A 72,089-nucleotide genomic window follows, 5' to 3' on the forward strand; every position below is an offset into this window, starting at 1 on the left:
TGCATCACCCTATGGAAATGGGCTCAGGAACAGGTGGAAATGCTGATACTCTGGTGACTGCCATTGCTGTGACTAACGAACTGCCCTTTGTCTCTGACCCTGGAATTGTGTGTCCTCTGCAAGCATCTGTGAATCTATGGCACACCAACTCATTACCATGCAAGCAGGATAAAATTCCAGATTCTACACAGTTCTCAATAGGATTGTATCTAACAATCCTCCAGTCTTCTCTCCCAAAACCAAGAGAGTCCTCATCACATAGCAGGGCCTTAACAAAAACAGCCATAACAAGATAAGGAACAACACATTTTCAGCATGCACTCGGCCTTTTGAGATAGTCAAAATCTCATCAATCAAATTTCTAAATAACATGTAGTCATGTGACTTAAATTAGTATTGAGCCAGTATATTGTAGTGGTTGAGAGCATGAATTCTGAGGTCAAACCAGCTGCCTTGGTTCTGAAACCAGCTGCCTAGCTTCTGAATTACCAGCTGGGTGACTTTGGGCAGGTTTTATAACCCCATTGTTCTTTAGTTTTCTTAGTGGTAAAATGAGGGTAACAGCAGTACCTTACTTCATGGGGTTCTTGTAAGGGTTAAATGAGTGAATTTATATCAAGCACTTAAACAAATGCCAAGTATACATGTAATATTATTACTGTACAGCTGCCATTTCAAATGCAGCAGCACATTCCAATGGCACCAAAATTACTTTAAAAACACCAGCTTTATTATATCTGCTGATTGCAGACGATTTCCTGACATGGACTGAAACATTTAACCATCAGAAATGAAGGATGCCTGTCCCAGGACTAACCTATGCAGCTCCACTGTAGAAGTCTGGTACTCAGTGAAGGATGGAAACCTTTGCCAGAATTTTTGGGGACCACTGTGATGATTGTCATCACTCAAATACCACGTTCATGAGGCAGTTATTTTGGGCCCATGTTGTTTTTAGAATCCCTCATTGACAAGGCAATACTGGATTCACAAATGTCAGCAAGTCCGTAACCGCTCAAGGAAGCTCCCACAGTTCAGGGGTCTCCTGACTCAGGATGCATACGATCATCAGGGGAAGATGAAAAGGTCAGTACCAGCAATCAGACAGGGGTGGAAGAGGCTGCTCTTGACCTCAGAGCAACAAGGGCATATAATATCATTCTAATGAACCAACACAAGTTTATCAGGCAAAGGACAAGGTGAAGAGCAAGGAGACGTGGTAAGTCGGAATCATCTGGCTTACAGTCCTCACCATTCAGATTCACTAAATACATGTCAATGCTTCAATTCCTCTTATGTAACGAAAGCTTAGCCAAGAGTGCAGTATTGGTTAATGGAAAGAAGAGGAAAGTAATGTTTATTGAGCACCTACTATGTGTCTTTAATGTGCATTATCTCAACTTTGTGAAATAGGCTGAATTAGCCCCCTTTGACTAGTTGAGAAAACAGAGGCTTCAGAGAGGTTAAATAACCTGACCACGATCACAGAGAAGTAAGTGATGAAGCCAGTCCCTGAACAAGGTCTGTACTCCAAGTCTTGTGCTCTCTTCCTGCTCTGCCTCGGACACCTCAGCCCCAGTTGCCCATACCACCACACCATGAGCTTCCTGTAAGCAGGAGCTGTGGCCTTTGCACCAGTATATCAGAATATATATATGCATATATATGTATATATATTAACTATAATATTAAATATAAATATATATATTTATTAGTAGAGCCAACAAACTTTTATTGAAAAAATGAAATTGGACATCTGGCAAAATCATAGTAAATAATCCGGGTTCTTGAAGGCAATCACCCAGAGTAAGAGCTCTAGGGTCCTCTTCTATCAACTTGGGAAGCTGCCGCAAATAACGACTCAACTCTACAATGTCTCTTGACCACCAGGAGCAGCTGGGGCAGGCTGGTTAGAAGAGGGGACAGTTATACTGGAGGTCCCAGGAACATGCAAGGGAAGGATGGCCCATTTAAAATCCTATTATACATCATGCGTTATCTTAGATTTGACCCTGATGTTAGTGGATAACCCTTGCTATGAAGCCTGGAGTGAAGTCTGATCAGGCCTACATCAGTCAGCTGAGCTCATGGATTCCAACAGCCGGAAATGTCCAGGTTTCTCCCTGCAGGGCTTTCAGCAGGTTGGGCTGATCCCTGGCTGGCTGGGGCTTGGGGTTTTCCTGAGAGGCCGGCTGGGGTAGGTTCACATTGAAAATGGTCTGAAATGAGAAGACAAATCGACTGAGGGGATGAGGGCAAACTGAAGTGAAGAACAGAGAAATCATTTGCCAAGATCCAAGGGCAGATGACGAACAAAAGTCAAAGCTGAGAGTCAGGAGCCAGATCACACCCAGATCCATCGGAAGCTGGAAGGGACCAGTGAAGAGGGCTTGAGTCTATTGCTGTGAACAAGAGGGCCTGGGTCGATGGCCGTGAACTTGCAGCTCACTTCCGTGGGCTAAGCAGTCAGGTTAGCCTGGTGGCAAAAGGTATGGCAAATGTGAACCGCTCTTGCCCCCATCCTAACATAGCCAACCCCCTTGAGAACCTGGAAAGGATTCAAATGTCCTGGCCTTTGCAGATCCCACCCCCCCAGCATGGCAGTGAATTATATCTGAGATGGCTCTGAAAGCTTTCTCTTGCTGGGCAATGGGAAGGATGAAGATGAGGAGTGTGAGTGTGCTGACCTCCCACGATCCATCAGGGCCTGTGACGTCAAGGACTGTACGCCATGACTCTTCCTTTACTTCTGGAATCTGTTGGGATTGACCCAGGGAAGAATGGGCGGAGCGTCTGACCCGGGGGGGCCTTGCACTCAATTCAGTCCACAATCGGAACTGCACATGCTGGAGTCATCACCATCCATGGAGAGAATCCCTTGCAGGAATAGCTTTGCGACAGAATTTATGAATCCATCATTAGCTCTTCAGAAGCAATGAGCCTATTTCTTGCCAGCACTCAGGCTTGAATGTATGTGCGTGCTGAAAAACATCTTTTACAGTTTATAAATACCATAGCACGTGCTCCCTACTCCAATGGGAACAGATCCGGCTCGCCTGCTGCAGACAAGGCGCAATTTCATCAGATAATTGCTACTGGAAAAAGAGCTCTTCGTGTGCTTCATACATCTGGGCTTGCAGCACCATGGAACTTCTCAATAAAATGTATACTCATGTTGGTATCTGGCAGGATTCATTTGGAAAGAAAGCTGTGTTCAAATAAAGCTGCACAAAGCTTCAGGAACCATGTTCATTGATTTTTTTTTTTTAATGATGCAGTAAAGTCTATCATTGATACACATGTAGTTGCTTCTCTATCTTCCTTATAAGAGAAAAGGGCCTCATGATAGCTTCTTACTATGAAGTGTTTGTAGAACATGCATGAAGCATTTTTACATCCTCACAACCATGATCTTGTTGTTCCCTTTTCATACGTTAAGACACTGAGGCTTAGAGAGGTGAAATGGCTTCTCCAAGCCCATTCAGAAAGAAATAAGCAGATCTGAATGCAAACAAAAGGTATTCCGACTCCAGGTCCGATGCTGTTTTCCATCTTCAAAGCCGTTGCATCTCGGTGACATTTTCTGTTTTCCAAAAACCCTTACGATCCGCTTAAAAGTTGACCCAACATTAAATGTGATTCTTCTGTCTTAGATTTATATTTCTTAATTTTAAATTAGCTTTGGTGTCTTTTCACACAATAATACTTTATAATTTTTCTACTGACACCTGTAAATGTCTTATAGGCAAATTGTGTTTGATTTCATTAATGTACTGCAATCAGACAGGAAATACCAGGTCCTGCCTGGGTACCACTTGAGATAAATCAAAAGAAGTCTTGCACTAAAACAACATGGAAGACCATTTATGGAGTGCATATTATATGTCAGGCACTGCACCAGATAGTTTATATTGATTAGCCAGTTTAATCCTTACACTATCTCTATGAGAAGGTTGGTACCAACCCCATGCACAGATGAGAAGACCGAGACTCAGAGAGGTTAAAGAGCTTGTCTATGATTACGGACCAAGCTAGGATTAGAACTCAAGCTTGTCTGACACCAAAACCCATGTTCTTATCCAATGTTCCTTTCTCCCAACCAATAAGATGCATTATATTCACATAGCATTAAAATTAAGGCTTCTTAGTAACAGTGTAACTTTGGTGTAGTTGGCTGAATATTGGCCCCTAAAGATATCCAAGATATCCAGGTCCTCACGCCTGGAACCTGGAACTGTTACCTTACAGGACAAAGGTACTTTCCAGCTTTGATTAAATTGAAGATCTTGACATGGGGAGATTACCCTGAATTATCTGAGTGGATCCTAAATGTAATCACAAGTGTCCTTATAAGAGGGAGGCAGGGAGAAGTGCGACACACAAGAGAAGGCGATGTGACCACATTGGCAGAGACTGAAGTAATGCATCCACAAGCTAAGGAATGCAGGCAGCCATCAGAAGCTGGAAGATGCACAGAACGGAACCATGCCCGGAACCTCCAGAAGGAACCAGCCCTGCCAACAATTTTAGCCCCTCAGACTCAGTTCAGACTTGTGGCCTCCAGTACTGTGAGAATGAACTTCTGTTGTTTTAAGCCACCAAGTTTGTGGTAAGTTATCACAACGGCCATAGGAAGCTATTACTCTTGGGAAAGTTGTTTAAGCTCGCTACTAAAATACCTACCTTCATTTGGATGTTGGTTAAATTGAGTAACACTTAATAAATATTTTATCTTCTTCTCTTACCTTCCTGGAAAAAAACTGAGTAAAGTTTTCAAAACGGGGATTCTTTATAACAGGAGAAGAGAGCTCAGAACAGAAACTGAACAGCTGAAAGGACACAAACATTCCTTATTCATGGACAGTCGTAGTTGGTTCCACCCTCAGGGAGTGTGAAACAAGGACAAATGAACTTTAAGCTGCTGTTGACAACATTTAGGTTAAACGTAAGCTGTAAGGTGTGTTCTCTGAGCCTCTAGAGATTTTTAAATCTGGAGAAAACAAGTTATGTGTCTCAGGTAATTTGAAGGTCTAAGCAGAAATCATTTCAATTACTTCTTGAGCTTCCCTGCTTTCCTGTGACTCTTTAATTCATGATTTGTAGAAATTCTTACCTGAACCAGGTGTTTAGAGATGCCAGGTAACTGGAAAGTCATGGCCCTGCCGTACCTTCTAAGACTGGATCGTTGATAGTATTGAGAAATTACTGTTAATTTTTAGTTTTACTGATGGCTTTGCAATTGTGTTTAGAAAAAGTTTATTCTTTTAAAGATACTGAAATACTTATGGATCCAATGATATGACTGACAGTTGCTTCAAAATAACCTGGGGAGGAGAGGAAGTGAGTCGAGGAAGAGATAAAATAAGTTTCTTATGAAATGATAACCGTGGATCCTGAAGAGTAGGCACATGTAGGTCACAGGGTAGGGACAAGGAGTCTGAAAGAATTAAAAGACAAAACTCTGCGAAGTGGCCTGGTCCCACTGGAACGAATGCACCCCGGTGCCTGGGACTGAGCAACTCATGTAGAGGCAGTGCCCATGAGGTCAGGTTGCCTGGCTTTCTCTGCTCTCAGCACCCACTCCATCGCCAGCATCCCTGGGTAGCAGGTGTTCAGCCACTGACTCAGCCCCCCTCACAAGTAGGACCCCGCCATCTCACCATGCGGGAATGACCAACAGGGGACCTGCGTGCATCGCGGGAAAGCCGAGAGGCATAGACACGGAAGGCACTGCGGCGCTCTTGCTACAGAGGCCTAACGATGTGGCATGAGTTTTGACTGAAGAGCATGGCAGGGACTGAGGTGAGGTCCTGGGGGAAAGACTTCCAGCTGGCCAAGCCCAGAGGGAAGCCACTCGCGCCACTCACTCCTCACCCTCTCAGGTGGTCCGGCGAGCTACCTCCGCGAATTAACACGCAATACCGGCAGAAACACAAGTCCCGTACAGCTGCAACCTTGCAGGAGCTCAGAGTACAAGGATCCAGGTTTGGAAGCTCTTCTTAAGGACCCACAAGCTGAGAGACATTCCTGGATTCTTGTAGAACCACAGGTTTCCCGCTGTTTCTGCCACTCGGGGGCAGGGAAGGACCCTCAGAGCCTGTTCCAGCTTCTAGAAAACTCTGCCCTGTCAACAAATGTGTCTGCTTTGTGAGTCAGGAGAGGGAAGGTACATAAGCCAGCATTTCCCGTTTCCACTCACTTCCCGGAAAAATCAACATCGGCCAGAGTTTATTGCTTTTTATCTCTTCAGATGAACGTGGCCCTGACGCATCCTTAAATCCACTCCTGAACCCAGGAGAGCAGGAGGCAGTGCCGTGTTCAAGGCACAGGCTCTAGAATCCGGCTCCTGGGGTTCTAAGCCCAACTCTTACTCCCTGTGTGAACTTAAGCCATTTTTCCTGTGACCTTGTGTCCTCATTTTTTCTTTTAATTTATTTATTTTATTTATTTAGTTTTGGCTGCATTGGGTCTTCGTTGCTGCGCGCGGGCTTTCTCTAGCTGTGGCTAGCGGGGGCTTCTCTTCGTTGCGGTGCGCAGACATCTCATTGGGTGGCTTCTCTTGCTGCGAAGCACGGGTTCTAGGCGCTCGGGCTTCAGTAGTTGTGACTCGCGGGATCAGTAGTTGTGTCACGTGGGCTCTAGAGTGCAGGCTCAGTAGTTGTGGCGCACGGGCTTAGTTGCATTCATGTGGGATCTTCCCGGACCAGGGCTCGAACCCGTGTCCCCTGCATTGGCAGGCAGATTCTTAACCACTGTGCTACCAGGGAAGTCCTGTGTCCTCATTTTTAAATGGAGACAGTAATAAAGTCTTGCTGCTAGGGATGTTGTAAGGAATAAATGAGATTATATAGGTAAAGCCCCTACATAGTAGCTTATTATTATTATTGCTGTTGCTGTTATTACCACTACTATTGTTATTACTATTGCTATTACTATTACTATATAAGCAGTCTTCAATTACTTTATGACTATTTGGGAAATCTTAAATAAAACTGGGTTCCAAGTTCTACTGCCATGCTTCAAAACTATATTTATGCCAACATCAAAGGCACTTGCGGAAAAAGAAACTTTTTTTTAAATGGGCAGGGAATGACACACATGCATGTAATAAACCTCCAGATTTAAAAATAACTATAAACCCTATTCAGTTGTATCCATCTCAGAAGTCAAGAAAACATTAGAAGGGGTGATGAGTCAAAAGGTTACCTTCATCAGATAACCTACAGAGAATGTCCTTCTTTCCACAAAACCCATCTGCAAACATAAACATTTGGATCATAAATGCACGTGGCTCTTCCATTCAGAAGATCTCACGGAAAGAACCCCGTCTGACAGCATGAGTTAGAGTTGCCATACATCTCCAAAATTAAGATTTTAGCTAAATTCTCTCTGCCTGGGATAGAATTGCTGTCACTGCTCTGGATATGAGTATGTATGTCTTTCGTTATGAGGGGTAGAAACATAAGAGGCAGAAATGACTGCCTCTCAGGCTATTTTTAAATGTTGGCTCATTTCACAGCTGCTGGCATAGCTTTGTTCAGTGATTTAAGTCTCACTCCTCTGGCCATAGTGAATCACATCTGTGTTTGTACAGCATTTCTCCTTTCTTCCATTCACTGAATGTATGTCTGCCTGTGAGTGTGTAAGTTTGCTCTGCTCTGCATAATTTTCAGGTGATGAGGTTTTATCTGAGCAGTAGAAATTAGAAAATATAGACTGGAAACATATCTGTAAGGGCACATGTTTCATGCACATATGCCAATTTGAGCATGTCCTAAACATGTACATGCATAATCAGCTTACACCGGACAGTGTGTTTTAATCATGAACGTGATCCTCCCACTTGCCAACCACTACCAAGTCTACTGAACAAAAGAACTAGCCCACTGTTGATGTGTATCCAAAATTCAAAAACACACAGAAAGGGCTCTTAATGTGTGCCAAAAAGAGCTTTTCCCTCCCAAGCCAATTGTGAATATACTGAAATATACTCACTTGACATAAAAACATACGACCAAGACATTCTCCATACTGAATTAGGCAGTTTATTAGGCTCCTAATATCCATGTTTAGAACGTGAACATGGATTGACATGCATCGTCTCATTTTGTGGATCTTACATGCATGTAGTCTTCAGTCAGCTGGGCCTTTGATTCTACTTGTCAGTAATTGACAGTTAGCTCAATGTGAGTAAAGGATAAACACAGAATGATACGTAAGCCGTAGCAAGAAATCCCACCCAATACCATCTACCTTTTGTTTTTCAAAAATCGTATCACAACTCTCTCTTGTAAAGAATAAATTTCAGAGCAAGGCATTTAATTCGCCTCACTGAAAAAAATAAAGACGTTTCTATCATTTCAGAGCAATGAAATGTCCAACTATGGCTGAAAAGTACACCCTGAGAATTAAATGATTTTAACGAACCCACTGAGGTTTATAAAGCTGTGTTAACCTAACATCGGTAAGGGACACGAGGTACAGGCACAAACGTCCCGGCTCATTTTGCCGTGCAATTCTCCAAGGATGCCATGTTATAAACATCCTCGTTGTCTTCGATGCTTGAAGCGTCTGTGGCATCGGGGTCACTCACCACGATGCCCACAGAAGAGAGACTGGTGATGAAGGCATGCATCCGCTGGGCATAAATGTCCCTAATGTTAAAGTAAGGGAGCTCATGACACTTCTCTGGTGGGCCCTCACTACACTTGTCCACATCGATGTCCTTTTGTTTCTGGTAGTACTTGGAAAACTTGTTGAAGATAATGGTGATGGGAAGGGCCACCACCAAGATGCCACAGATGATGCACGTGCTGGCGATAAGCTTCCCAGCCAAGGTGACTGGGTGGGTGTCTCCGTAGCCCACGGTTGTCATGCTGATGGTGGCCCACCACCAGCAGACAGGGATGCTGGTGAGGCTGGACGTGTGGTCATCTTTCTCCACAGAGTAGATAAGCACAGAAAAGATGGAAATGCCCACCGATAGGAAGAGAAGCAGCAGCCCAACTTCGTGGTAGCTATGCCTCAGTGTGGCACCGAGAGACCGAAGTCCTACCGAGTGCCGGGCAAGCTTGAGGATGCGGAAAATCCTCATAAGCCTGAGGATCTGGACCACCTTGCCCATGTTTTCGATGTCCTCACTCTCTTCCTTCTTGGTGTCTACAGCCAACGTGGCATAAAAGGGAATAATGGAGACGAAGTCGATTATGTTCAGAGGGTTTTTCCAGAATTTCTTCTGACAGGGAGCAGCAACTACCCGGATGGCCAGCTCGACGGTGAACCAAGCGATGCACGCGATCTCGACGCCTTCCAGCACGGGGTCGTCCACCTCCCCGTCCTCGTTCTGGAACTCCGACATGCTGTGGACGCACATGGCCACAATGGAGGCCAGCACCACGCTCAGGGAGGAGATGGCGATGAGCTTGGCCGACAGGCAGTAGGCTGGGTTTTCCATGCGAATCCAGATCTTCTTCCGGAGCTGACCGAATCGCAGCTTGTCAAACTTCTCCAGCTCCTTCTCGAACAGAGACGACTCTTCGAACGAGGAGTCGGCACTCACGTTGTTGCTTTTCTGGTCCCAGCCCTTGTCGTGGTTTTCCCCCTTGCACTCCTGGTAGCGGTCCCTGCAGCAGGAATCGAGGAAGAGCTCGTCGATGCCCCAGTACTCGATCTCCTGGCAGAACGAGAACGCGCACAGCTTCTCCATGACGTGTAGCTTCCCCGTGTAATAAAAATTCAGGACATATCTGAACAGGGAGGGGTTCCGATCGAAATAGTACTCTTTATCGGCCACGCTGTAGTCATCACACAGCTCCAGGATGGCCTCTTCCGAGTGGCAGCTGATCAGCTTCCCGAGCCTGGTGTGAGGAAAGCGCAGGAGGGTGCTCTGGTCGATGGACTGTTTAAAGCCCCCCACGTTCAAGTTGACAAGTTCCTTGTCTTGTCCAGGGCGATGGAAAATCTCACCAAACACCATGGTGGATACAGGCGGCGGAGAGCTGGCTGGGAAGGGAGACGGAGTTCACGCTGGACCTGGAAGGAACATAAGACGGCATTTAGCCCGGTCCCATGCAGCCAGCCGTGCCAAGCTTATTTTTAATCTGCCCTTTCCAGGATGATGGGCTACAATAAAAGCAAAACAGAAAATGGGGGGAAAAAAAAAGAATACACTATCCCCTTTTTGATTAGAAGAGAATCGACACAAAACAGGTTTTTGGTTTTCGTTTTTTTAAAAAATGGGTTTATATATCCATTTTTTTGGAAAAAGACTGCCATATAATTTGTATGAACCCCAATTCCTATTTCTCTATTTTTTAGCCATCCAAAATTACCTCCCACTCCCCCAAAAGCAATGCATTTGGGATCACTTACACAATACAAGCATCTCCAGTCTCAACCACGAGCCTTCCTCATTTGGAAATGCTCAATTCAGACATGACAGGCTATTTGCTGCCCGGCTTGTAGCTCATCTCTCCTGGCCCCTAGGGCTTGGTCGTGCACCCTCGGGAAGAGCTCTCTCCTCTGCTCTGCACCTCGTCCGCAACCCACACATCCCTGGGGGCTCAGCTCAGCTCTTACAAAAGATGTAGGTTTCCTCTTACGCTCCAATGTTTCACTCCGTTTAGAAAAGGCCCTATTCCCCACGTTTGGATGTGGACAATCAAGAGGATATAATTATCTCCCTGTCCGTAAGTATCTTAAAAGATACAGTTACACTTCATGGGATGGGGTTTCAGGTACATCCACAAGGGAAGAAACTGACTTAGGGAACCTTTTCAAGTTAACCCGCACTATCAGTTTCCTGCCACGACCAGGCTCCTCTGCCACCTCCTCCCTCCCTTCACAGTCTCCCACGCACTCCCAATCTATGACACCCAAGTCTATACCGGCCCAGCACATACAGGCTATTTTATTCTTGACACTAACCAAGATGTACCAGAACCATTTCTCAGAGATAAAATAATAGATTTTTTTTTTACTCTGAGTTAACAGAATCATGTTCTTTTTTTGTTGTGGAGCATGGGCTCTAGAGCGCGGGCTCAGTAGTTGTGGCGCACGGGCTTAGTTGCTCCGCGGCATGTGGGGTCTTCCCGGACCAGGGATCGAACCCATGTCCCCTGCATTGGCAGGCGGATTCTTAACCACTGCGCCACCAGGGAAGTCCCAAAATAATAGATTTTGACCATCATCCAATAGAATGATGCTTCCTCAGAGCCAATGATGCAAATAAAAGAAAGGTAGGAAACTGTCATATACTGACTTCCAACCGAGTACTAGTAGATGTTTTGTTTTTATTATGTCTTTTAATCCTTCCAGTGCTATAAGGTAGGTGTATAGGAAAATAGATACTCAGAGAAGTTGAGTAGAGCCACGATTTAAACCCAGGTTGGATTAACCCCCAAGCCCATGTTATTTCCACTACACACATCCCCCCCCCCATCCCTTCCTATATTCTTTCCTTATTATAATCTAATAACCCAATGTGGGAAGTGTTATAACAGAAATGAGTCAAGCATCTTTGGGTTTATTGAGAGAAGAACAATGACCCCTGTCTGGAGAAGCTTCATGGCAGAGGTTCTATTCAGGTCAAATGTTAAAGGTGTAAGCAGAGCTGAGCAAAGAGGGAAAAGGACATTCCCAACCGAGGGTATCAAAAGGTGGGGACAAGCCAGACTGTAAAGAGACTTTGTGTATCAATCTAAAGAGTCTGGACTTGATCCTGTAGGTAAGACCACTAAATCATCTTAATCAATAAGTGGGCATGGCTATATTTGTGACTGTAACTTGGAAAGACCCCACTGACAGCAGGAGGGAAGATTGCTGGTGGGAATGGCTGGAGCCAAGGAGGTAGGGCTTCGATAGAATAGGTGAGAGGACCCAAACTCATACAGCAGTGGTGTATATAAAGTGACAAATTCAAAAGTTTATAAAGTGGAATTGACAGGACTTGGTGATTGATTGGAAGGAAAAGATAAGGAAGTGGAAAGTCAAAAGGAGGATGTGTTTTCTACTCTGCGTTAGTGGGTGACATCATGAGAGGAAACATAAAGATCAAGTAGGAATTTCTTGCCCTTATGTTTATGGAAAGCCAAATCTGTCGGCGAGACAAGAGATTCCTTCTCTGAAAATGACACTCCAGAGGACGCAGCCTGAAAACACAGCCCTCTGCCATCCACCCTAGGAGGAAGCCTAGCGTCATAAGGAATACATGGCCATTTGCTCTGGACTCACCAGCACTGAATGTGTTCCCATGAAACCAGAGACCTCAGCCTGGCATGGCAAAACGCTTCATAGATTTGCTGACCTCTTTAAAAGACTTGATTTTTTTCTGCCTCTGCTTTCTATTTTTAGTTAGAGATCTTCTCTGAAGGGCCTAAATCAGAGCTTACGGCTTGGTCCAAATATTTATGGAACCTCAGAAAGCTTTCAGAGGCTTTCATAAGCCTCTGAAAGCAGGCTTATGCTCATGGCAAGTAGAGTAGTAAAATGTTCCAAGGAACTAGTTTTAGCTAAGTTAGCATTAAGGCTTTAATGGGCATTATCTCCTGGTGGATTATTTTTTATCCCCTTGGCTCTCCTGGAAACCCACAATGGTAGAAAGCCACTGTCTGCCTTCATGATACTACCTGCTCAAGTCAGTCTCAATCAGAGAGTGTGCCATCCACTTCCTAACTGTTTCACAGTCACTTCTCCAAAGAACAATGTTATCAGCCATAATATCCGTCTTCTTGCTCTGTCCTCCTTGCTTTGTATTGACTCCATGCCAGTAAAAGAGAGCCCATTCTGAGGTCCACTCATTCCTCAAAGTCTAATCACAAAAGCAACACACATCATAAAACCAGGGGTCTCTTGTTGTGGGTCTTTCAGAAGAAAGAAAAAGGAAAGCATCTCTGGATCAGATCAAATGCTTCAGCTCAGAGGGCAAGATGAGATTCTCTACATCACGGCGGCCAGAGTACAGTGTTGATTTCTTCGGCTGTGTCTGGCCCATAGCAGCCTATGGAGGGCAGGGAAAAAGAAGACGCCCACCTTTACAGACTGTAGCAAGGTTCCCTTACATACAGCTAGTCCCTGGCCAATTACAAACAGTCCTTATATCATTTGCTCCTCACTATTACCTCGGGATTTTGCAGATGAGGAAGCAGGATCAGAAGAGATGAATGGGCATCATGCAGCTATTAAGGGTCAGAGCAAAACCCAAGCCAGGGCTCCTTAGGCCAACCCCTCTGCTCTACAGCGTGCTGGCTCACACATCCAAAGTGGCATAAGAAAAGCAGATACTGAACATCATTATTTACAAGATTCCTATATTCAGGCCAGCATTTATTTAACAGCCATCATTTGCTCCCATTCAGAAAATACTTGCTGCATCAAAGGTATATCTATATATATTGAATATATATTTATATATAATACATATTTTATATATGAAGTTATATGTAAATGTACATATAAAGGGATGTATATTATATACACATATATTCACACTTAGTGTGAACCATATATATATATATATATTTAACTATGCACACACTAAATAAAAACATGGGTCAATTCCTCTATAAGTGAGAAAAACTTCTCTAATTGTGACTAAAAATATAGAAAAAAATAACCAAAAAATTTTTGGCTACATAAAAGTAAAATTTTTGGTATGGAAAAACATGCCATAAGCAACGTTAAAAAAGAGAATACGGGAAAAAATATTTGCCACTTACATCACAGACAAGTGGTTAATATACCTAGCATGTAAAAAGCTTTAGACAGAGAAGAAAAAAGAGAACAACAATATAGAAAAACAGACCAGATATGAACAGATAGTTCACAGAAAAAAAGCAAATGGGTCTTAAAACAGGAAAACAAATGTTCTACCTTGCTCATAGTAAGATAAATGCACATTAAACTTATGGTGCAGTATCATATCCAATACCAAAATGGAAAAAAAATCCAAAAATTGGGCTACATACTCTATTATCAAGTATATGGGGAAGCAAACACTTTCACAGACCAGGAATACAAAATGAAAGGGAACCTTATGAAGGGGAATTTGGACATATCTAGCAAAACTGCCCACAAAATAGGAGAAAATATTTGCAAATCATATATCTGATAGGGGTCTAGTATCCAGAATAGAATTAAAAAAAAAAACTCTTACAACTCAACAGTAAAAAGGCAAATGGGCAAAGGATTTTATAGACATTTCTCCAAAGATATATAAATGACCAAAAAGTACATGAAAAGATGCTCAGTATCATTAGTCATTAGGAAAATACAAATCAAAATCGCAATGAATTACCACTTCACACTACTAGGATGGTTATAATCAAAAAGTAATAATAATACAATATTGTTTTGTGTCATAATACAATAACTGTTCGTGAGGATGTGGAGAAATTGGAACCCTCAAGCATTATGGGTAGCCATTTTGGAAAACAGTGAAAGAATGATAGAATTAAAATCTCACCATTTTGCAACTCATAATGAAATAACGGATCTGGGCAATGATCATAAATGGCTGCTAAAACCCAGATAAAAAGCTGATGGGGAGCTTCGTAACTGGTAGATCAGAGGAGCAACGCCTGAACCCATTGATCAAGCCTGGTGTAACAAAAAGAGACACCAAGATAGAATGTGCCTCCTGATGGAAATATATACACAATTTGGAACTATACCGGCCCCCTAAACGTCAGACCTGAATTTGATCTAGCCTCTAGATCTACCAGTTGAAGTAAAATAGAGATTTCAGAGGAATATGTTCAAAGACACTCTAGGGATGCAATCAGCAAAAGCCAGACTGTGGGAAATTATACAGGACACATGACATGGATCAAATACATCACATATCAAATAGATCCAGCGTGTGGCTTTGTATGGATGCTGACTTGAGCTAGCCAAATGCTTTTTAAAATACATATGAAAACCAGGGACATGTGAACGCTAAACTAGACACTTGACATAAAATGATAACTGTCAGTTTTTCAATGTGTTAATGGTATTGTAATTATGCTCTCAAAAAGAATCTTTATCTTTTGGAAATATATACTAAGATCTTATGGATAAAATTATACTACGTTTAGGATTCATTTCAAAATAATCCATTGATGTGGGGTTGGGAGGACAGATGGAAGCACTGACATACAAGATGGCCATGAATTAATAATTACGACAATCGTTGCAGCTGAGTGATGGGTACAGAGGAGGCTAATGCATTATTCTATTTTTGTACATGTTAAAATTCTCCATCAACAATGTTTTAAGAAAAATTTACTAAGCACCTTTTTGAGCCATGCACTGTGGTAAATGCTTTCATATACACTATTGTGCACCTTTTAACTCCCAGAATCTCAAGCAGTACCTCAGTGTAAGTACCCCTGAATGACTGAATCATTTCATTTAATTCTCCCGCAGTCCTACAGGGGTAGATTTTATACCTGGTGTTGCAAACAGGGAAATCTGAGGCTCATAGTTTAGCCAACATTATACAGCTTTTATAGGGCAAACTCTTTCCACTATGCCTCAAATATGAGTATTTAATTTTTTTTTAAGTGGGAGGAAGGAGGGACTGGTTGATCTTCAATTTTGCATCTTTTATCAGTCATCCTCATGAATGAATGCTATATTCTTTGGTAGGAGATTTGGTACTAGCATGCCAAGGACACATGTGGTCTCAAATCAGGCACATCTGTGGGTACCAAAGGCATCTGGCCACAAGGTAGAAAAATCAAATGCTATTTTCATTCTCTTCCTCAAGAAGAGCTTCGGTTCATTGTATCAATCCTCCTGCCTACTATCAACCCAAATCACTCATGGTGAGAACACCATATACTGTATGTGGCCACCTTGTTCCTCTTGGTATTTGTAAGATTGAAAAGAAAGAACAGATGCCAAAAATCCAAGATATTCTCTGGCAGCTTAAAAGGAAAACCACATTGATCCACTTCTCTCCAAGTGGCACCCATAAAGCCTTTCCAAAGCCATTAACCTCTTAACCACTCTCTTTGCTTCATGCTTTCAAAATCACTTTAAAAATACTCTCAAAACTGTGTCTTTTCAAGGGTGAGACATATACATGCACACATGTGCATGAGTAGCTTTGATAATGCACTTGATTTGCTCAGAAAAGTAACAAAAGCAAGACAAATACAAGCCACTTGTACTTGCTTTATTGGGCAGAACCACTTTTTAAAATCAATTCCATAAAAGTAAACAAAAAACCTTGATTCTTTTTTCCTTCCCACTTGTCCAAAATCTACATTAGTCCTAACATGAAATCAAAAAAAAAAAGGGGGGGGGCATACTAAATTGTATTTCTGGCCATGCCATATGAGAATATTCCAAGCAAAACTAAACACATGTAAACAGACTTGAAAATCTAAATTCAATCCACACCCAAGTACTGAGCATCCTCTCACCAGGAACTTTCCCTGGTGATGATCTTCTCCTACAGCAAGCTCCCCGTGCACTGGGGTGGGTAACGTGTAAGGAAAAGAAAATCAGAAGTCCATGTCGGGCTATAGGGGAGCAGAGGGTATAATGAAATGTCAATGGCATTGTACGGTCCACCCTGACTGTGAATTTGGAAATGGAAATGCTAGTGGTCCTTGATTCAGACCTTTGTGAATCAGAGTGTTTTTACGGCAGCTAAAATAGCACAATCCTGAGAAAGAAACAGCTGTTTATGAGACATTTAGGAGGACATGTCCAGAGCCAGAGTACAGGACACACAAAACTTCAAAGAGCTTGCTGTATTTAAGTCTTTGTTTCCAGGGATCAGCATTTCCTGGGCATCCAGAGCCTTCTACATGGAGCCAATCCCCCCGGTAGCCTTCCAAACGGTTCTTCCCAGCCCAGTGAGGAAGCCTGGATATAAAGTGTGATTCCCACTGGCCAAATAAACAGCAAGGAAACTCCCTCCTGGTCTATTCCACATCTGACATGTTCCAACAGCATTAAGTGCAGCTGACAACACACCAATGGCATAGGTCCCAGGTCGCCCTAATTCAGAACATTCATCACCTAAACCCAACTTTTAAATGTTGAACTGAAAGAAATGAACCCACCAGGTCCCCTTATCTGTGCTGAACTATCAGAAGCAACTAAAGAATAGAGAAAAATGTTAAGACTCCGAAAACTTGTGCTTGAATTACCACTCCCCAGCTACATGACCTTGGGTGGGAGATTCTTGATCTACAAAAGATGATGTACACACCTTGATGATACAATAACAAATGCAAAAGTCTTTTGAAAGCACAAAGCATAAGATACATGTAAAACTTTATCCCAAAAATAAGACATTAAGGTAACAGTATCCCTACCTCCCCTTTCCTTCCCCTACTTACTCCCTTCCCTCTCTTACCCCCTCCACCTGGACCAGTCATAGTAGGGTGGTACTTATTCCCTCTGGACTCTTTTTAGTGTGGCCGATCCCCTCTGAAAACTCCAGGGATCCCTGTAATCCATGCAGCTCCTCTCCAAGCAGGAGGGCTGCTCAGAGGGCTGATTCAGTGAGACAAAAAGCCAGAAATCTCTCCTATTTGTAAAAAGCAAAGAACCACAGGTGAAAGATTTTCAACCAGAAACAGGAAAAATGTGGACTTTGCCCCAAGAGGGGAGCCTTAACTCTGCAGTAGCTCCATCTGAGTCACAGCTCCACCTGAGTCATGTGACATGGAGGGATGCACATACAAAGGGCTGTCAGAGTGACATCCTGGTGTCCAGAAGAGGGAGTTCTGGAGCATTTGAACGCACCTACGCCAAATTAATAGTTCGCCCCTGCCCCTACTTGCCGGCTCTGCTCACCTTTTCCCACAGCCCTGCAGGTGCATTTCTATTTGAGCCCCTACCAGGAGGGATTAGAGTGTTTTTACAGATCTCTTTCTCTTCCACAAGTCTGACCATTGCTGTCACTAGACTCCAAGCTCTTCTGCAGAGGGGACCATGTCTCGTCATCTCCACAGCCCTTTATGCTAATTTCTGTCCACCGTCTAGTGAAAGACACTTTTATCTGGAAGAATTAACAAAAACTATCACTGTTTTTGTGAAAGAGCCAGCAGAAGGATCTAGATCAGGCATGGTGAAATGAAATGCTTCCAGTGGCCAAACAAGTAAGTTACACAAATGAAGTGGTCAGGTTGGGGACTATGGTGAACCACCCATGCTTGTCTAAGTGGCAAAGGCGACTCAGCACCAGAGTCCTTTGTGGGAACAGAGGGCCAGTCTAGGTGTATCTTACAGTGTTCCCGGAAAACCCAGAAATCCTGCTTTTTACGTGGTATATCTCAACTGTCATTAGAATTGATCCAAAAAGTTTTTAACATTATGTGGCTCAAACAAAAATGTACCCCCCGGGCCAGGCACTGCCCATAAGCCCTCAGTCTGTGACCTGAGTGAGATTCTTACCAACCCCAGCTCTACGCACCGATTTCAAGCCAGACTGACTCAAATGGACACAAGTGGAACCTTGTCACAATAACAGTAGGGTCACTCCCTCAAGTCTGAACTGCAAACAACAAAAGGGGGTGAGCCACATGGACGACAGAATCTTCCACAGTTGACCTGCCATGTCCCCCAGGACAACCGCAGCCCCATCCATCCAGTCTGGCACTCTCCCTTTCTCCCTTAGTCATCTGCCCCAACTGCCCAGTGGATTTTACAGTCAGAAGAGTCTCCCTGATGTCTGACTTTCATTTCTGTCACTGCACTATAAGGTGTGTTCTCCCCTTCCTTTGATAAGTAATGTTGTCAGAGAAAACATCAGAGAGGCAGCGCTTACCCTTGCGGTGTTGATGTCACACACTCTGCCCTCATCCTGCCCCGTGGAATGTCCATCGTCATCCAAGAAGCTCCGCCCTTCCTCCTTCACTGGAAAGTGTGGTGCACAGAGGCATTTAGTGGCCAAAAAGAAGAGAAGAATCCTGTTCTCTGGTTGTACTGGCCAAAGCGGTCACTGGGAAATCACTCTCACCTGCAGAAGAAAGCATGAGTCAAGTTGTAACTCCAAGGGGAAAACACACACAAGAAGTTTTATCGCAGACTCAATGTTCTGGGTGTTTTACTGATTAGACCCATATCTTAGAGCCCCATGTAACTCTCAGGGACCCGTCACTCCTACTGGACACGTGGCTACAGAGACATCGGGAAGTGATTCACAACCACTTTCAGGCCCCAGGACCCTCAGATCTTGACTGGAGTGGACACGTGGGACATCTCCACTGACCCCAAGGCCAAAAAAATATCCAAGGATAAAACGAGGCACTAGAATTAGGACCGCAGTCACCTCCCACACAGCTTCTTCTAGGAGCATTATTTTCTTAGCTAATTCATCAAGGATATACTTATAAACCTCTAAATGAGTACCTTTAATCCACATTAGAGACCAAGTTCTGAGTGTGACTGCGCTAATAGAATGAATACTGCTGCTCTAATTTGAAATCAATAGGTTTCGAAGGCTGGCCAAATTCCATTTTGCTTCATTTGGCCATTGTCATATTTCACAGGTCAGAAATGACTACGGGTGTTAGATCAAAGTTCTCTAGTTAACGTGTGTGTGTGTGTGTGTGTGTGTGTGTGTGTGTGTGATGGATGGGGGAGAGTTAAGTTTGTATCAAAACAAATAAAAGGACAACTTCCAATTTTTCGCTCTGAAAAAAATTAAAGAAAGTTAAAAAAAACCTTCAATTCCCAACAAGGTAAGCCTTGCCTCACAGTGGCACATTCCCATAGATTTATACCAGTATCTAAGCATCTATCCATTGATTTTCATGTTTTCCAATCAATGCTAGGTTGAAAGGGAAGGAGGAGAAGATAAAGAAGAAAACATTGATTCTGAGCTTCCAAAAGAAGTGAAAGCAGTGCCTCCAGCTATGTCAGTCATTACAAACTTTCATTATAGTTGAAGCTCTGCCCAGCGTTATCCAGGGCATTGGGATTACAACAAGATGCAGTGTCTGCCCTCAACCTCACCCCAGGAGCCCACAGACCCCAAACCAAACAACAAAGTGGAGGTGTCCTACCAACACCCACAGGGCGGTGAGAGGGAGCAAAGCAGGAATTGTTTCCAAGCCGGTCCCAACAATCAATGGCCAGAGCAATCCTTCAGTGAATTTCCAGCTCTAATAGAGATGATAATGAGGAAGGATCCAGAAAAAAATGCAGCATTACCCAAATTGAACTTCTGAGATGGGACACTTGGCAAAAGAGGTAGAGAAATCTCAACAGGGATAAATAAAATCAATTCAGGAGCTAACATCCTCCTTCCCCTCCTCCCCCTCCTCTTCCTTCTCCTCCACAGACTACCAGCAGCACCTCAAAGGGTTAGCCTCAGATATTTGTGTTTCACTTGAAATGCAGAAATGTTGTGCCTTTTTTAAAGGATACAGCACATATATATAGGCTTCCTTTCCCTAGCAGACGCCTTTCCAAATGTAGCACATTTTAAAGAAAGGTAAGATTAATCTGGCTAGGAGATAATTAACTGCAAACAGCTTTGATATGACTATATTAATTACTGAAGAAAAAAATTAACAAAGTCCTTAGGCTATTCAGCACTTCTAAGAAACCCCAGCACGGCTGGGCACTGGCTCATCCCCCAGAAGGATGGGGCTGGCCCAGGGACAGACTATGAGGTTAGCCAAATATATCTTTTTTACAAAAACTGTTGCCCAGTGGGCATGAATGTCTGATGCACGAATAACATCCCAGGCTATCTTTTTCTCTCTCCTTCCCCCAAAACTCAGAATTCTTGTGCCTTCCCTCATTTCCCATCACCATGATTTCTGTCCAAAAAACTGGACTTTTGGAAAACATGTAAGATTAGTCAGTACCTCTCTACGTGAATTTATGTCAATTTACTCCCTGCTTAGGGCATTCACACACTAGGTGTGACCTCGCCACCTAAAATGGTAACTAGCATTTTCCGAGTCCCTACAACATACCAGGAACCTTCCCAAGTGTTTCACACACGTCACCTTCCTCCTCAAACACTGTAAGGGGTAAGTGCTGATATTCCCATTTTACAGGTGGGACATTGAGGCTCAGAGAAGCTGTCTGCCCAAAGTTCCACACCTAATGAGTGCCAGAGACAGGACTCAAATTCAGGTAGGTCTGCCTGATTTCAATTAGTGTAGAAAATCAAGGTCCTCTTTTAGTTGTTGGGGAAACTTAAGAAAGGATTGGTAGAGGTGGCAGAACGTGGCCCAAACCAGCAGGTTTGGGGGGAAGAAACATGTGTACATCCAACACGTTCTCTCCTTCCTGCTTAACAATCCCACCAAATGGTTCTGTCTCTCTGTGTTCCTATCATCCGTATCAGTGTGCAACTGTTCAAAAAAAAAGACTGGATCATTTGTGATTTAGCACTTAAGCAGGTTTCTGACCTTGCTCCGTGATTCAGCAGGATCCTGGCAAAACACATCGAGCTCACTCAAGTATTGCTAACCTCTGCATAATTCCTCTCGTCATAGGACAAAGGGAGACCCTCTGCGGCATCCTTGGACTCCCCTCTAGCCTGGCTGTATTTCTTGGTGGGTTGACTACAGCCTTCAAAAATGAACAAGATGACTGCCTCCAATACTGAGAGGGAAAAGGTGAAGATTAAGTGGCATATCGGACTCTTTCATCATCCTGAGGCCTGACAGCCGATCCTGGAACAGAACGAGGAAAATCAAACGAACAAGCAGACAGTACACAGGAGTGATAATAATGCCCTCCATCCCTCTCCCAGAACTCAGAATCACAGGGATAAAATTAAACTCGAAAATCAGTGCCGGAGAGCTCAAAGCAGACACTCCAAGTGACACTGCAGCCTAGGTCTGTGTCCTCTGTACTTGCAGAGAATCCTGAGAGCACCTGTCATGGCCCTGCTCACATTCTTCCAAAATGTCGTCACCCCAGTGCCACCCGGTAGACTGAGAAGCCTCCATTTAGGGACAGAGTCTTAATATCAATCTTCAAATGATGTTACCCAATGATGCTTGACACGTTTTTATTGAACCAATTCCTCTCCCCCAAGCCAACAAGACTAAAAAGTAAATTAATTAAAAGAATCAATATGGATAATGAAAGGCAGTGGGTCAGCAATGGAAACAGAGGAGGAAAAGTGTAAAAGATCAAAACGGGTTGCCAAGACCCATTCCAGCACTTCCTAAAGGAGAAGAGTCTTATCCTGAAGACACAGCATCTCCAACACTGATGTGAAACATCTTGAGTGGAGGTTTAAGACCTCAGAGTTTCAGGTATCACTAGATACCCCAAAATCTCCCCTTGTTCTGATTCCAGGCTCCCTGAGGCACCTGCTAGCAATTTCATTTCCCAGGCTCCTGGCCAACAGACAGCATATAAGCTATGCAGCTAACACAAGCGCCCACTCTGTCCACCAGTTCTATTTATTAGTGGAATTTAATAAGGCAAAAAGAAGTTTATTTACTCACCTTCCTGGGGGTTTCTATTCAAGTCAGCCTCCTACAGTTTAATCAGCCCTGGGACATCTGAAAGTGAGTTTCTGAAGTTGCAAGTCTGAGAGAGAGCTGACCCCGATCTGTGATAAGGTTACCAGGTAAATGACACCTTGAAGCACGCTCCTGGCAACCAGCTAGCTCCTCTGGAGACATCCTGACCTTGCAAACGTCTACAGCAGGGATCCTCGGCCTCAGCGCTATAGACATTTTGAGGCCAGATAATTATTTTTCCTGGGGGCTGTTCTATGCACTGTACAATGTTGAGCAGCACCCCTGGCCTCTACCCACTAGATGACAGCAGTATACCTCCTCCCAACCCCCCCTGGTGTGACAACCACAATGTCTCTAGATATTGCCAAATGTCCCCTCGAGAACAAAATCATCCCCAGTTGTGAACCACTGCTCAACGAGCAGAGTGAAGAAACCTCAGACACCTATCTGGGATCTGGAAGTTCAGAAAGGTCAGAATGACAGATAGTACTAATACTTCATCTGCTGACAGGGGCTGGGGAAATTTCCCCAAAACACTTATTCTTTGAGAATTCAGTCCTGGTATGTCTGGTGTCAGACAAGCAAAACTTTGCAAATGAGGAAAGATAAAAGCAAGGTTAACCTTTTGTTGAAACTCAAAGCATGCTTCACACAACGTGAGTCAGGAGTAAAGGTGAGTGATTTTCTCTGAGAGTCTGTCTTATGTTTGCCAATGTTTTTGGCGCCAGAATAACACACAGGGCCCCGTGCACTAATATAGTTTCAAAGATGTGGCCTTCTTCCTGTGGGGCATGGTGCCCCTGCTGGCCACACCCACTCCTAATCACATCTGTCAATCTTTCGGAAACTCATTGATATTCCAGGAAAAGATGCAAATATATATCAGTTTTGTAGTCTCGCCCCTATTCATCATCCACAGACCAATTTTCAATAAAATCAAAGAGTAATGAGATAATACAAATAATAAGAAAAGGCGAAATTTGACCTCACCTCTACCTTGCATCACTAGTGAGAAGTGTGGTCCAGGGTTTTGCTTAAATAAAATTAAAATATCGCAATCAGGCCACCATAATGGGATTTAATGTGCCAGTAAATTATGTTTATATTTAAATCCCATAATCCAAAGCAATCAGAATAACACAACACTGTCTAGTTGATTCAGAAAGTAGATTACTAAGAACATCTCCAAACGACTTAGTTTTTCCAAACTATCAAATTTCAAGAAGTACTTTAAGTTAATATGAAAAATCCTTGAATTAACAATGATTTTTTTTTCCCTTTATTTTGCTCTGTCCCAAGAAGAAAATGAAAACTTCCCAGGGTCTAACAAACTCAGGAATTTAAAATAAATTGATAGGGGTTCTGGTCTTCGGAGAGCAAACCAGTAAGTGCTTTCTAAAGGAAGGCCTCTAAATGACATTTGAAAGGTTAATATAAATTATTTTTCTCTTGGCCATCCAGAATGAGTGAATGCAATACTATCCCCAGAAACCCCAAGGGCTGGAAGCACAGGTAACTAAACACCGCTGTCCTCTTCTCGGGTTCTATTCCTAGACAACCTCCCCTGGGGAACAGAGGGAGGGGGCAGGCTGCTGCTGAGTCACGTCCAAAGACAATCCACAGAAAGAAAGCCCTGTGGAAGGGTGGGCATCGCATAAGAAAAAGCAAAACCACACGGCCACTGACCTTTGCATGGTCCTCCGGGACTGCCACCATTCCACTGGCCCCAGGAAGGAATACCCTGGTTCCCCCCACCTTGCAGGAGTCCCCCTGCTTTGTGGCTGACCAAGCACAGGGGCTCAGCCTGCAGCCAGGAAACAGGCAAATCAGCTCACCCGGGGGCTTTAGACTCTGTGCTTGAGCTTGTCTGTCCCCACGTTTTCAATGGCTGATGCATCAAACATCTACACTAACACAGTGATAGAATAAGCAACTGAAAGAAAACAGTTCCGGGGGGGGCGGTGCAGGGAAAAAAACCTATCATGCAATGATAGTAGCAGTGTCAGTCGGTTAAAGGAAACCTTCTGGAGGACACTAGTAATGTGTGTCACAAAATCCCACAGTTTCACATTTTGGAATGTATCCTGAGGAAATAAATCAGACACGTGTCCAAAGATGTAGATACAAGGATGTTCACTGCATCATTAATTATTCATAAGCGTAAAAAGTCAAAGGCAACCTAAAAGTCCATCAGTAAGGGAATGGTTAAGTAGATTAGGAGGCAGCCATGCGATGGAATACTCTGTGGCCATAAAAAACACTGACATGATAGTAAGAGCTCCGCATACCAAGTCAGGCCCCGCTCTAAGTGTTTGCATGCCTGAACCCACTTAATCTCACAACACTGGTACAAGTAATATTTTTATTGGATTCATTTTACAGACAGAGAAACTGGTAAATAGAGAAGTTAACTAACTCTCCAGGGTCAACAGCTCTTAAGTGATAGTTTCATGGTTTGAACTCAAACAGCAATGCTCTAAAGCTCTTCTCTTATCCACTGTGCTCCACCGCCCATAGATTCATGAATAGATAGTCACAGTATGCTAAGGAAAAGAAGAAAATAATTATAATACAATAGTGTCATGATTCTGATCTTTATAAACTATGTCTGACTTTATAAAATGAAAAAAAAAATCTATAAGAATATGCACCAAAATGTGAAATGCATTCTCTCTGGATGATGGAATTTGGGTGATTTTTTTCCTTCTACTCTATACCTCCAACATCGTGCAAATTTCTTTACAAGTATTACAAAACACTTAGGAAAAGAGTTATTTCTACTTGAGAACATAAAAGGTCATAAGCAGCCTTGGTCAGTATTTGGGAAGGGAGGAGAGGGAGTGGGGTAGACATTAAGTGAACTTACAGATCTAAGTGAGAGAGAACCCTCTGCCAACGTGCTGTGGCGTCATTTGTAGGAATCATAAGCTTCTGCTGTTCATTCCCGTCTGCTTTAGGGCAGGCCCTGTCCTGGGAACTACAGAGAACAAAACACAACATGGCTCTTGCCCTCAGAGCTTACAGCAGCTTAGAAGAGCTTGGAGGATTGTAAATAGGTAAATAAACAACTGCAACCCAAGGCAGAATATGAACACTAGGGGAGGTACCAAAAAGGTGCCGCAGTTCAGAGGAAGTAAAGGGTCCTCCTCAGATAGGGAAGGAAGGACAAATACATAACCAGGTGTATCAGAGCTGAGCCCCGAGAGTCGGGTCAGATGTGAACAAGGAAAGGAGACAGGTAAGCGTAAGGCTGTTCTCCAAGCAGAGGAAAGAACACGTGCAAAAACATGGAGGCTATAAAGCTTGTGGTAGGTACAGAGAGCAGAAAATGGGTGAGTTTGGCCAAGATATAGCCCTATGACCTGGGCTATTTATTTATTTAATTTTATTTAACTTTTTTTTTTTCTTGGCCATGCCGTGCGGCTTGTGGGATCTTAGTTCCCCAACCAGGGATCAAACCCAGGCCCCCTGCAGTGGAAGCTCAGAGTCCTAACCACTGGACTGCCAGGGAAGTCCCTGGGCATATTTAAATAGATTCTTTCTTCTTAGAATATGAAGAATTGTGCCTGTACCGTCCACACCTTTGTGAGCCAGGAGTTACCCAGGTGAGAGATATCTCTGTGGAAGGGAAATGGATTGCACGTGGCCATACAGAGAATCTGCTGAAACAAAGGGACCACACCCCAGGTCTCCTGAACTATTCAGTCACAAGGAACCAGTGAGAAAAATTAAAAAACAAAACAAACAAACAAAAAACCCTTTTGGAGTTATCACTGTTCTAGAACATCTGAAAAATTAGAGGCTGCCACCGGTAGAGCAGTGCGCCAGGAGGTGCAGTGATCCGAAATGGCTAGATCATCTTTAATGAGTTAATAAAGAAGAACATATACCTGTATTGCTAAGTCATAAATTGGTTTTAGTATTTTGATGACTGTATTTGCATACAATTGGATCCTTTTTTATCTTGTGACTTTTTTTTCTTTGCATTTAAAAATGCTATTCTGAAAAGTGGTCCATAGGCTTCCCAGACTACCAAAGGGTTCCGTGGCACAAAAACAGTTGAGAATGCCTTAGCTGGAGATCCTGTCAAAATGTAAGTCACTTCACTTTGCTCCTGTGTTCAACCCAGCAGTGGCTTCCATCTTACTCAGAGTAAAATCTCCCCTCTCCCACCTGACTTATCTGATTTCATCTCCTACTCCTCTCATTCTCTTTCATTCCCATACTGGTCTCTGTAACAGTCCTTAATCATGCCAAGTGAGGCACATTCCTGCCTCAGGGCCTTTGCACTGGCTGATCTCTGTGCCTAGAATGCTCTCTCTCCAGGTGATTGCATGGCTCCTTCCTCACTTCTCTCAGGTCTTTAGTCAAATGATAGCTTCTCAGTGACGCCTTCCTTGGTTACCCTATCTAAAATATCTCTCGATGAAACTCCAAGCTCCCTTCCTTACTTTATTTTTTCCCCTTAGCATTTGTTAATCCCTAAAATACACATAGAGACATATGCTTTGTTTCTTTATTTTATTTATAGTTTGTTTCCCCACTTGGATATGAGCTCCATGAAAGCAGAAACTTTTGCTTTATGCATCACTGTAACCCCCAGAGCCTTGAACCTCACATGACACATACGAGGTTCTTAAAAATTACATGTTGAATTGACTGATAATCAATTAGTTGGTTTACATTTATCACATAGCTTGGCTACTGGCTGCTTCCATCCCATGTCGAATTTTAAAGTCTTTCTTGCCCATTGCACTACTGGGAGAAAAGAAAAATCATAGCAAATGTGGGTTTGGAATTGTGGTCACCACAGAAGAAAAGTAGCTTATTTATCAGCCACTGCAGAAGGGAGATACATTTTTTTCCTCAATAAAAAAGTTTTACATCAAAGACAAGATAGTTCTAACACACACACACACACACACACACACACACAATAAGTTAGATCAAGTTATAGCATAACAAATACAAAAAAAGTAAATGGAAAAATTAGCATATGGCACAAAACCAATAAAAGCACACAAACCCAGACTGAAATAGAAGGAATGCTGGTTGATAAGATCATCACACAGATTCCACCTGGCAAATGATAAAAAAGGAAATGGACAGCTTACAAAGGCATGAGTAAATGCAGGTAATAAATCACCACATGGCCACGGCTTGACTTAACTTGCTGTTGTTAAAATGTAGAATTACCCCTCTGAAGGCACTGCTGCTTACATATCAGAATAGCAAAACTGCATTTAATGCTGGTAAAATCAGAAGTTCACAGGGCCGTCTTCATAGACATATAAAGCACCTCACGCCATTCTTTACCCTGGAAGCAGGTAGTTTTAATAAGAACAACATTTTTCTTGTAGGATAATCTGCTAAACAACCAAAGCCAAGACTGGACTCCTTGTAGTTATAAAATGTAAGTCAAGGGTAAATGAAGAAAGTACTATTTTATATCACACACATCCTTATATAGATATGCTGAAGGCATTCACATATCAAAAAATAACACAAAATAAAACCTCCCAACCCCAAATTCCTCTTTGCAACACAGCTGCTTGAAAACATTTTTTACACTCATCCTTCCTTCTTCTGCTACAATACCTACCCTAACGCCGCACTAAGTGTTTTTGCTAAAGGCACCTTCAGGTGACCAAACCCGTCTGTGCGTGACTCACTTGTCCAAGGCATCTGTCACTGCTGACCTCGCGGCCCCTGCCATTCACTGACACCACTTGTCTGGCTACTTATTCTTGGTTTCCTATGAAACTCTGCTTCCTCTTCCCAAATCTTAAATCTGAGGTCACAAAATAAAATACCTGCAGGGGCTCGGCAGGTGCCCAAAATGAGAAAGGAGGTCACCAGGCCATTGTGACAAGCTGGAGACCACCAGCCCTGCCAAAAAAGGACCGCTGTCCCTTATCTGTGAGCATCAGGTGGCCAGACTGCCCCACACTGTCAAGAATGCCCACAAATCTTATTTTTATGGGAACTTTCCCAACTTTTTCACTGTTATCAACTTTGTTGTTAATGTTTTAATACTGTAAGCCAAATCAAACAGATCTGTAGCCTGGATACAATCTGCAGGCCTCAAGTCTGTGTCACCTCCCCAGCCCATGGGTTCTTCCTTGTCCCGCTGTTCTTCTCCCTGAAAATTTCACCCAACTCCAGAGGTCAGGGGTGGATCTCCAGCCCTAAGCTTCCTCCTACATTGTGGACTCATGGAACTGCCTACTGGATGTATCCATTCGACTGTCCTAATGGGACCTTGAAATAAACACATCCACACTTTCCCTGCATCCTCTGCTCCCAAATATCTCTCAAATCCCTTTCCTTCCCCTCTCTCTCTCCTGCCTCTGCTTTAATTCAGACACTTGGCATTTTTCCATGGTTTACTCAATAGACTTCTGACTGTCCTCCCTGCCTTAGGCCTGTCCCCATTCCCTACTCTCAAATTCATTCTTCAATCCAAGCTAAAGTTACCTTCTAAAATGCACAACCTTAACGTGCTTGATGGCTTCCTCGGCCTTCAAGATAAACTCTGGATCCAGACCGCTTGAGTCTGAATCCCAGCTCCGTCACTCTCTAGCCATGTGACTTGGGCAAGACATTTAAGTTCTCTGAGCCTCAATTTCCTCATTTGTGAAACATGGCTACAAAATATCACATACCACATCTGGCAGTGACAAGGACTAAAAATGAGATAATACAAATAAAGCTCTCTGTGCTTGGTACATAGTTAATGCTCAATTAAATGTTAGCTGTCAGTATTATTATCATTACTCATCCATTATCTTCACCTGTCACAACCCAACTCAAACTCTAGAACTGTAAAGAATTACTTGAAGTTCTCCACAAGTGCCCCCAACTTCTCACTTGTTTGCTCAGAATGCCCTTCAAGACTCATATTCTCTGTCATATTCTTCAAAACCAAGCCCTGACCCCTGACCTCTCCCTATCCCCAAACCAGTTCCCCCCATCCCCCATCCGCCAGTATCTGCCTCCATCTGAGTATATAACTTGCTGAGCTGCAGTAGAACAATTTCCTCGAAGCCTCCACCATGACCCTGTGAGCTCCTCAAAGGCAGGGCCTATTTTTTCTTAATTTTTGCATCCTTAATGCCCAGCAAAAAACAATGAATGAATGAATGATCTTCTTTCATCCCCAGATCCACCCAGAGAGGCAGGCATTATTATAATCCACCACTTACGGATGAGGAAATTGAGGTCCAGAATGGTTAAGTACCCATGGGAGATGGCAAGCCCTGGGCCCAAGCCCGGCTCCCCGAGTGAGGCCCGTGTGGGTAAGCTGATCATACTCTGCTCCTGTTGGCTGTCTGTCCTCACACAACAGGCTCATGTACTTACAGCAAACTTCATTTTTATCCTATATCCCTAAATAAGTGTGGGAAGAATACATGTAACCTTTATCATCTCATGTTCTTTCTATGAAAAGCTACAAGATATCTTCAAAGGTCATTGTATAGAGCACAGGTGTTCAATACAAGGGTCACAATTTTTTTGTGCACTTTTCTCAACAAAGTATGTACAGTCAGTCTTCCTGATAGTATCTAAAGCTAAGGTTCAAATTCATAGGCAAGAGCATAGACTCTGTACTTAGCCTGACTTGATCTGAATTCCAATTCTGCCCCTTTCTAGTTCTATGACTTGGGTAAATTATTAAAATCTCTCATTGATGTTTCTTCATCTGTTGGTAGATACATAGATTAGATAGATAGATAGATAGATAGATGAACAAGTAATATAAGATAAATTGATAATACCTACCTCGAAGTATTGTTATGAGAAATAAATGAGTTATTATGTATATCACATTTCGAGCAGTACCCAATATTTATATAAGTACTACATAAATATTGCCAGAGCCCTGAGCGTCATCTGAGTAAGAACTGAAATTCTAAATACACAGAGATTGCCCCATCTCTTTGATGCTATTTTCACACACACACGCACACACACACACGCACCCAAGTAGACACACCTGCAGCCAGGATCACCTGCAGCTACACCGCAACGTTCATTGGCAGGGCCTTAGTCTCCGGTGTCCCTTTCAGTACTTCCCTCGTTCCCTTTCAGCAAACGCCATCCTGTGTTTGCCCTGTTCCCCTTTCAAAACCAGTAGAAAAGGCTATGTGATTAGTCTTCATGCTCTGGTGGGAAGTAAGGCCTTCGGACACTTCCCACATCACCGAAGGCTCTTTGGATACAAACAACACCTGGGGTGGCTCACTAACAAATCCAGTGTGTGTCAGTCAGAAGGCTACTTGAAGCTCTCAGGACCAAAGGGAAGTCTGAAGAGCCACACCTGGCAACAGACAGGAGCCGGGGCACTTCTGAAGGACATGGAAACAGAAACAACTGATAGAAGAAGACGTGTGGTTTGGGAGAGCAAGGAACACGCCAGTGGACTCTTCCGTCCTCCAGTTCCTCCACTGACAGAGCGCCTGATAGGCTGGGCAACGCCACCTGCCCACCCAGTGGCTGGACTGGGGCAGAAGGAACCTCGGGGAAATCCTTAACACTTACCATCCCACCAAGGCAACATTCAAACAGGGAGGAATAATTACCCAAAGGAAATTATGGGGCTGCAGGAAGTGGAAACAGATGTATGGCCAAAAATTCCATTCAACCTTCCCAGAGAGTTCTCTATTCTTGACCTTAAAATATAAAGATAAAGAATGTAGAAGTCTAAGGAACAGGTCAAATTAACTACCTGGGTGATAGAGGCCCCGCTCTAATGCACCCAAATCCCACTAGTAGACAAGTCAGTGACGGCATCTTGCCCACCCTTCTCACTGACACCGCTTCCGCCTCCGCAGGCAGCCAGAGACTTTTCTAAACTACAAGTCAGAACGTGTAGTTTAGATAAAGCTTCAGTGGCTCCCCAGTGTGTTTGGGATAGAGTTCAAACTCCTCCACTAACGTCAAAGCAAGAACATTCCTGCCTGCCTCTCTGACGGCTGCGTCCACTAATCTACTTCCAACCCCTCTGCCTCAGCCCCATCAGATTCTTTCCCATCCCCAACCTTACGGTTCACTCTTTCTCATTGAAGCTGTTCCCTCTGTTCCCTTCTTTTCCAGTTAGTTCCAGTTTTGTCTTCAAGAAATCAGCTCCAATGTCACCTCTTCCAGGACACTCCCCTTTGATGTACTACACGTGTGCACACGTGCACACGCACCCACATACACATCTCATGCTACATAGGCACCACCCGCCATGTTTGCAGAACCGAACCATATTTGTAAGCAATATCACCAATACACAGTGGTATCAGCGTCCGATATACAGCAGAGAAGTGGGAGAGATGTTTGGTGGAAGCATAACTAAATTAATGTTCTGCATGAGGGTAAAAGACAAGGATTTTCCTGCTCAAAAGAGTGGAGAAGGCTGTTTGGAAGGTGCCCTCACATCATACAGTCTTTCCTAGAGACTCCAGGACAACAGGATGAGAATGCCTGACCAAGCTATTGTTTCTACCTAGTCTGCACACCTGACACGTTATGGTCTTTCCAAAGGATTGTAGAAAAGTATTTATTGCTGCTAGGAGTCACAGATTTTGCCAAATCATAAATCCTCAGCATATTTACAACAAAACTCTGAAAACAGCCAAATGTCTGTTGCTGTAGTAAGTTGCCACAGCGACGATTTATTTCGTGGGGTGAAAAAAGAAGTTTCACTTAACATTTTAAATATGATGGTTTATATAGCATCTAATAAATATGATGGTTTATAGAACACCTAATCCATTATTTGGAAGGGAGAAAAAATGTTTTCATGCTTCACAGACATCCACATCCAGCTTCTGAAAACCATCCTGGGAGGATTTTTTTTAATGCTTTGCCCAGAACTATCCGCTATGACGAATTCCATACTTTATCAATATGAAAACAATTATAAAATAATGAGATCCCCGGTGACGCAAGTCAGAAAGTTTTCAATTTGACGTATTAAAATAAATTTTCACAGCTCTCCTTTCTCCAATCTACGTCCTATGTGTGCTCACCTCTCTCTGAGTTTCCAAGTTCTCCATACAACGAAGAATGAGGTGGGATAGAACAGGAAGGAAGAAAAGGAGAGCCCCCAAGCCCTCCAGTGAGCACAGCAGTAACATGTGACAGTAGGACAGAGTCCCAGGGACAGCTTTCAGCACAGCCTCTGGAGGGGTGCAAACTTTCCTTCTGAGATGTTAGAAGGAAGTCCTCATTCCATAGTAAATAAAAATGCATGCTTGAGAAAAACAAATGATACTATAGTTTTTTTTTTTTTTTTTTTAAGGAGCCACCTAGTTCTTTCATTTGAAATCATAGACAAGCAATATATGGAATTGCTAAAGTTCAAATTCAGATAATATTAGATGAAAAGAGACGAAAATATATAACACAACCAAAAATTAACTTGGCTGGAGATTTATTCTATAGCAGTAGTTCTCAAAGTGTGGTCAGGAAACTCTGAGGTTCCTGAGATCCTTTAAAGTATTCATGAGGTCAGAACTATTTTCATAATAAACTAAGATGTTATTTTCCTGTTTCCCTCTCATTCTCTCACAAGTGTCCTATGGAGTTTTCCAGAGGATGTATGATGTTTGCAAACATAACAGACTTAATAGAGAAGCAACTCTAAGAATTCCGTTGTGTTCTATTAAACCGGACAGTAAATAAATTTGTAAAAGTGTAAAACAATGCCACTCATAATTTTGTTGTTTAAAAAAGATAGTTACTTTTCATAAAGATATGCCATTTATGTTAACATGTTATGAGATGATTATCATTATTTTTAATGAATTAATAATTAAATACTTTGAAATGCATCTATTTTCATTTCTAATATAAATATTGACAGATATAACCCACATTAACAAAAGCTCTTGGCGGGTTCTCAATACTTTTTAAGCATGGAAAGTCCTGAGAGGAAAACACTTGAAAATGTTATTTCATAGCACTGGAAACTCAATTTCTCCTTCTTCCAAATTTTTTTATTGTGGTAAAATACACATGACCTAAAATTTACCATCTCAACCATTTTGAAGTGTACAGTTCAATGGTATTAAATGCATTCATGATGCTGTGCAACTGTTCACCTTGCAAAACTGAAACTCTCTACCCGATATGGTACTTTTTTGTGGATTTGTCTATTTCGCCCAATCAGCTAAGCAGCCCACACTAACGGGCGTCCTTCCTCCTCTAGGCTGTGCGCCTGACAAGATGGGTGTGTGGGGCAGGACCCTGTTCCCAGGAGAGAGAGCTCCATCCCCTCCCGTCTACACCACACAGTCTTGCACGTCCACTGCTCAAAGCCATCTACCACCCCACTCCTTAGGACTTAACTCTGCATTCATGGGGCATTCTGAAACCTAACCCCGATGCCTCATAACGCTTAAGTGGGAATTATTTCCGAGTTGCTGACACTAACTTACAAATGAAGGATTGTAAAACAGGGTTTGCTGGCGTGCAACTGTTGATACGGGTGATAGGAGCAACTGGTAAAAAAAGCAAAGCCAGGGGAGTTTAGGGCCACATTACATAACTGTACCTCCTACTGGGTACTCTCTACTTCAAAGTGCCGTATAAAAGACACGAGATGAGAAGGCAAACTGTGCTGCACCTTCCGCATTTTAAGTCTGGAGGAGCTGGGGGAAGAGAACTCAGGGCTCAGCACCAAAAAGAGGCACCATGCTGACATTTGATTTCTATTTAGATCCAGGAGCCTGGGGAAACTGCTTAAAGGTGAAGCTCTCAGGCCCCATATGAACTTTCATAAGATTCCTATTTTTGCTTATTTGGAGAGCCTACACTGTAGGATTTGTGATTTAAGGAGATGATAATGTATGGGGATATTGATATCATTTTGCACCTCAGCATATATAGATAGATAGATAGATAGATAGATGATAGATAGATAGATAAACACTGTCACATAATGACACTTTTTATTTACACATTTAGCACAGAGGAGACAAGCTTCACCAAGAAGGCCCAACCTTGAAACAGCCTAGGGGCTAAATCTTGGCCAGGCAATAGCTCATGACCAAGGGGTGGAGGGCGGGCAGAGGTCTTATGTCAGTGGCCTCATGAGGGTACCACACTTAGAAAACTGGGATCTTAAAAACCCACAAGAAGGGCTTCCCTGGTGGCGCAGTGGTTGAGAATCTGCCTGCCAATGCAGGGGACACGGGTTCGAGCCCTGGTCTGGGAAGATCCCACATGCCGCAGAGCAACTGGGCCCGTGAGCCACAATTGCTGAGCCTGCGCGTCTGGAGCCTGTGCTCCACAACAAGAGAGGCCGCGATAGTGAGAGGCCCGCGCACCGCGATGAAGAGTGGCCCCCGCTTGCCGCAACTAGAGAAAGCCCTCGCACAGAAACGAAGACCCAACACAGACATGGATAAATAAATAAATAAAATTTTAAAAAATAAAAATAAAAAAAAGTTGAAATCTTAAAAAAAAAAAAAAAAAACCCACAAGAAAACACTACCCAGAAGATATGATTTACTGACCTCAGTAACAAAAGTGCTGAAATACTTTTGCCAGAACCCAGGCGTATCCATATCTGCAAACCACGATCTTTAACCACGGAGTTCTCCCATCTCTTTAGCCAAATAAATTCTTTACCTTAAGTAAATCATAGGAGATGATTTTAGGTTCACTTTGGCAGGCCAATCAGGGCTTAGGAAAGCCAAACCAGTTCATAGAAGAATGTAAGTGAAAAAATGTAAACATGTTTAAGCCCAAAATGTTAGTCTGCTGACATTCTTTTATCTCAACACACTAATTATTTGCCGGGATATAAGTCACCATCACTGAAAGAAGTCTTCAAAAGGCCTCTTAACCAATGTTTGCAGTAATTTTCAATTATGTGGTCCTGTTTATGCTTTCCCTACAACTATAAATTGGTCACTGGATACTCCACCGCTTCTTCAAGACTCCATCAGGCTATCTGTGATGTTCCTTATTGATCTTTAGGCCAACATATTCCACTGAACATGGGTTCCCAGATGACAGATCATATGTTGCTCTCTTGCATCTTTTTACAAGATACCAGTGGGTAAAGAGGAAGAGTCTCATGTGCCGAGGAAGACCTGGTAAAGGAGGATTCCACTGAAACACAGAAAACTGGCCTCTAGCCATGCCTCAAGCTCTCCATTGGGCCTCGCCCCCATACATCTTGGAGAGGCTTGACATCTCCTCGCCACCACGCTGACCACTGATTTCTCTCCATTTAAGCCAATTCGAAAGCAGCTTACTGGTGATCATCAAGGACCAAATGCTTAGAATCTCACCACAAATGTTCCCACATACCCACTCATAGTTCTCCTAATTCAATTTATAAAAACAATCCAAATTAACACATATAAATGACATTATGGGAGAAGAATATTCACAGAAAGATTATCTGTTTTTTTAATCATAAAATTTCCAGGCTGTGGGGAAAAAAAACCAGGGAAAGACAAGTGATACGCTTAAACTTACCCAGCGATTGGAGACAGAGTCAGACAAATGTCTAACCTTCTAGAAGTGCTAGTACGTACCATGTAACCCCACATACAGAGATGGGTATGTGTTGGTTTATTGAGGAGCTGGACTCAGCTCCCTAACCTCAGCCGCGGTCACCTTCCACATAGACAGACATAAATGCAAACCCTCCCCTGCACTCGCCCTGTCTCTGGTTTGTTTCATAATCAACCTGTACCTGTCAGGTCTCCACTTCCTCACCGCCCATTCGTTCTCGCTCAGTCCAAGCTGGCTTGAGGTTCCACATCCCCAGCACGCCTCTAACTAAGCTCCCAACTGCCATGCTGGAACCTCTCTAATCTTTTCTTCTTTAATATCGTTTTCACAGCCTTCACAGGTGATCTTCTAGAAACACAAACTGACACTCCCCTGCCACTACTCCATTATCTCCTTCCCGGAGCCCTCGGGATAAACTCTAAGATCCTGAACTTGGCCCAAAGCGCACAGCGTGATCTGGCCCTTGCCCTCCTCTGCAACCTCCTCCCAGTGCCCCGGCCGGTTCTCCTGGAGTTCCTCCAACCATCAGTGCTCATTCCTGCCTTAGAATCCTCACACGCTTTGCAGCCCAGACATCTTTTTCTCTGCCTTTTCACGTGATAAACTCTTCTCCATCCCTCAGAAGGAAAAGTCTCTTCCTCAGAAAGGTCTTCCCAGCTCCCCCATCTAAACTAGCACCCTCCCACCCTTGCTACTCTCCCAGATGAAGCTCTTTAGAACATTTGCCACTGCTCAAATGTTTGCATTTATTTGTTTAATGTCTGTCTCCTACCCAGCCCCAGCCTTGTACATAATATGGGGTAAGTACTCAAATACTTGTTGAATAAAAGCTTGTGCATAATTGTATATGTAAAGAGGATATATACACGACCACAGAAGTTAATCACTAAGTCAACATTGGTGAGCATCTGCTGGGTGCTCCGTTGAGCTCAGCTGATCTGCTCAGGACCCCAGCAGGATGCTTCATTCGCTAGGAACTTCGGCAACCACACTGTAGCCAGCTGCTGTCAACATTAACTGCTGATCTGTAACGTTACTGCCTAAAAGGGGGTCTTGGGCCTTTATCATCCAACGCTTGTGCAGTTAAAGACTATTTTATAAGGTATCTACTCCAAGCAAACCATGGTGCAACTGGGAACTCTGCTCAATATTATGTAGCAACCTAAATGGGAAAAGAATTTGAAAAAGAATAGATACATGTATATGTATAACTGAATCACTTTGCTGTACACCTGAAACTAACACAACATTGTTAATCAGCTGTACTCCAATATAAAATAAAAAGTTAAAAGAATAAATTTTTTTTTTAAAAAAGCTGCTTGCTTTCTCTGCCTCTTACACAATTCTGACCAATAGAAAGTAAGCAGAAATGTTCTGGAAAAGCTTCTGAAAAAAAAAAAAAACCACCATGATGCAAGGCTCTTCAGGATTCCAGAAACAGCAAGACCCCCTTGCCCACAAAGAAAAACACTACAACCTAATCTAGGAACTACTTATAGCTTAGCAAGAAGAGTTTCCTTTTATAAGGGGTAGGCGTGTGTGTTGCAAAGTTGCCAAAGGTGATCTAAAAGAAATGATAAAGGAAGACAAGGATGGGAATTCTTCTAAATCAGCTTCGACATTTGACTGCACATTATAAACATCGTTGTTGTGTTCACCACAATTGGGATTTCTCTCCAAGTTTCACCTACCACGTCACTGAATGCAAAATAAAATAACAACAGTAAAAAGTACTTTCTCCTCCTCCCCTGCTCCAACTAAGCACCCTGACTAGCCAAGAGCAATAACCAAAAGCCAGCTTCAGGATGAAATTCAAACTCCACCACCTCCAAGGACCCTCCACATCCACTGCCCTCCTTGTGAGACACAAAGATGATGGACTTGGCCCACAATCTTTATGATCTGTCTCCTTTTTTCCCAACTAGCTGGGCAGAATTCCACTGGAAAGAGGATAACTTTGGCAAAAGAGAAAAGAACATTTTTCTTGCATAGTTTTCAAGTTTCTTTCCAAGGGGAGACAGGGGGCCAAAAAGTCGCTTGGTAACAGCAAGCCACCTCTCCCTGTCACCATTCAACAAGCCCAGTCTGAGTCCTATTAAGCGCAGGGCACAGTGTCGGGGCTATAGGGATAAACAAAAAGGACAGAATCTCACAGTGGCTCCCCAGCCAGATTGCCAGGGACAGAATCCTGGCTTCACATCATCCTCATTATGTGACTTTGCACACGATACTCATTTGTCTCTTTTTTCTCATCTACAATAGGTTAATTCATGGAGGCAGAGGTCAGAGTTATGTAGCCATAAGCCAAGGAATGCCTGGAGCCACCAAAAGCTAGAATAGGCAAAGAACAGATTGCCCACAGAACCTCTGGAGGGAGTGTACCCCTGTGGGTAACCCTGATTTGGGGCTTCCAGCCTCCAGAACTGTGAGAGAACATTTTTCTGTTGTTTTACCCCAATACAATCAAATTAAATTAAAATGGGATAATAAAAGAGCCTACCAAAAAAAAAAAAAAAAAAAAAAAAAACCACAGGATGGGACTTCCCTGGTGGTCCAGTGGTTAAGGCTCTGTGTTTCCACCGCGGGGGGGCAAGGGTTCGATCCCTGGTCGGGGAACTAGGATCCCGCATGCCACACAGTGTGGCCAAAAAACAAACAAACAAAAAGAGCCTACCTTCTAGGGCTGTCATCAGGATGAAGTGAATTAATACATGGAGAGCTTTCAGCATAGTGCCTAGTACAGGGCAACAACAATGTCAGATGTCTACATCCTTGCAGCTAAATAGACTGAGGCTCAGAGAAGCAAAGTGACTTATGTTGAGTCAAGGAGCCATAAGCAGGTAGGAATCAGGCTAGAGCCCAGGTCCCCAGTCCTAGTAGGTTTTTCACACAAGCGGCACCCAGGCAGATCTACCTTCCTGACACCTGATCAGCAGAGACAATAAGCACGCCCACCTGCCCCTCTGCCTCACCCCACCCTGCGGTCTCCCATCAGGCTCAGAAGGCCAGGCAGGGGCTCCATCTACTGCTGGCTCCCACTGAGACAGTGTGACCAAGAAGGGAAACCTCACTTCCCAGTGGGGGTGTTCTGAGGATTAAATGAGATAATGCCTGGAAAAGTGCCAAGCAGCATAGCTGGCATATGGTATCCAGACAATAAATGTCATCTATAAAAAAAAAAAAAAAAAGAAAGAAAGAAGGCTTCCCTGGCCGTCCAGTGGTTAAGGCTCCGCGTTTCCACTGCAGGGGACCTGGGTTCAATCCCTGGTCTGGGGAACTGGGGAACTAAGATCCCGCATGCCTCTCAGGGCGAGGCCAGGAAAAAAAAAGAAGTGGAGGAAAACCCTTGTGATGCCTGATCTCTCGCGGAGCTGACACACACATCCCAGCCCCAAATGCCAGACACAGGGCAGATGGAGATCTCTGGTAGAACAGAGGGAGGCAGGGTCTGTGAAGGATTACAGTGAAGGGCAAAATCCACTGAAGACAGAGGAGGTGGCTGAAGTGCCCACTCTTCCCCTACTTTTTAAAAATAATAATTAATAATAATAATAATAAGGAAGAAGAAAAAACTTAGCTAGTGCTTTGCTGGCAAACTCCAGTGTCAGAGCATTGGCTTTTTAATATTTTAACATTTCTGAACAGAACAAAGATTGCTTCCAACCTCCCAATTTGCTCTCACACACTTAACCAGCAAAACCTTAGCTTTGCTGTATTCATTAACGGCTTTTCTGTTCAGGCTGATTTTCCAGGTAATGATGGCTCAGACACAAGCCTGAGTCCACACAGATCCTGCAAGTCTCCTTAAAATATTCACAACATGCTCTGGCTTCAGAATCCTTGAGTACTTCAGTCTCATCTCCTCCCTACCCTAATATTGACAATTCCTAGTTCTGAAATGGCTAATTTAATATTAGAACAGGAGAAGGAACGAATCTGGTGAGGAAAAACAGAATAGACTGGGAGGCAGAAACTTCGCCATGCTCTGGGTATGACCAAGGACTGGCCCAGCCACTGTGGGCTGGTTGTAGATACATTCTGAGTGAATCAGTGTCCTCAAGCAGTTTACAACAGAGGTAGAATGAGGCCTGCCCAGTGCACCAAGTTCAACCACAGAATCAGTGCCACCCTCTCTCAGCCTGAGACATGTGGGGAGAGAGGCACTAGGGCATCTGCCTTTAGCAAGGGGGCACGTGCTCAGGAAAATGCTTGCTTCCTGTTTACCTGGGCAGGTATTTGCAAGTAGTCTAGAAAGGGGAGCAACTAGGGGTAACTTACACAGTTCTAAGCCAGTGCTTATGCAAATCACTTAAGCAAATACATGAAAAGGGAGGGGAAGGTTTCTGATCCGGTTTATCTCACCTGCTCCTCTCTCGGAGGGAGGGTGACATGAAAGACAAAAATCAAGAGTCTACTCTCCAAGAGGGCAAGGAGAAACACCCCACCACCACGCCCCAGCATCAAACTAGGGCCCCAGGGCCATTCCCGCGGGTGGAGGTGGTTCTCTGCTGCCGTCCACCCCAGTCGTGGGCTGCCTCAGTTAGACTACCAGCTCAGTGACCCCCGCCGAGACGCTGGAGACACCAAGGGCACAAACGACATGAGGCAGAGCCGGGGAAGCGGCGCGGGTGGCGGTTCAGAGTGATCCCTGCAATGCGAAAGGCGCCCAGCCCGGCTCGCCGAGGCCCCTGCCGGCAGGTCTGCCTCGCTCGCCAGCCCGTTCACCTGCAGAAGTCGGGCAGCCATCCAGAGAGGCGCGGGAAAGGAAAGTTCCCGACCCCGAGGCACCCACTCCCATCGCTATCACTGATCCAAACGCAGTCTGCGGGCGACTCAACACGGGCCCTGCAAGCCCCAAGCCGCTCGCACCCGGAGCGCGCCCGCAGTCCCTGGGCGCAGCGCGGCACCAGAGCAAGGGCCCTGGGTGCGCTCTTCCCAGCAACTGTCGCGGGGCGCCTCGCACCGCTGCAGGGCAAAGGGGAGGGGAGAATGACAAGGAAGAAGGCGGAGCGGCGGCCTGGGAAGCACTTACGTTGGTCAGGAAAGCGCCTCCTCTCGAGGAAGAGAAGGAACGGCTTCCCGGCTAAGGGAACGCCCCAGGGATGCCCCTCCGCGAAGTGCCGCCTTTCCCCGGCTCCTCGATTTCTCCCGCCTCCATCGGTCCTCCACCCCGCGCTCAAGAGCGGATTCTAGACACCCTCCCTGCGGCTTTCCGAGGCACCCAGACACTGTCTCGGCTGCCGGCAGCCCGCGCAACAGGCGGATCCTTAGGACTCCAGCAACGACGGGTCTGGGGACCGGAGGATGGACAGCGCCGGAGACAGGCGCCCAGCAGGATGCAAAGTCCCCTGCGGGTGTAGATCTGCGGGGTCGTGCACCCGTGACCTGGGCCACGGCGGGGCTGGGCAGCAAAAGGTGGGGAAAGTTACGGGGTCGCACGGAGAAGTCTCCCGAGCGCACGGGGAGGAGGGGACACAAGCAGGTTACCTGCGGGAGTCCCGGCGCCTCTGGCTGGCTCCGCTCTGCGACGCCGCCCGCCGGCGCTGCAGGGATCAGGCGTCTCCGCGCGGCCCTGCGCCCGCCGCGGCGGCGGCGGCGAGGAGAGCCGGGCGGCCCGCGTCGGTCCGTCTGTCCGTCCCGCCCGGCAGGAGCGCGGCGCCCGGGAGCCGCCGGCGGGGCGGGGCGGGGCCGGCCGCTCGGCCGCCGCCCCATTGGTCTCAGCTCCGCACGCCGCCTCGCTTCGGGCTCCCAGCCGGCGCTCCCCGGGCCGAGAGCGCGGCGCTGTGCCGCGGGCGGTTGCTGGCTGCCGGGGTCAGGCCGCGCGGCAGGCGAACTGTTGGATGGACAAGAGAGGCGGCCCCGCGGGGCGCGCGCCCCCGCCCAGACCCAAGTGCAGAGTCACCCGTGGAGCTGCGCGCCCAGTCCGGGGTGGGGAACCGGAGCGCGCCCCGCGCCTCCCACCTGCGAGCCCTCCGGGGCTGGGAGCACCTTGAACCTGTGGGAGACAGATGACCTCCTCTGCGGCCCAGGCGGCTCCGGCAACCGCCTCTCCTCCCAAGCAAAGCCCTGCGAATTTGCCGGGATTTTCTTAGTAAGTATCGCGGCCCCCAACTTGTTTTAAAACAAAGTGCGAAGGAGGAAACAGACTCAGGTCCTGCCTGTTTACCACCAGCTCGGCTGCCTGAAGACTCACGCACAGTGCAGAACAAGATTGTTTCACACGCTCCATTCCTCGACTTACCAAATCAGAAGAGGTGGCGGACGTATGCACTGAGCGGAAAGAGGACGAGTCCGGTCCCCTTCCCGAAGGTCAGAGGAAGATGCCTTCTGCCGAGGTTGAGGAGCGAACCAGGACTTCAGCAAGGCCGGCGTGCGGTCCAAAGGCATCGCCCGCCCCTCTGCAGTGAGCGAGAACGCTCAGTGAACCGCCCGGAGGAGAAATGGGACGCTCGGGGACCCACCCCCGCGCTCCCCCGCCCGCCCCCAAACTGCAGATTTTTAAGTTGTGCAGACTTGCAATAATTCCTCAGAGCCAGCTGCGCCAAGCTGTAGGTGCCCAGTGTTCCTTGGGCTCCCGCCCCACATCAGGCAATCTGCCAGCTGCCCCCAACCCGGCACCCTCTGATCACTGGCCTCAGACCAGCACCCAGCAAGACCACACATAGTTAAGTTCCAGACCCTGAGCCAGGCCCACGGGGGGAGGGGGTGGGGGCAAAGAGATGTATGGAAAAGGTGAAAGACACTTTCTCTGACCTCATCGAAGTACCCGATGGTGTCTTTGGGTTTTTCTCGTCATTTTTGTTCGATCAAAGCCCACAGTGGGAGTCAGAGGTAAGGGAGCAATATCTGGTAGGCTTCTAGAAGGTCAAACCTGCACCTTACAGGGTTCAGGTATCTGGTACAGTATCTGGTAGGCTTCTAGAAGGTCAAACCTGCACCTTACAGGGAGGTTTGGCTAGAGGAGAGGGTAGCAGCAGGCAGGAATGGCAGAGGAGGAGAGAAAACCCGTCTTCCCTCAGCCTCCAATATTTTCATTTGGCTCATGGAAGGCGAGGTGGGGGGCTCAGGTGCCTGGAGAACAGTTGTTCGGGGGCCCTCTGACCCTGAGCCCATGGTTCTTTAGCTCCCCCAAGCCTGCGCCCTCTTCTGTGGAAGAGGAGCCAAAGCATTTGTCTACACTGCTGTTAGCAAGCAGCTGGAAAGGTAAATTTTCATGCACCATTCATCATCTTTAGCATCAAATCTAAGATTATTCTAAAAATATGTTTACATTGTGTCAACACCTGAGAAGAATGCTTCCAGGTCTCTTCCAGCAGTTAGCTGTTAAATCATTTTTAAATCACTAAGCTTATCCCAAAAGTCCGGCATTGTTTACTTGAGAATGAACTATGTTCCGAATCTCTAAGCACTGCAGAAGGCATCTGCAGTGCAGAAGAGTCTGGAGTGAGGTCCTTCTCACAGGGTCTGGATGGCACATGTGAACTGGAGGGAAGGCGCACAAGGGGGCTCGGAAAGGGCCCCCACTTGGAATCTGTGAAAGCTGAGCACAGAAAGGTCAGGCCTCCACTCTGGGCATATTTGGGGGACGGGGTAGAAGGGGCACAGATTTGAGAGTCAGACAAACTGGGTTCTCATCCTGCTGTACCCTGTGGGGAGCCCTGCAAGCAAGTCACTTAGCTTTTTCAGCCCTGGTATCTTCATCTACAAGAGAAGTTTCTCCCTCAAAGGGTGATCATGTGAAGCCAATGAAATAAGAAACAGGAAAGCATTGCGTGGACCATAAAAAGCGTGTCTGTTCCCTGGAAGTTTACCAAGGCTGAGTCAGGCCAAGTGGTGAATGCACTCCTATACACACACACACAGCCACGCTCTCACCCCCTGTGTCTAGAGCCCCTTCCTCTGGCCTCAGTCTCCATCACCACGGTGCATGCACAGGTCTGTCTGACTGACATGCTCTGATCTCCCTCCTTCCGCACACCCACCTCCCACCCCATCAAAATGTCTTTTTGCCGCATGATACGACACCCCGTCTTCTTTTCACTAACCCTGCCCACACGGAAGCGTCTGGGCAAGCCATGCACTGGGCTGTAAGGGGTTAATCACCAGCTGACGATAGCGCTCACCCTCCATGGTTTCAGAGAAGATTCCCAGAGTCCGTGGAGGCGTCGCAAGCAAATGTGGGCTTTGTGCAGCCTGTCTTCCGGGGCTCCACATTCTCCTTGCTCTGGACACATCTCGTTTTCAGGGTCTCCCTCTCTCACCCACTTACCCACACATCCCTGTACTCCCTTCCCTCTCCCCACCCAAAGCAGTCCTTGACCTTTCATTCTCGCTAAAGTCCAAATGACAGAAAACAGCTGGGCGTCACCCCTGGAGGCAAGGGAAGTACTAATTTGCTTTTTAAATGGGGGATAGGATATGGATATCCACGTGGATATGAAGAGGCTCTCATCTCTGGTGGGAAGTTGGAGCGTGAAGGGGTATTAGTAATGACGGTCAACATTTATTCAGTTGGTGCCTTTTATTCGCTAGTCTTTACCCAGCCAATATGAGCACGTTAAACACTTGCAATTCCCCAAAGCCCCCAGGCTTTTTCATGTTTCCCTGCCTTCTGCTTAGAATACCCTCCGCCAAACCCTTCTTTATTCAACAAACTCCCTTTACATTGGGATGCCATTCAATCATAATTACTACCCTCTGGAAAGACCCTCTTCCTGTCCTGAGTTACCTATCTCCTCTCCCTTTGCAACTACCATAGCATCTGCCATATTGAATTTAACTGTTTATGTGCAACCAGGCAATGAGCGCCTTGAAGACTGAATTTCCAGGACCTTCTATAGGGTCTGCATGTTTTGTTTTGTTTTTTAAAATTTATTTATTTATTTATTTATTTTTGGCTGTGTTGGGTCTTTGTTTCTGTGTGAGGGCTTTCTCTAGTTGTGGCAAGTGGGGGCCACTCTTCATCGCGGTGCGCGGGCCTCTCACTATCGCGGCCTCTCTTGTTGCGGAGCACAGGCTCCAGACACGCAGGCTCAGTAGTTGTGGATCACGGACCCAGTTGCTCCGCGGCATGTGGGATCTTCCCAGACCAGGGCTCGAACCCGTGTCCCCTGCATTGCAAGGCAGATTCTCAACCACTGCGCCAGCAGGGAAGCCCGGGTCTGCGTGTTTATGAAGTGAGTTACTGAAGGCTCTGTCATGGGGCTGCTCAGCTCCTCCTGCTCCGGATGGGGGCCATCATCCTTTATTTCTCTGTTACCTTCTATCAGGTAAAAAGAAACATATAAACTATCACATTGGTCTCTTTGCTTGGATGCCAGGCAGCTCAAGACCAAATCTAGAATTCTTTCACTCCGGATTATTGCTACAATGATCACTCTTCTTTCACAAAATCATTTGTATGCTTACTTTAAATGCCCCGTTATATTATTTTTATTTTGAAAGTGCCTTAAATATTTATCATCTTCAAGTTCGAAGACTTGAATTCTAATCCACCTCTGCCTCTGAACATCTCAGTGATATCTCCTCTCCAGTTCTATTTGGGTTTGGACTAGATGATCTCCAAAGTCCTTGCCAGTTCTAAAATTTTTACAATTCTACGGATAAAAGGACACTGTTTACACATTATTAAAGAAAAAAAACAAAACAAAACCCTGTGACAGAATATGGCTTAAGTCTCCAGGCACAAAGGAACACTCTCCTAGGTACCTGGAGGTATCCTCTGAGGACTCCCAAGGTGAGTTCCACGGAACACCTGGGCCATGGTCAAAGGCTTTGGGCACACACATACTGCATTCCACTTGTCGATACATATAATACATTTTAGCACAGTAAAGGCTCTGTCTGAGAAGTCAGGTCATAAAAGTACTCCAAGGGATGGACTTCCAAATTGCTCATAATCTGGCCAAAACTTATCATTTTAGCCAGTGTCAAGCTCTTCACAATTTTCTCTCCGTCTTAACACATTCCTACACATCTTCCGCCACCCCAACGTACACACTCTCCACTCACATTCCAACCTGACACATCAGCTCCTTCTTTCCCCTGTGCTCATTGTGTGCTCTCTGAGCCTTGGCCCTACCTACACTCTATTTCTATAATGCCCCCTTCTCTACCTAGCAGATGCCAACTCAACCTCCAATATCATTATCACCTATTCTGTGACCCTTTCCCTTAACCCACAAATCATATTTAGTTGTTCCTTCCACTGGGTTCATTATACTTTGTACAGTTATACTCCTGTAGTATTGTTTCCTGCTTGGAATGAGTCTCCTCTATTAAACTGTGAGCTCCTTGAAGGCTGATATTACGTGGTGTTATTCAGCTCAGTACCTTCAAAGCCTGGCCCATTACAGATGTTCCATGACTGCTTTAAGAATAAAAAGGTGGGTGATTGGATGGATGGATGGATGGATGGATGGATGACAGGGCTTCAGACTTCAGGGAGGGTGCAGGAAAGCAAACTCAGAGGTACTAAAGATCAGATATGTCAACCTGGTGGGTTTTCCTCTGGGGGAATTCTGCACCTGTTTTAATAATCCTTCATTTGTATGATGGAACTTAGGGTCTAGTCTTTATTTACAACTAGAAGAGTAGAGAGTTTCTCCATGACAGAGATTGCTAGGAACAACCCCATGATCTTTTCTCTTCTGCTTCCTCAGTAATAGTATCTCCAATGGTTACCCAGGTAGTAGGGTGAACTACTCTTCCTGGTTTTCCTGGGATTGTCTCAGTTTTAAAACTGAAAGTCCAGTGTCCCAAACCTCCTCAGTCCAGGCAAACCAGGACAGTTGGTCATCCTACAAGATACATTGCTGCCCAGGATAAAGTCTACATGTCCAAGCTTCCCATGTCACTAGGGGCGAGCATACGACTGAGGTCTTTCCAATGGGATGTCGGTGGAAGTGACCCATTCAGTTGCTGGAACAGGAGAAATTTCCTATTAAAATTTCTTTTGAAAAGAAAATCATAGCTTCTTATCACAATAATTTGGAGGCAGTTCTGCCATAGCAAGATATGGCGGAGAGAAGGAACCAAAAGATCTTTCTGGAGGAGCGAGAGGGAAGCAAGTGCCCTGCTCTGCTGGCAGGACACTCTTGGATGCATCCACTCTTCCTCTTTAAATGCAGCTTCAGCGACCTATGAGTGTGGGTCAGCTGGACTGACTTAGTCATCTTTCTTTCCTTCCCTTGGTTGCAGCAGGCTACTCATACCCTTCAGTAATAGCATATTATCATCATTAGCACACACAAGGCCTTCTCCTGTTCTGAATGTTTATTTTGCCTTTATTCCCCATTCCACACTTGCATTGTCACCCCCTCTCCATAGGCTGCCATTCTAATGAGCTTGTTGATCGCCTTCATTTCCATGTGCCCTTGCAAAACGTGTATGGTTGTTTTGAACGCATACATTTTAAATTTATGCAAATAGTCATTTGACCTTTACCTCAATCTTCTCATGTGTTTCATTCCACACGGCGGGATGGTTTTTACCTCCATCCCTGTTGGTCTGTGTGTATCTCTACTTTATTACTGTGTATGTCATCCACTCTCCAATGACGGGCACCCAGAATAGCCCAAATTCTCCACCACCATAAAAAACACTGGGATGAAGAACCTCACACGTATCACCTTATGGACCTGGAAAGAATTGAGGGTGGTAATATATTACCAGGATTGCTGGTCGTAGAATCCAGAGGGGGCTGATACAGAAATACTGAAATATTTCTGTACTTGTTGGTAAGTAGCCCTGCCCCCAAGCTTCCTGAGTATCCTTCCCATTGACCCAGCCCCTTCTCCAGGAGCCCCCAGAAATTTCCACCATCCACCAACTAAGGGTTAATGCCTGACCCAGTGAGAACTGACAGTCTTTCTAGCAGTTATAAGTATTTTGAATATCACCCCTGGATATGCATATGCTTAATTTAATGGTCCTAGTCGTTGTTTCTCCACAGAGCAACCAAAGCAAACAAACAGACAAAAACACCCTTACCTAAAGAGTTCAGTCCAGTCTCTTGTCCTGTCCTTAAGGAATTCTCAGAGCTATAGAAACACTGCTGATGTTCCCATCTGCAGCCCCCAGGTCATGTCCTACGCTATGCTAAGCAGAGATATGGGAGCCAGCAGGTTGTGACCACCCACCTGATTCAGGGCCAACACCACAGGCAGCTGTGCCAGCATGTGAAGCACCCTGGACTCAACACCCTGAGTTTTAACTCTCTAACTGGGTGACTTGGAGCATTTCACCTCTCTCTCTGACCCTCAGTCTCGTCCTTGGAAAGATGCTTCCCCAGAGGGTGGGAGTCGGGTTCAAATAAGATAATGATGTGATACACAGCAATATCAAGGAGGGAAAAAGCCTTTTGGTATTAAACTCAGCATTCTACTGGCTGTCTCACCTTGACCCTCCCCGGGTCTCAGTTCCTCCCATGTAGAATGGGGATAATTACACTGTATTGTACCCCCCCAATTATGAGATTCCATGTGCTGCCTTAACATCGTTGAACTTCACAGGTCCGCAGAAGCTTAGCCATGAGTTCCCCTGCTCCGGCCAGATATGCCCCCACCCAATGGGGAAGGCTTTCCTCCTGGCTAGGTCTCCTGTATCAGCTGGACCAGCTCTACTCCACTGGGTCCTCAGCCTAATGGGTTTCACCTCCCTGCCAGTTCACAAAACTATTCAAACTAGCCAATAACATCCTCCTGTGGAAAGCAAGAGTCACGTCATTTTCTTGTCACAGCAAAGCCTGCTGGTTCACACCGCTCCTGAATGCAGCCCTGTGTCGCCCTGCTTGGCATGTGGTGTCCTCCTCCCCAGGGCTGTGAGTACATGTGAGCAATGACCTGCAGTCAGCCTCAGCAGTCCAGTGTCAGGGGTTATGTGTTCAGCCATCTCATATTTAGTGGGGGGGATCCCTCCTTCACCAGTGCGGTGGATAGGAGGTGATCAGAACAGACACCTATCTCAAAGAGTTAAAAAATTAAAGTGAATCATATATGTAAAGCATCCATCATCATGCCTGCTCTGGTAGAAGTTCATGCCAACAGAGAAGAAAACAAAAGGGAATGTAGCCACGGGCAGGAGGTATTCTCACCAGAGGCTGGGACACTGTTAGCAGTCATGTGGGAATGAACCCTATTGCAAAGACCTACCTCATGCTGACTGGTTTCATGTTTTCCTTGCCGAAGGGGAAAAACACATAGAAAAATGATCTCTCTTCTTTTTAGTATAACAAGAAATGTTGTCACTCATAATTGAAATGGCATTGTTAGGCACCCCATCTCCCTTTGGCTCAGTTTTCTCACCTGTAAAATGGGGATTTTGAGCTGAATAATATGCCAGATACCAAGCTAAAGAAGGGAGCTGAAGAGAAAGGATCAGAATGATTGATAACTGGGTCCCTCCCTGCAAGAGCTCACAATTCAGAGGGATGATACCGCCTGCCTTTTGCACCAGGCAGGGAGTGAAGATAACTTAGCAGGATAATATAATTGAGAAATAAGAGCACTAGAGAATGTGATGGGGACTGCCACTTGTCACTCAATTTTTATTTACAGGGCAGTCACATCCCTAACCAAACACATTACACTTCCCAGCCTCTCTTGCAACTAGATTGGCCATACCAACTATTAGACAGTAACCTGTAAGCCCAAGTGGTCTTTGAAGATGTTTCCAGAGAGTCTTTTTTAAAAGAGTAGGTATGCCCTTTTTCCTACTTTCCTCCAACTCCTGTGTAGATTGTGGATGAGATGGCTAGAGTTCTAGCAGCCATTTTGATCCAAGAGAACAAGTTACATCCTAGGGATGGTGGAGTGAGCTACTGAAATATGGGACCCTCACCAGTTCACAGAGCTGTTATATCAATGTCAAGGGCTACGCTTCTTTTACCTGAGAGAAAAATAAACAATTTATTTGTAGGACTATGTGTGTATATGTGTATTAATGCAACCAATTCTAATCTCAACTGATACAACAAATACTTAATATTAAAAAATATTATACCTAGTTACGATTTTATTTAGTTCCTAAAGATCTTATGAGATTTTTTTAAAACATAAGACCCTTCAAGAATTCAAGAATTCATTTCAGCTTCTGAAATGTCAAGTTTCATGGTGGTACAGCATTGCATCGCAGGTATTTGCACAACCAGGAGACCCAAATCAATGTTTGGGCTTAGGTCATTGTAGGACTGAAAAGTCTAGAAAATTCTACCTTCTGAACTAGTAGGTAGATTTCTAGGACTGTAAATCTGCTGTACAGAACTTGGGTCCACATGCACCCTCATCCACATGCCTGTACAGTCACGTGCGCACACCTGCGGGGGGCACACACATACTCTCAGGAAGTTGCACATATGCATCACACACACTCACAGCCACACACAGGTACATTCTCGTATCCACACACAGTGAGAGCTCCGGTGGTTCCCTGAGATTGTGAAAGCCCCAGATTTCTCCTTCATCAGAGCACTAAACTATTATATGAGTTATTTTCAATAACCTTGTATCCTGAACTGGAAGTGGAATGCTGAGTCATAACAAGCAAGAGCAAGAAAGGTCGGTAAGTCAATCCTTGACCGTAGAGGTGCACTCATGGCCAAGCAGGAAAGGGAGGATCCCCTTCCCTCCCCCATACGGGTTCAGGGTCAGAAGGAAAATCCTGGTGAGTGTGGGAGGGGGGCAATTTGGACTTCATGAGGCCTCACCTTCGTGGGGGATACTTCCATGTGAGTGTGAGTTAAGCTCCTACCTGAGCCTCTGTGCTTCTCTCTCCAGGGCTGTTCCCCTAAATGAGTGTATCAGTTGACTCAGTCCCTGCTTGTATAGTTTGATGTCTCCTAGAACTCACCCCCTGGCTCTGATCCCAGTCTTCTGAGAGCTTGCTCAGCACTGCATGTTGTGCTAAGGACTTTGGAAAACACAAGGATGAAGGAACTTAGTCCCTGCTCTCAAGAAGTGAGCATTCTATCCGAAAATCAACTGAGAAACAAATATGGAGAGCCGACTCCATAAAAATGTATGGATAATTACAGAAGTTGACATGAATCTAAAATGTCACTTGCTACCTTTAGAACCTTGAGAAATTCTAAGTTTTCTCATCCACCACTTGGGAATAATATCTGGTTCCTTCCAACATGGCTGTTAGCCATACCCCCTTCTTTGGGAGACGGGTCCCTTTGCTATTCCAGATGGCCCAGCTGTCTCACTGGAAGTGATGCCAGTGGTCTGAGGGTGGGCCTGGCAGGACAGGAGAACCTCAACGTGGAATCCTTGTCTAGCCATTCCTTAGAGTTCAGACTGCTTCTCACAGACCTCAGTTCATCTCTCTCCTGAGCAGGTGCAGAGGCTGACGTTCCCATCCATCCATCGCCCCCCTGCAGGCACCTGGGCAGTCTGTTTGCTGGTGAGAAACCTGTAATCCTAGTTTACTCTTTTCAAATTGTCCAAACTGTCCTCTGAACACCAGTCCCAATGGATTTAGTTCTCTCCGCTGGTGACCCCAGCCCACTTGGTGTTGGAAGAAAACTTTACCAATCAGAGCTCACTCCCAATTAGAAAAGTGCCTGCCACTCAGCGATCTCAGAGATGCTGGAGAATTCACACTTGTCAGGAAGTACCAACTTTAGCTCCTCAGGGCAGGCTGGCACTCAGAGAACCATTTCTAACAGCCCTCCAACTCCTTCTATATAAAATAAAATACGCAAGCACCACCAAACAGTTAACATTCCTGAGAATTCTCTCAACTAGCTGCTAGAACAGGGCTGGCACTCTGGAGAAGACCACAATGAAAAAATCAACATCATCATCATCTTCTTCTTCTTCTTCTTCAAAAAATTAAGACTGTTCCTTTTCTTCCTCAACCATGAATTCATCTAGTGATACTCACGTCTAAAATCTAACCCTGAAAACCACTGACCCTCTGCCAAACAGACTAGGGTATTCCAAACCTGTGTACATTTTTAATCCATTTATATAGTGTCCAGTACTTCACACATATTTTAGTTTTTCAGACTTTTTTCAAATATGAGTAGGGATACATACAAATTTAAGACATGCATATGATGTCATTGATTTCTTTAATATGCTTCCTTAAATCATTACTCTCTGAGAGAATAATTCTTTTAGAAAATTCACCTAATATTGCATGCGACATATTTACACTAAAAACATTTAATTGGTATATATATATACCAATTAAATGTTTTATACATATATAGATATATATACATATATATGTGTCTATATCTATTTATATATATACACACACATATATCTTAGTCCACTTAGCTGCTATAACAAAATATCATAGACTGGGTGGCTTAAACAACAGAAATTTATTTCTCACAGTTCTGGAAGCTGGAAAGTTCACAATCCAGGTGTCAGCAGATTTGATTCCTAGCGAGAACTCTCTTCCTGGTCTATACACAGCCGTCTTCTTGCTCTGTGCTCACAGCCTTTCCTTGGTATGTGCTGTGGCGAGAACGCTCTCTGTCTTCTTTTGAGGACACTAATCCCATCATAAGGGTTCCACTCTAATGAACTAATTCAAACCTAATTATCATCACATTGGAGGTTGGGGCCTCAACATATGAATTTTGGGAGGACACAAACCTTCAGCCTATAACTGCTCTACACACACACACATATATAGTATGTAGATACTTTTTCCTCTGCTAAATCTGGTAACCTATCTCCTACCAGTTTATCCCCTGCATGCCCCCTCCCCACCCCGACCCTCAACATATGCACACAAATCTGTACCCTTAGGAAACTGGTAGCATCCACACTGCTGCCCCGGGGCTGTCCAGGCTGGACCATAGATCCAGTGTCTGCTCATGTCCTCCTACTAACTCTGCTATGGTGTTGAAGAGCTCACCTCTCTCCTGAAGGAATCCAACTTTCTCTAAAAAAGAAACCCATGTTGAATGACATACAGTTATAAAATTCTCTGCATAGGTCACAAATTTGTTTCTCCCAGTTCTGGAAGCTGGAAAGTCTATGATCAAGGTGGTGGCACATTTGGTGTCTGGCGAGAGTTGGCTTCCTGGTTCATGGATGGCCATCTTCCCACTGTGTCCTCACGTGATGGAAGGAAGCCGGGTAGTTTGTGTCAGAATTGAACTGACCCAGCTGATGCCTGCAGAGAACTGCAGAATTGCTTGGAGTGGAAAACCCATACATTTGGTGTCAGAACTGTTGTGACAATGATAAACAGTTCATAGAAAAAGTGGGGGTGGGGACAATACAAGGGACTAAACTCCCCGCCTTCCTGTGGTTTGTTGTGTCAGGGGTGTGCCGTTTCCCCAGAGGCTGAGGTCAGGCATCGGGCAGACACTGTGGGATGCAGCTCAGCCCGGGCCATCTTGCAGCTACTCCCCCCCGGGGAGGGACTCCATCAGCAAGAGGCCCTGGACTGGGCACTGGTGGCAGGAGCCGAGGAGGAGGGAAGAGTTAGGTTTCCCACGGGCAGGGACTGAGCAATGGGGAGCCTGGGGGCCCACTAAAAACCCAGCCCCCTGAGGCCATCAGAGCCATCAGTGTCAGCCAGAGCAGCAGTGGTGGTCAGCAGGGAGAAGACTGTATCCGTGCCCGCTCAGGTAGAGACCAGCCCTTTATCCTTCATCCAGGGGTGTGCTCACTCCAGCTCACATCTCTTCCCAACTCCACCTCCAGTGACTCCACATCACTAACTTGAAATCAGCCTTGGGGGTGGGGCGGGGTGGTGGAGGGCATTTATCCCATGGAAATGTGCAAGCACTGCAGATCAGGGAATCTTTTCCAGGGAGCTGGTTGTTAAACATTTACCAGCATACCACTGCCCACTTTCTACCTCCCTGCCCAACACTCTGCTGGATTAAAGACTAGATCAGGCAGGCGAAACAGAGGAAGAGAAAGAGGAGAGGGAGGCCGTGCCCCACTCCCTACTCCATGCCCTTCAAGCACGGCATTGACCTAAAATGGGCCAGAAGAACAACTCTGAATCACTTATGAGGTTGGCCTCATGAACTGGACTGGACTAGTTTGAATCAAAGGAAATAACCAGAGCCTGTGAAATCTGCCCAGGATGTGGCGAAGGGGGCTGCCCATATTCCAGCTGTGGAAAGTGATTGTAAGAAACAGCACTATTCTGTGTTTATGCCCTTGAGTAGAGGGTCTTCAGAAAACCCGTTCCATCAGTCTCCCCACTGTGCTTAGTAGGGCGCTGAGCCACAGGTGGCTCTCCAAAGCGCGTTTACATAACTATTACCTGGTCCTCACCTGGCCGCTGGGCTGCTGATAATCCTGGGTTAATCGCTTCCCTCTTGGGGCTCCAGTGTTCTCCCCTGTACAGAGATGACGGGAGGAAATGCCCTCTCCTCTCTCAAACATGTGATGCTCCTCCGTGAATCACACACACACGCAATACACATACACACACCCCATACACCCAGCACACACACACGCTCTGCAGGACACCAAGTTAGTCATCACTGAGGTTGACAGTCCACTATCCTCTGGGGATTTCACAACCAAGAGAGAGGACAGGAGGCCTGAAGCGGAGCCAGGATGCCTGACGGAGGGGGCTGGCAGCGTTGTCCTTGCGCTGGGAGCCCGGGAGGTTTGGAATAAGGGTCTGTGGGGAGCGATAATGTCCTCTGCATTCTGCTCACCCACTTACCTGGTTTTTAAGAGAAACTGTGTGCAGAGAACATGCAGGGGTATATTTACTGATCACCGTAATCTGAAATGGGACGATCTAGGGCAGGAGTGTCACTAGAAGGGCAGACTGTGCCCCCCGTCACTGCAGCTTACCCCTGAGCTGCCCCCTGCCCCTCTCCCCAGTTCTGGGCAGCGGTGGAAAGAGCACTGCCCAGCAGTGGCTAAAGAAGGGAAAACTGAGGCCAGGAGGCTTATTGATCAGCCTCGACTCAGAAATAAACCTGAAGAGGATTTCTTTTCCAATCATCAATTCAACCTCATCCCGTCAAATGGCCCTTTTTTTTTTTTTTTAATTTATTTATTTATTTATTTATTTATTTATGGCTGTGTTGGGTCTTCGTCTCTGTGCGAGGACTTTCTCTAGTTGTGGCAAGTGGGGGCCACTCTTCATCGCGGTGCGCGGGCCTCTCACTGTCGCGGCCTCTCTTGTTGCGGAGCACAGGCTCCAGACGCGCAGGCTCAGTAATTGTGGCTCACGGGCCCAGTCGCTCCGCGGCATGTGGGATCCTCCCAGACCAGGACTCGAACCCGTGTCCCCTGCACTGGCAGGCAGACTCCCAACCACTGCGCCACCAGGGAAGCCCAAATGGCTCTTTTTTTGCCCTTAGTGACGCCCGGGGAAATGCCACAACCTGTCAGGTAGTTGTGTTTGTTAAAAGTCCAGGATAGTTTTAAATAAAAGAGGCAAACAGGCAATAGGCTGATAGCCAACGCGCAGCTTTCACTCCCCCAGGTCCTGGCTGGTCTTGAGGCTGAAGGGACCCAAGTCAGAGACGCCTAGGAGTGGAAGGGGGGACTGCTCTTTCCCAACACCCCCCTTTCTTCTCTAGGAGCAAGGCCTCCCTATATTAGGGCAAGGAGGAGAGAGAGGAAAAAAAACAAGCATCTTGTGGGTTGTGTGTGTGTGTGTGCTTTCCCCGCCGCCTCTCCCCAGGGCTCTTCTCGCTCAGGTGGCTCAGGGCAGATCTGCAGCATCTCTGTTCAGCCAGGTGCCCAGTCTCACCTTCATTCAGTCTCCCCCCCGAACCTCCAGGAGCCTCCAGCTTCTGACCTGTGCTGTGGGACTTTGCCTTGCACTTCGGTTCCTAGAGATATGTAGGGACCAGAGGAAAAGCCCCACCTATCCCAACAGAGCAGAGGGTGCCCGGTCTCCTGCCTCTGAGCTACACCCTTCAGATCCGAGCATGCCTTTCTCAGTCCCAGCCTCCTTTAGGCACTTCGCCCTCGCTAAATGGGTCCAGCGAATATTACAAAGGAGGGCTTAGGACGGGTGTTATTTCAGTGCGGGGCCCTTCCAGGAACTAGGACGGTCAGGTCTCACTCTGCTCTCTGCGTTCAAGTTGTTCACTAGCAGCTCCGCGGCGCCTCCTAAAAGCCATCGGAGGGGCACAGGCTCCGCCCTGTGGCCGACTCCTAACATTGCACCTGCACAGGATTACAGCCTCCGAAAATTCAAATCTCTCTTAATCCTACACGTAAAAATCCTCAATGTACCATTCTGTTGTATTTACTCCCAGCAGGCTTTCCATGGGCACAGAAAGTATGAAGATCTATGTCCTTCTTTTCTCACTTAACTGCCCAAGATAATTTAATTTTGCTACTCTTGGGCATTTTTTAATGTAAAAAATTCCTTGTGCAAAGTATTGAAAAACTTGCTAAAATACTGAGAAACGATCACTTGTTTTACACTGAATAGTTTTCTCTCTCTCTGCCTCTCTCTCTCTCTCTCTCACAGACACACACGCACACACACACATTTAGGGAATCTTTATTTTTCCAAGTAGAAGTTGGAGGTGGAAGGAGAGAAGGGAGTTTCTTATATGCTTTCTTGAGTGTGTGTCCCTAATTTGCCAGGCACTTTTTACATGAGAACATTGTGACACAATAAATCCCTATTTTACAGATTAAAAAAAAAAAAAAAAAAACTCAGTTCAGAAGAGTTAAGTAACCTTCCCAAGGTCACACAGCTGATGAGTGTCAAGACCAGGAATGAAGCACTTTCATGACCCCAAAGCCCTGAGATACTAGACCTGCCAAATTAGAGCTTCCTCTTACCCCTGGAAATGGTATCATTGAAGGATATCAGTTGGGACAGCGTCCGGGGCTTTTTCGATCAATTTTACACATTCGTCCAGAATGGCTCTGGCTCTGCCACAGTTCCCCCCAATGAACGCTCACACTGCCCTCAGGGCAGAGTCCCCTCACCCCCTCCCTGTCCTTGGAAGGTACACCCTGCCCACTGTTCCCACAGTGGGAATCGTTTCCAGTGACAGAGACCTGACAAAGCCCTGTGCTGTTGAGACCATCTGGACGACGTACATGACTGAACCCTATTAAGGCCTCTATATAAACTTTTAAGATTCCTGGGGGCAGGTGTGGCGACCCACTTGTCTTGCAGCCTCCCAGGACAATCCTGGTATGTAAGTTCCCTTGCTTATTAAACCTGCCGCCTACCAGTCTGGAGTGGTCTGCCCCTTCTTTGGTCTCTCCTTGACCTCCGTGTGCAGGAGCCAGTTTCAGATCTCACACAACAGCCTAGGGGCTGAGTTACCAGGGGAGATTAACTTCACCCCCATATCCCCAGTCCCTAGCACAATCCCTGGTAAATAGCAGGTCCTCATTAAAGGGTCTTAACCCATGACAGATTCCTGCCATGGAAATTTCTTATTCCAATAAGGAGAGAGGTGTTCTCTATGTGTACACACATAGTCAGGTTCACTCGCTCCCAAGCTGATTCCATTTAGTCTTGGCCAAGTATCTCACAGGCCTTTCCCAGCTACCCGTTTAATTTGCACATCGAACCAAAAGTGGCAGAAAAATTTTTTTTATTTGGATAAATATATATTCTTTCTCATCCTAGTTTTCCTTTCCTGCTCAGCAAAACCAAGACCTTGCAGTAGGGGGTGCCAATTTAGCAAATAAACATACAGGATGCCCTGTTAAATTTGAATTTCAGATAAACATGGATACTTTTTTACCATAAGTATGTCCTAAATATTGCAAATATAATAATTGCAATATTCCCCAGATTATCTGAAATTCTAATTTAACAGGGCATCCTGTATTTTATTTGGCAGCCCTACTTGGGGGCCTCTCCTGGAGTGTTTGTGGAACATTCTGGGTGAGCTGGAAAGGGAAGCCTTGGGAAGGAGTCAGCAGATGGTGGAGGCCTCTTTGCAGGGCAGCTGTTCTGGACTCTGCCTTGTTTCTGGGAAGAGGGGGAAGGGCCGCTATAGTGGATTCTCCTAGTGATTGCAAGCCCCACTGAGGACAGGTCCATGCTGACAGGCCAAGCAGAAAGCAGAGCTTGTCTGCAGAGATAAAAGGCCAAAAGTCTGGGCTGGGCCTCATCTTGTACCTGGCTGCATGTCTTGCCATGAGGTGAACAATTGTACCTGGTTCTTACTGTAGGTCTGCAGCTGAGAGAGGCCACAGGACCTCAGGGCTCTCGGCTATTTGAAAATACGAGTTGGAAGATTAGTCCCTGTCCTCGATATCGCTCTCTCCCTCTTTCTCTCTGCATCTGTGTGTGTGTGTGTGTGTGTGTGTGTGTGTGTGTGTGTGTGTGTGACTGTGTCTGTCTGTCTATGCATATCTATCTGTCTGTCTCTCTATCTCTGTCTCTCCTCACCCGCCCAGCCCCTCTTACTGACACTGTTTGGTAAATTTCTCTCAATGCCTCTCAAAGCAGGATGCCGGGGGGAAGGCATTCAAGTGCAGACTTAGCAGTAGAGTTTGTGCTGTCTTTGATCACAGATTAATTCTTCTTGGAGCTTCAGTTTTCAGACCTGGGGCCCCTGTTACAGGTCGTTGATGAGGTTTTTCTTGTCTGCATGGCATGGTACGGCTAAAAGTGATATTCAGAGGCTCACCGCCCCCCTTGTCTTTGCTTCACGTAGCTGCCTGTCCCTGGACTATGTGGGGAGCGTCATGTGAACAACTGCGGAGTCTGCACATGGCAGGGGCAGTATCTGGACTTGCATGTAGTTGGTGAGCCTCGTCATCTGGGGACAGTCTTGGCTACACTTCATTCTCATGGGGTAGGGGGAGTCGTTATCTCACTCGGGTTTTTTTCTGTTTTTTGTTTTTTTTTTAAAACCCCACATTTGTTTATTTATTTATTTTTGGCTGTGTTGGGTCTTCGTTTCTGTGCGAGGGCTTTCTCTAGTTGTGGCAAGTGGGGGCCACTCTTCATCGTGGTGTGCGGGCCTCTCACTATCGCGTTTTAATCATGCCAAAGGATTGCCTATTTTGCAAGTAGAGCTCAGAAAGGCCTCCTGGTTCCCACAAATCCCTGGTACTTCCTGGCTTCCTCGGTATCAACACAGCCCTGATTTGCCATCTGTAGAGTATTTCACTAAATCCTAGACCTCTAGCCATGGCATAATTGGCAGATTTCACACGTGGGTGGATTTGTATATAAACTGTTGCCTATTACCAATGAGGAACAGCCCACACTTCAGAAAGGAGCTATGTGTCTTATAGAAACCACAAAATATCATGGAGAGTGCTAAAAACTGAGTTTAACTTCACCTCTGTTGTTCACTAGCTGTGTGACCTTGAAGGGTACTTAACCTTGTGATCCTCAGTTTCCCCAGAAGTTGCAGACAGACGATGTCATGTGTTTTGCAGAGGGAGATGCATGGATGAAATACTTGTCAAGGGTCCAGCAGAGCCCCTGCCACATCATAGTAACTTATTCCTTAACAGCCATAATTGGGCACCTACAGTATACCAGACACTTCCTGGAGGCTGAGGGAGGTGGGGTCAATGAGAGAGACTACAAAAATTTCTATTTTTATTTAAAAAAAAAAAAAAAGACTGAGAGTACAGGCCTTGGGTCAAGTGCCTGAGTTTGAATTCTGGCTCCATCTCTCCTTAGCTGTGTAATTTAGGCAAGATTTTTCTCATCTATAAAGTGGGGACTGGTAGATTGGCACCTGAAGCTGAATAGGGAGAAGCGGGTAAGAAGGTGTCTGGGGCTCTGTTCAGACCAATTTGGCTCAGGAAGAAAAATAGATGAGGCCCTGGCTGCCCATTGTGGCTACAGCATCCTGTCGGACCACTGGGAGAGTGTGGGCATCTCTCCTCAACCACTACACTTATGTACAGGTGTGACCCAAGCCCTCTAGGGGCACATTTAGCCTTGGAAGTGGCTATAGGCTTGGAGTTTGGGATCTTCCCCGAGTTACTAATATATTAGCAGTCTCACCCTTGGCTTCCCCAAGCCCTTTCTTGGGGAAAGGACATCAGCTGAGTCAGACACAAGGACCACTCAGGGCTGGAGTTGGACCCCTACCCAAGGAGTCCATGACCTTTGAGGTAAATGTTGAGATTTGATGGTTCCATGTTAATTTTTTTTTATCATCCTATGATGATTCAGTCATTAATGGAAGCTTCTTTCTTCCCAATCAGATTTGCTACATTATCTACATTTGAAAGAATTTATGGTCAACAGTTTATCCAAAGGCTTTCATCGAACCACTAGAAAGAAAGCTACAGAGCTAGATACATAATACTGAGACATCACCTAGGCTCAGATCAGCTCTAGAACCTAAACTAAATAGTAAATTTTCTTCATATACACATATAGTCTAGACTCTGAATCCTCTTGTATGAATAGTTTTGTTTGGTGTCAGAACTGACTGCACAACCTACTAGCTCTTTTTTGCCCACATTCCCTTGAGGCCACCTAGACAACAACCATGAAGATTTTAGAACCTGTGTACAGGGTGGGATTGGGGACAAAATCACCACAAAATAGAAAATGATATTTTAACCCCCCTCCTTCATTACTCTGAAGCCACTTTGGAAATCTCTACCAGATATAATCTGTACTCTCCTAGGAGGTAAGTCCTTCCAGAATCACTGCTTCACTAAAGTTACTTTTGAAAGACAGTCAAACCCTTGCTTATATGAAAGGTTTGTCTATTATTTATCCCTTCTCTTCTGAAAAATTAATAGGTAAGATATTTTTATACTTTTATAACGTAAAGCTCCATGCTTGACACACTAGCTATATCACTCTATGAATGAGAAAAAAAAAACCTCTTAAACAAGGAATTCACAACCGAAGAAATCTATGGATGAAAGCTGATTATTAAGCATACCATATTGTTCCATCTGTCTCATTTTTTGCCTAATTTCTCTCCTCACTAATTTTGCTTTGGGTGGTCAGTTTGGAGCAGTAAAGAATGCTTTAGTTTAACCTGAGACTACCACAGACTCCTAAGCAGGAATAATTACTAAAATGCAAGAATGTCTTTGACCTAACATGTTATATCCAATTAGAGTTATGTTCAGAATTAGTAATACTTTTTGAATCTGAGGATGCCTGTCTTTTATCAGTTCTAGGATACTCTCAGCCATTGTATCTTCAAATATTACTTTACCCATTCTCCTTTTTTGGAACATCTATTAGACATGTGTTAAACCTTTATTTTTCCATGTCTCATTTTGTTCACATTTTTCACCTGCATCTTTGTTACTTTTATTTTTTTTTGACTGCGTCGGGTCTTTGTTGCAGCAGAATCTTCGTTGAGGCGTGCGGTATCTTTCGTTGCGGTGCTCCCCGGCTTCTCTCTAGTTGTGGTGTGCGGGTTTTCTCTCTCTAGTTGAGTCGCGCAAGCTCAGTAGTTGCCCTGCGGCATGTGGGAACTTAGTTCCCCAACCAGGGATTGAACCCACATCCCCTGCTTTGGAAGGTGGATTCTTTACCACTGGACCACCAGGGAAATCCCCTTTGTTACATTCTGAATAAATCCTTTAGATGTACATTCCACTTATCAAATTCTCTTCAGCTAGGGACTTCCCTGGTGGCACAGTGGTTAAGAATCCCTGCCAATGCAGGACACAGGTTCAGTCCCTGGTCCGGGAAGATCCCACATGCCGCAGAGCAACTAAGCCTGTGTGCCACAACTACTGATCCTGTGCTCTAGAGCCCACGAGCCGCAACTACTGAGTCCTCATGCCACAACTACTGAAGCCCGCGTGCCTAGAGCCTGTGATCCGCAACAAGAGAAGACACTGCAATGAGAAGCCCACACACTGCAATGAAGAGTAGCCTGCGCTCACCCCAACTAGAGAAAGCCCACCTGCAGCAGTGAGACCCAACACAGACAAAAATAAATAAATAAAATAAATCCATAAAAAAAATTCTCTTCAGCTATATCTAATCTTTTACATTTTCCATTAACTTTAATTTCAGGAATGAGTTTTAATTCCTAGAACTATTTGATTCTTTTTCATATGTGCCTCTTATGTGATAATGCCATAGACTTATGTTTAATAACATTTGTACACCTTCTAAAATTGACTTTGTAAATTATATCTTACGGTTCTATTACCTGAAATTCTTTTTTTTTTTTTTAATAAGTTTATTTATTTATTTATTTTTGGCTGCGTTGGGTCTTCATTGCTGCGCATGGGCTTTCTTAGTTGCAGTGAGCAGGGGCTACTCTTCGTTGTGGTGCACAGGTTTCTCATTGCGGTGGCTTCTCTTGTTGCGGAGCTCGGGCTCTAGGTGCGCGGGCTTCAGTAGTTGTGGCACGTGAGCTCAGTAGTTGTGGCTCGCGGGCTCTGGAGTGCAGGCTCAGTAGCTGTGGCGCACGGGCTTAGTTGCTCCGCAGCATGTGGGATCTTCCCGGACCAGGGCTCGAACCCGTGTCTCCTGCCTTGGCAGAGGGATTCTCAACCACTGTGCCACCAGGGAAGCCCTATTACCTGAAATTCTAATCCTACTGTTTATCTATTAACTGAAAGATTTCTTTGTGTGTTGTGTTACTTTATGTTATGAACTCATCTTGAATAGGATTTTGGTTGTAGGAATCTATGTGGAATGGTTTGAGAAGGCATTTTTCCCATAGAGGTTTTGTTGTTTCTGCAAGATACCCTAGGTTTATTTTCAGCTGGAGAACATTCTTTTTATAAAGTTCCCAGTTTGGTTTTCTACATCAAATGGATTAGAAAACCTAAAACCCAAAATCATGTTGTGAGGGCGGGCTTAGTATTATAAATGCTCAGGGGAGACTTTTCTACCTGACTTTCATCACAGATGGAGAATCTTCCTTGTTATCTTTTCTTATTGCCATGTGGAAACAAAGTTTTACTAGCTTACCATTTCAGTGAGAGTATAATCCTTTGCGAGGGGTCCAGGCTTCATGCAAGGGTCACATGTTAAATCCAAGCCTTCTACAATCCTGAGATTCTCCTGTCACCGTACAGGTGAAAATACACATCCTTGGTTATTGGGACTAACGCCATCATCTCTAACCCCTACACCCGTTCTACAGCAGCTGCAGTGTCCAATCATCATTTATTTGTCCAAGTTGTGGTAACCTCTTCTTTATGGTCTCAGGGATTTCCTTTATGGTCTCTGCAAGCTCAACTGTGCTCCTAGGTATATCTGTTATATTCTCTCAACATTTCCAGCTTTCATTCAGTGGTAGGGTTTTCACATTTCTCTGGTTCACAATGTTTCTGGAAAGGAGTCTCCTCACCTGTGTAAATGTCTGCAGGACTGCACATCCAATGGCTCTATGGTAGTTACTGCAATGAAGCTGGAAGGAGTACCAGGCCTGGATCCATCAGAATTCACTTTATGAGACAAATGTTGCCAACCTACAGTTGTTATCAAAACAGGCACGACATTTATGATCAGTGTGAACACTTGAAGAACCAGCAGAAAGGTACGATTTTTATTTTTTTTTACCACATCCCTATGTCTTGTCTATTTTCAATGTGGTTGACTCTGTATTCACAATTGTCTTCCCTACGTAGCTTGAAAATCACATCCTGACTTATGAGGACCATGTCCTTTACTTCAGCCCTGGAGCAGCTGATCCTGTGTACCGGTAAGACGGTGTGCAGGGCAGGGGGGACCAAAGCAGAAAAGACATTGCTTCAGAAAGCTTTAATTTGGGGGTTCTGCTTTTATGTAAGTGAAAGACTTTGATATTCCACCTCCTTTCTCTCCCCATCTGGAGTTTTGTGAAAAGCAGCAGAAGGGGGGATGGAGGTGGGGGAATTAAGTCATAAGCTTTGTAGTTAATGATGCTTGGTGATTCAAGGAGTATTATATCCTTTCTAAGGGGATACTGTTGTATTTTTCTTCGAGGACACGTGCCTGTTAATATCCTCTCCAGTTACAGTCAAAGAAGAACCCACACCCAGGGTTGAGCCAGGACTTGGTTGTGTTGCCCTGACCATGAAGTTGCCCAAATGTAAGTTCTTCTTGGTCTTATGGGAAGATAATTCATCTGTTGACAACAGTAATATAAAATAATTCAGCTGTGCCTTAAATAACACTTCCTGTCACTCTTACTTATGTCTGTTTTCTCATTTGTCCTTCAGCTACCATGAGAGGCAAGCAAGAATTACTCCACTTTTTTCTGTCAGGAAACTGAGGCTTAACAAAAGTAGAACTGAATATTACAACAAATTACAGAAGAGAAATATGCTTAAAATGAACAGATCTTATGAGTGAATGACTTACTGATATCAAATAGAAAGGTGGGAAAGCGATACATACAATTTACCAAAAATACAAACATCCTATATATAAAAATGTTGATCACCAGAAATTAGAAATAAAGATTAAAAGTAAGTTATAATTTCTTACCCACTAAATTAAAAGACTTGGCAAAGTTGATTCTGTGTTGGCAAAGGTGTGATAAAACAGGTGCTGTCATATTGCTGCTGGTAATAAAATTTGGCAACATCGTTCCAGAATGCAATGACAGTATGCCTCAAGAACATGAAGAGTTTATATTCCTATGGCTAGAAATTTGTTGTAAAGAAATAAAATTTATTCAGACTCACATACAGATGTGATCATCTCAGTATCTATAAATGTAAATACATACACACATATCTACTGAAATAAATAATATTCTATAGTGAGATAGATAATATTCCAGAGAGAAAGAGGGACTATTCCAGAGTGAGAGAAAGAATATTCCAGAGAGAGAGAAAGAGAATATCCCAGAGATTGACTGATTGATTTTTTTAAAGCTGAAACCTCTAAGAAAAAGGAAGTTAGGGTACATCCAAGTGACAGAAAATCTGTGTTATTATATTAACTCTGTCTTAATGAGTCATTAGTCAAGTTGGGAAAGCAGTAAGAAGATAATGATAGAATAAAATGAAATTATAGATAAAATAACTGAAAAATCTAGAAAAACAGTGTCCTCTGGATGGGTGTTTAGGATTTTAGAAGGAATCCTCAGACCTCATTTTTCTGTCTCTAACTTGATTGGTATTATATCACAGTTGCTAAGCTGTCGAAACAATTGTTTTAAACTTGAAACTTTATATTAAGCCTGTGACCAAAAGAACTAATTTCTAAGCTGATTCTTGTAGAATTCTGAATACAATGAATCTGTAAGGATGACAAATATCCAGTCATGAAGTACTTAAGAGAAGCAGTTTTCTTCAAAACTGAGCTTCAGAATACATCTGAAGATCCAGAGCTGGAGTTATTCCTAGAGGACTTCTGGTCTACCGTCGGCCCAGATCCCCAGAGCAGTCCACGGGGGGACATCATTATTAATAGGTAAGTGACTTCAAATTGATAACAGGTGTTAGTTATGATGTGTTACAGGTGAGTGAAGTGAGTCCTCTACTCATAAGAATGCTTAAGGTATAACAAGTCCTAATTCATTTTCCGCTTAACTTAAACTACTTCTATGCATTCTCTTTGTATTTTGGCCTTTTCTTCCCTCATCTCTTGTAGAAATTCAATTTGAAATCTTTGGTTTCTTTTCCTGACTTAGAGGGCGCTATATAACATGAAATATGAGGTGTTCCTTTTTGAGTCCAGTCCTAAGAGAGACTAAGTTTCAGTATAAGGTATCTTGTAGGTAAGAATTAATTCACTCAAACTGAGCACAGAGTGTGGACTAAGTACTGTCTATACACCAGAAATAAAGCTGTGAACAAAACAAAGTTTCTGCCCTCAGAGCCTACATTCATTTGGGAAAAACAAGCACAGACATCATCTATTGCTCTAAAGAATAGGAAGTGTTGTCCCAATAGTAACTTGTGAGTCCCATGTTGGATGTGATAGTTACACTCCTTGAGGAAGTGCCTTTGGGTAGAGACCTGAAAAGTGAGGCTTATCACAAGGAATCTGTGCTATTTCAAAAACCCAGGAAACTAATTAATAAAGATGTTTCTGCCTAGAAGTTAGAAATTTGGCCAACTGAGCTCATTCCCTATGGTGACTTCTCCCTGAGGGCAATTCCATCGTGTCCTTGGCTCATACTGAGAATCAATGTAAAATCATCACATCTCGTTGTCTTCTAGGAAACCATGTTTGAAGGTCGAGCAATAAAATGGACTGACCTGTCTAAGACCAGTTCTTTTTAGCACTTAATGCCATAAACATCTTCTTTTGTAAATTTTGTCTTCAGACAAAATTCCATGACAGTTTCCTCTCCTGCCTTGACTGCTAGGAAGCTCAGAAGTGAACATTTTATCTACCTGGAATTAAACTATTCTCCCTACTCTCAATAGTTTTCACTTTTCTTGTACTATTTCAATAGCCTTTTTATTTATCTCCCCTCTTAAATATTTATGATAAGCAAAATTTTTAATTCAGCATAAAGATAGTACATAAAGTTGACCCTTCAAGTCCATTTCCACAGAAGAACTAAGATGTTGATATTTTTCTGTTCCTGTAGCACGCAGATGATCCAATATCTCAGTAGTGAGGTTTGTTTTGTGAGATAATGAGAAACATTTAAGACTGTACTCTTTGGATTGAGATTTAGACCTTAATTGCAAACATTAATTGATACCCTCTAGCGCTGATCTTATAATAAGGTCTCTCTTCCCAACCCTACCCCATTTTTTATAAGAAGCTCCACAAATGCTGAGGATTCCCGTGAAACCGCCTTTTACCATGCGGATGTAACCTTCATAAAGTCTCCTTCCCACATGAGGAAATTTGAAGTAAAAATATTTACCTTCATGAAGGAAGAAAGTACAACGTTGGAAGATGTGAATAGGATTTTTGCTTATGACTATTTATTTTCACGCTTGCACAAAGAAACCTACTCAAATATGCCAATGGGCAGATTGAAGACCGGGTGAATAAGAACGAATTTAAAAGTTAGATTTGTCCAGTTGTAGGTCAAGTTGTAGGACAAGAGGGAAACCAGGATGAATCAGCAAATCCCTGTTCAGAACAGCTGCAGCACTTTCTTTAACGAATGACCCTCTCTAAAAATTCATTGCCAGTACAAGCCATAAGATAGACATTGAAATACTTATTTTCTTTTATTTATAGACATTTCTTTTAACTTGTAACTTTCTTTACCCCAAATCACTCATGATAGTTCTATGTCTAGACCATGAAATCTTCTATCTATAACTCCCTATATTTTGGATTAACCCTATAAGCATTTGAATATAAAACTATAACCTTTATATAAAACTGTTACCAAAACTGTTACCATCATCTTCCAGAATTTTAGAATCATTAGACTTAAAAGTTGAATTCTTTAATCTTTTGGTATTTCACTTAGCCTCTTGACCTTGATTTATTTAGCTTAATATTATCCAAGTTAATGAATCCATACTACAGAGCAGTCTCTGACTGGCAGCCTTTAAGTGGTGAGACCAAATACATTTCATTGGAATTGTTGGCTTGTCAGGATAGTTCATGTGTCCTGGCCAACCTCACCAACAAATGCCTTTTAATTCCTGCAGCTTTATTTCCACTGTAGAGTGGTAATATGTGACGCTAAGGCGCCCATATCAGACCTGCTGTGTGCAAGAAAGTACATTCCTGGCAGACAGAGACCTGATAAGCCACGTTAGCAATATTTCACTCTAACCAGATTTGGTTCCACAAAGTCAAAGAAAGGTAATTGGCCTATCAGACCATCTGAGTGATCTAATGCAGATGTCTCTCTTCCACGAGAGACTCTAATAGATGTCAAGTATAATTTTTTTTTAAATATGTGATTATCGCCTAAGTTAGGACATCATATATCCCTACTATCTCCTATCTTCTTTTGGTATAAAAGCTAGCTTGAAGGAAGGATCTGACTTTACATTAGAATCTGGAATTCAGAGATCTGAACAAGAAGAGTATGGGACCAGCTTTTACAGAAGAAATACTTGTTTTCAGACAACAGAAAACCCAGAAATTAAGGTCCATAAAATTGAAGGAATTTTCCCCTAGAGATACATAAAAACAAAAAAACCAGTGACGTTAACCAACGACTAGAATAGTTTGAGAAGAATTTCCTTGGAATTATATGTATATTTCACCCCTTATTTATCTACAGGAAGAAGTGCGGGCTTATATCACCCGAGAGAACACCTCTCCCAGAGCCATCATCTTGGCCACTTCAAATACAAGCTAAGCACCTTTTTACCCAGAAGTCAATGACACGTCTCCAAAACCATAATCTTATTTATATAATGGGTTTCGGAAGATGTCTAGACTTACGGCTTCTAATGTACACATGTGTGTGATATGTAGCTTTCAAGCATTGAACAGCATGATGAAGCTCTGTCTGGTCATTGGAAAGAGCCTTCAAGTGAGACGTCTTCTTTCCTTCTTTGCTTCCATGTGTCTTAAACCACATAAAAATCAGTACTATTTAAAAATTTAATTAAGACTAACTTAGATCTTGCTAAAAGTACAAGAACTGAGCTAATCTTGTTCTTCTACCAAAGATTTACTGAGTACCTGATACAAAGGAAGATAAGCTGAGTCCTGGCCTAGAGCCCCTCAAGGTGGGGTATCTGTATAATAATAACAAGTAAAAGAATATAATAAGACTGAAACAGACAAGCACCTAAACTATATTTTGACAAAAATACCGCACTGTCACATAACCCCTTGCTGCTTTCAGTGGTGGTTTAAAAATGCTATACATTCATTCCCCAGACACAGAAGAACCTGGACAAAAGTACGGGGGGTATCAGATACACTGTGTACCTTCATGTGGTTTAAAAATGCTATACACTCATTCCGCAGACACAGAAGAACCTGGACAAAGGCATGGGGGTATCAGATACACTGTGTACCCTCATGGTGGTGGTGGTAGTAAATGCTTCCATCACTCCTGGGCCAAATGCATTCATTTGACAAATTACTGAATATTTGTGTCAGTCAGGGTTCTCCAGAGAAACAGAACCAATAAGATATATACACAGAGAGAGAGATTTAGTTTAAGGAATTGGCTCCTGTGATTATAGAGGCTGGCAAGTCCAAAATCTGCAGGGAGGGCCATCAGGCTGGAGACCCAGGAAAGAGCCAATGCTTCAGTTCAAGTTGTAAGGCCATCTGTGGGCAGAATCCCTTCTTGCTCAGGGAGGTCAGTCTTTGTTCTGTTCAGTCCTTCACCTGATTAGATATGGCCCACCCACATTATGGAGGGCAATGTGCTTTACTCAAAGTTTACCAATTTAAATGTTACTTCTGTGTAACAGTATCCTACAGAAACCTCTAGAATAATGTTTGACCACATATCTGGGCATCATGGCCCAGCTAAGACGATACATAAAGTTAACCCATCATACCATCTATGTGCCAAGTATTGGGGATATGGTACTAAATAACGTACTGAACTTGTTTACTGATTAAGGTACATAAGCTAATGTCAGAGAGAATTTATCACCATGAACACCATAATGTAGGGTACACAGTTATGGCAGAGTTGAGAGGGATGGTTGCAGGGGTGAAGATGGCTTTTAAGCTCTGCTAGTTGATCGAGGGAAAGAATGTTTCCAGACAGAAGTAATAAGAGAAAAGGTCTTGAGCTGAAAATAAACTTTTAAGAAATGGAAAAAAAAAAGTTTAGAGCAGAATGAGAACAGTGGAGCCTAAAACTCAATGAGAACTAAATAAAAAGACATGCTGCCGTGAGATGTCACCAAAGCGTTTCCAGCAGGGGTGTGAGGCATCTGACTTAAGACTAGAGGTTGCACTGGCTTCTCTGGGGACTTCTGACAGAACAGACTGATCCAGGGAGGCTCAGTCGGGGCTGGTACTAGGTGGTGCCAACGGAAGTAGAAATTGAAAAGGATGTGGCTGGAAAGTATCTACTGCTGATGCTTCTGAATTTGTTTGAGTCTCTTCCCCAAGAGGACTTGGTTCTCTCAGATGCATCTGTTCCACTTTCCAAACACAACCCTCAGCAAAGCATGACTGTCCTACGCTGAGGTGCTCAGCTTCTCCATTTAAAGTATGAGAAAATAGGCAAAAGTCATTCTCAATACTTCTATTGGCCAAACACTGCCATTCCTCTGTTGCTAGCCCCACATTGCAGAGCAAAGAAAAAGGGTCAACTTTCCGTGAAGCTGAGAACTACTGTTGTCTACCCAGTGCTGACTCTCCCCGTTTTCCTTACTTACAGAACCTCAATTTGGTTGTCTTATACTTTACAAATGGAAGTACTGAGAAAGTGACTTTTCACTTTTGTCTCACGTTTTAAATGGAGAAGCCGAGCTCCATTGTGTAAGTCAGTAAATTATTTGGATGACCACCAGGACTTTCTCTGGCTTTGCTCTGCCAGAAATATTTATGACATATCTGGTCCCAGCATGGGCAGGGTAGGGTTAGAGGATCCAGGACTCTACTCCCCATAGCAGTAGAACAATCTTTCTGGAGCAAAAGATATCATCAGCTTACCTAGTATATCACAGGCAGGGTGGTGGAGAGGGGAGCAAAACAAGGGCTGGAAGATGGAATCAGGAAGATCTTCCTGGATGACCTGGAGTATGAATCCAGGATGGGACTCTCTGGGCATCCAATATGGACTTTAACAGCTTCTCACAAGTGTTGTCTCTGAAACACTCTTAAATGCCTTTTCAGCTTTGTTTTATGGTCATTGCTGAACACCAATCTCTGCCAGCATTTATCTTTATATGGAATTTGCCACCTGCTTCAAACAGTGTTTCCCAATGATGGTAGTTAGGTACAGTGCTAGGCGCTACGATACCTACTTTATAGATAAGGAAATTGGGAAACTTAAGGTTGGGTGGGGATGGAGGAGACCCTTCTGTTACTGCTGATATGAAATTCCCATCCAGAAGCCCCTCCAGGACAAAGGAAATGGAGACTTTGGGGGAGTTTGTTCTAGATTTTATTTTAAATTCTTGCATCTGTTAGTGAAGTTATTCTATGGTTTTTTAATTACTCTATATTTTTCCCTTTTGTGCTACATTTCTTAGGCTTTGCTGTTAATATTATGCTGTCATTGTAAAATGAATTTGGAAGCCCCGCCCAGAGATTTCTACTTACATGTCATTGGCTGGAACCAGTGCACATAACCGTCCCTTGCTGTAAGAGAAGCTAAGAGACTTAGGTTTATTTCTTGTCACTGCCAATAAAACTGAGGTTGTGTTAGTAGAGAAGGTTGTGTTAGTAGGGAGAGTGAACATTGGGCAGGTAGCAATAGTTCTCAGCCTCCTGGCAAGCTGCCTCTCCTTCGATTCTCTGGGAGAACCTATGTAAGATTGAAATTGTATGTTCCTTATGTGTTGGGAAGAATGTGCACATAAAATCACTGGGGCCCACTGTAGATAATTTTCATTACTGAATTCATTTCTCTGATGATTATAGAACTACTTGGGTTTTGCATTTTTTTCTTGAATGACTTTTGGTAAGCAGTATTTTCCTTGGACATTGTCCATTTTCTCTAAATTTTCAGGTATATTAAATTAAAGTTTTATGTAGTGTTAGCTTAGCATTTAATATTCTATTTTTTTTAACCTGCAGATAGGTTATTTCTGCCTTGTCTATGTTTTCATTACCAGTTTTACCAGAAGTTGATCGTCAGGCTTTTCAGAGAACCAGCTGTTGCTATCACTAACGCTGTTGTCTCTTTGTCATGTTATTAATTTTTGCTCTCCCGTTTATTTCCTTCTTCTGTCTTTGAGTTTATGTTGCTGTGATTTTACTAACTTTTTAATTGGATGCTTAGCTCATTAATTTTCATTTTTCTTCTTTTCTGATGTATGCATTTAAGGTATATGTTTAAAGCTAAATGTTCTAGCTGTATTTCACAAGTTTTGATAAATAGAATTTGCCTCATTCAGTATTTTTAACTTTCATTCTGTTTTCTTCCTTAAACTATGAATTCTTTAGAAGTATGTTTTAAATTTTCCAAATGTGTTATTTTCTGTTTTTGTTTTTAATTTTTTCTTTTATTCCTTTCTAACTTAATTGCATTGTGGTCAGAGAACAGTATGATCCTGATACTCCAATATTTGTTGAGACTTGCTTATGGCCCAGTATGGGGTCGGTGTTCATAAGTGTTCTACGTGTGCTTAAAAATATGTACTCACTAATTTCTGGAAAGTGGCTTCAAAACAGGTCTATAGAGTTCACAGTTAAAAGTTCTAACAGGTTTTTCAAATTTGTTCTGTTTTTATTGTCATTTATCTGTTTCTTCTTTGCCTTTATTAC

The 72,089-nt window shown here is 44.3% G+C and overlaps 1 protein-coding gene across 7 annotated transcripts; it reads right to left on the reverse strand.

The window, feature by feature from the left end:
- Positions 1-8,045: 8,045 nt before the first annotated feature.
- On the reverse strand, positions 8,046-42,352 carry KCNS3 (potassium voltage-gated channel modifier subfamily S member 3). 7 transcript variants are annotated; one of them, XM_059943106.1, is made up of 4 exons: positions 41,451-41,586; positions 21,434-21,638; positions 18,770-18,961; positions 8,046-10,032 (listed from the first exon to the last, which is right to left on the reverse strand). In XM_059943106.1, exon 4 carries the CDS (start codon positions 9,974-9,976, stop codon positions 8,501-8,503), a length of 1,476 nt encoding a protein of 491 aa, XP_059799089.1. In that variant the 5' UTR covers positions 9,977-10,032; positions 18,770-18,961; positions 21,434-21,638; positions 41,451-41,586; the 3' UTR covers positions 8,046-8,500. The 7 variants fall into 7 exon arrangements, 6 of the variants coding, with proteins under 6 accessions (XP_059799089.1, XP_059799087.1, XP_059799088.1 ...); XM_059943104.1 differs by lacking the exons at positions 21,434-21,638; positions 41,451-41,586 and adding an exon at positions 42,205-42,352; XM_059943105.1 differs by lacking the exon at positions 21,434-21,638.
- Positions 42,353-72,089: the final 29,737 nt, after the last annotated feature.

The sequence above is a fragment of the Balaenoptera ricei genome, chromosome 13, assembly GCF_028023285.1.
Source record: "Balaenoptera ricei isolate mBalRic1 chromosome 13, mBalRic1.hap2, whole genome shotgun sequence".
Classification (NCBI taxonomy): Eukaryota; Metazoa; Chordata; class Mammalia; order Artiodactyla; family Balaenopteridae; genus Balaenoptera; species Balaenoptera ricei.

Bases quoted from the DNA above. Each gene is read 5' to 3' on its own strand.
- KCNS3 (XM_059943104.1), bottom strand. From the start codon at position 9,976: ATGGTGTTTGGTGAGATTTTCCATCGCCCTGGACAAGACAAGGAACTT.